The 72,089-nt window shown below is 36.0% G+C and overlaps 1 protein-coding gene, 3 long non-coding RNA genes, 1 other non-coding gene and 3 pseudogenes across 5 annotated transcripts; 7 read left to right on the top strand and 1 right to left on the bottom strand.

Moving 5' to 3' along the window:
- Positions 1-5,949: 5,949 nt before the first annotated feature.
- LOC146928985 (EPIDERMAL PATTERNING FACTOR-like protein 6) lies at positions 5,950-7,134 on the top strand. The gene is made up of 3 exons (XM_085708209.1): positions 5,950-6,115; positions 6,242-6,285; positions 6,800-7,134. Exons 1-3 carry the CDS (start codon positions 6,019-6,021, stop codon positions 7,031-7,033), a joined length of 375 nt encoding a protein of 124 aa, XP_085564335.1. The 5' UTR covers positions 5,950-6,018; the 3' UTR covers positions 7,034-7,134.
- A 4,647-nt stretch (positions 7,135-11,781) lies between these two features.
- On the top strand, positions 11,782-12,695 carry LOC146928984 (uncharacterized; annotated as a pseudogene).
- Positions 12,696-16,116: 3,421 nt separating this feature from the next.
- Positions 16,117-19,154, top strand: LOC146928983 (uncharacterized). Its single transcript, XR_015005913.1, has 4 exons — positions 16,117-16,290; positions 16,394-16,617; positions 17,996-18,109; positions 18,254-19,154. It is a non-coding gene; the product is annotated as an uncharacterized LOC146928983 (long non-coding RNA).
- A 164-nt stretch (positions 19,155-19,318) lies between these two features.
- Positions 19,319-22,508, top strand: LOC146928982 (uncharacterized). The gene is made up of 2 exons (XR_015005912.1): positions 19,319-20,563; positions 22,162-22,508. It is a non-coding gene; the product is annotated as an uncharacterized LOC146928982 (long non-coding RNA).
- A 13,642-nt stretch (positions 22,509-36,150) lies between these two features.
- LOC146928980 (uncharacterized) lies at positions 36,151-50,994 on the top strand (annotated as a pseudogene).
- Positions 40,929-41,035, bottom strand: LOC146928981 (small nucleolar RNA R71). Its single transcript, XR_015009119.1, has one exon. It is a non-coding gene; the product is annotated as a small nucleolar RNA R71 (small nucleolar RNA).
- Positions 50,995-51,091: 97 nt separating the features above from the next.
- Positions 51,092-53,550, top strand: LOC146928979 (uncharacterized; annotated as a pseudogene).
- Positions 53,551-61,013: 7,463 nt separating this feature from the next.
- LOC146928978 (uncharacterized) lies at positions 61,014-63,640 on the top strand. Its single transcript, XR_015008231.1, has 3 exons — positions 61,014-63,145; positions 63,335-63,396; positions 63,518-63,640. It is a non-coding gene; the product is annotated as an uncharacterized LOC146928978 (long non-coding RNA).
- Positions 63,641-72,089: the final 8,449 nt, after the last annotated feature.

The raw sequence follows: 72,089 nt of genomic DNA, 5'->3' as shown, positions 1-72,089 counted from the left end.
CAGTTTCCTCCCGTGCGAGATGCCTTTCATCTTACGATGCACTTGTGTGTGTGTGTGTGTCTATATATATATATATATATATTCTATGTAACATAAACTTAAACATGAAATAATAAACTATATATATATATATATATATTCTACGTAATATAAACTTTGACCTACGAATAAACTATATATAACATAACATATTCTACGTAGTTATACTTAAATTTAATAAACATAACATATTATACGTAAAATAAACTTCACATAATAGTAAAATATCATTAAATTAAATAAAGCATTTTATACTTACTGATCTATCGTTCCAGAGCTTGCATGCCACATGTTTACCGAAGTCTGGTAAAAGTGACAACTCGTAAGGCCCCCCTGGAAAGCCCCCATCCTCGTCCTCCATAACAGGCTCTGCATGCTGCTGCTCAGGATCCTGTTACTAAGGAGGCTGCTCAGGATGCTGCTGCTGCTGAGGAGGGTCGACAAACTGATGCTCAGGCTGATACCCTTCGTGAAAGTGAGGGTGATACTCATACCCCTCCTAATAGTGATAACCCGGCTGAAATCCAGCCTGCTCCTGATAATGTTGATCCTGATAAGCCAGCTCCTCAAACTGATGCTGATACTATGGGGAGTCCATAATCTGGGATGCACCTGTCTGCGATCCCCCCGCAGCATCAACAGTAGCAAGACTCATGGCCCCCACTGTCCCTCGACCTCGACCCTCCGGAGGCTGTAGTACTTGCTTCTCCCTACGTGCACTACTAGTAGGGGACATCCTCCCTAACCTAATCCTATCAGGCCTCTCCTGCTCAGACATATCTGCACAAAAATCAAAAAATATTTAACACATTTTCACATAATTTCGACAGCAACACACGTGTAATCTTTAAAAATACAACAACAACACTATAATGTCGACAGTGTCATTTAAATCCATAACCCACCATATTGCATTCAAATTAACTATAATCAACATTAGCAAACATAACTCTAACTAATTACATCATTAACAATCCAATAATACAAAAAAATTATCATTGAGACATTTCACCGAACACGTAGTGTGCATTTTTCAAAAAACTATTTAATCTAGCATTTTCAAAACCCTAAACTACCACATTGTACCCTAAACAACATCTAAACAACAGTTCCTAAGTTAATTCGTCACTAACAATCATCAAAACTAACATGCAAGCAAAATTTAAAAAAATAAAAATGTCCAATTTCTACACAAATTCGAAAATTTCAACCAAAATAATGCAAAGAATTAGGATAATCATCACTTGATGTTTTGGACGAAATTTGCTTTGAATGGCGCAAGATTGATGAAATTTGAATTTTGGGGTGCAATTTTCGTCTTTGGAAATGTTGGCAAATGAGGGTTCTGTGTTGCTGTGTTGCTGATAACCAACTTAAGTAACGCTGCGCAACTTAAGTCACGCTGCACAACTTAAGTTGCGTTACCGTTATAACTAACGCATGTTAACTTGCGTGGCGTGAGTTAACTTGCGTAAGGATATATAGGTAATTTACTTTGGGACTGAGCAATACTGTTTGGGTAAAGAGCAGAATTCTTTCTTATTTTCTTTACAATTCAATTGTAATGTTTCTTCTCTGTTGCTGCAACAGAGGTTGATTTATCCAAAAGAATATTAAACCCATTCTCAATTTTCCTTTACTATTCTAGTATCATTACATTGGTACTTTCATTGTCACCATGGCATAGGCTACATAAGTAGGAGCTCATTGGAAAAAAAAATAGAAGCAGAGTATTGTTGTGAAAGTGACTCAAAATTGGAGAAATTGAAATTTGATGAAGCTGTCAAAATCGGAGCACTATTTGAAAAAATCGAAGTACGATTTTTGGACCAGAATTGCCACTTTCCATTCGTAAAAAATGGGAGCACTGTAACGCCCGTTTCGATTATTTAATTATTTTAATGAGTTTTAGATTATATTTATATGATTTGTGTGATTTATGTGAAATATGTGATTTTAGAGATTATATGAGATGTTGTGACTTATTTTATTATTTAATAAAATAAGATTCGAAAATAAAATAAATATTGAGATGTGGGGTTATTTTGTGAATTTAGAAAGTTTAGTGGTAGAAAGAGGAATAAGATAAATTAGATGACGGGTTATAAATAAGAGAAGTTAGGTTTAGAAAGACATTTGTACGTACGATCAGTTTTTGGTTAAAAGGGAGAAAAAGCCAAGAGAATAGGAGAAGACAAGAGAGGCTGCGATTTCATCATTCTAAGGTAAGGGTGAGACTAACATTCAGTATTATTAAGTCTGTAATTCTGATAATTAGATTTAACATGTTGTAGGTTGGGTTTGTGAGAATTTGAGAATTAGGGTTTGAAGTCATTATAGGTTGTTAGTTGAATAGGAGTCTATCAAATTCATGTCCAGTTGGTGTTCAGTTCATAGAATAATCATAGGTAGAGTTTTCTATCAATTTTAGAATTTGGGTTGATGAAAATTGGGATTTAAGAGTGATTCTTAAGTGAAAAACGCATTGTTAAACTGATTTTTGAACTGCTGAGAAGGCCAAAATCGGCCATCGAATTGTCAAAATCGGCCACCAATTTCTTATCTGAATTTCCAGTTTTAGTTCTGCAAAAAATCGGCCCCCGATTTGTCAAAATCGGCCACCGATTTTCGGTCAGGCCAATCTAGAAAACATTCACATTTTTGACCCTTTTCCGTTTTGAATTTGCCCTCGGTGTAAACATGAAAGTTTTAGATAATTGTGTTAGCTTTCTAATAGTCTTGGTTTGGCTCAAAAATGATTTTTAGATTTTGAGTTATGATGAAAATACTCCAAGTGGGTCTTAGTAAAACTTTATGAAAATTCAGCATAACTATTTCTAAGTTAAACAAAAACTTATGGATTGTCTCCAAACTTCAAAGCTTGTGTACTATGAGTTCAATTAAGGTGTTTAAGAGTATTTAACCTATGTTGTGACGAATCTAACTAGTGGTAGGCTGCCTTGAATTGTTGCCTTGCGAACTTTTCGCACGTGTAGTAATGAGACGACCTTGGGGTAGGAATGAAAGTTATTTATGATGTTAGAAGCTGTCCAGAAAACCTGAATTAAGATGATTAAGATTAATAGTAGTGAGATATTGTTATATATGCACTTTATGTATTGTTTACGATGCTTATGATGATGTGATTTATTCTTTAAAGTTGATATGATATATAATAGCTGTTTATATGCTGCATATGTTGTTGTTTTGCTGTTGTTGACCATTAATGTCATAAAGTTGTAAATGTCGGTCTAAGTTGTAAAGTTGTTGTCCAAATTATTGGAGTCATATAAGATGTTCATGATGTTCAAGATGTTTAAGATGTAAGATGTTGAGTCCATGCATACTCATTCATGTTGGGGGCTTGATGCCCTGGAGCTTTTGCTCAACTACGTTGGGGGCTTGATGCCCTGTAGCCTTTGCTCAATTATGTTTGGGGCTTGATGCCCTGGAATTGGTACCACATGCATTTGCATTATTGAGATGATTTAAGATGATAAGAGTTGCATAGTCGAGTTGAAGTTGCATAGTCGAGTTGAAGTTGCATGGTCGAGTCAAAGTCGTCAAGTTGATTAAGTTGATGATGTTGATGAATGCTACATGATTATTATTATGATATGTTGATGATGTTTATGATGATGCTATGATGCTACATGATTATTATTGAGATATTTTGATGATATTTATGTTGTTAAATGTGATTGATGAATTATATGCTTAATGTTGTTGTTTGTGAAATCTCACCCCTTATGCTTGAAAATGTTGCTCTTCGTATGGGTAACTTGCAGGTAACCAAGATTAGTTGCGGTCGTGAGTGGACTCCTCACAAGTGTGTGTCTTATGTGCTCTGACACGTAACGGGATGAGAATTTTGTCATTGTTTTCTATTCCTTACGTATTACCTTATGAAACTTTTAAGAATTGTTGTTGAACTAAGATATTATGAGATTTTATGTTGAGACCCTTGTGCCAAAGACTATTTAAGATGTTGAATTAATTCCGCTGCGAAGTTTTAATTATTATGTTGTTGGATTTTTGAAGGATTAATATTTATTATTCCGTTTATGATTTTATGAAAAGATATGTGACATTTCGTTAAAGTTGATAAACTCTGATTTATTTTACGAAATTTTTACGTTGGGAAAACGGGGTGTTACAAGCACGATCTGGAAAAACCGGAGCACGATTTCGCGCAGAAGCATAAAAATAAAACGTATGTTTATGGGCCTGATTTGGTTCCAATTTATGAGGGATTTCTTTTACTATAAATATAGACCTTGTATCAGATGTAAACCTTGAGAGAGATAAAGGGGGTTGAAAACAAGGGTTTAGAAACAGACAACAAACTAGGGTTTTAGAGAGAGTTCTCTAAACGGGAGAAACTAGGGTTGTTGTTGATTCACCTTGGGAAACACTATTAGGATTGAGTCTCTTGGTCACGGGAAAAGATTGGGACTTTGTGTAGAATTAGGTTTGGAGACTTATTCTTGTAACCAATTGATATCTCTTTTGTAAAGTTACTCATCACTATAGTGAAACAGAGGGCTTCTCTCCCCCCAGACTAGGTCAATTTGGACAGAAATGGGTAAACAAATTCTTTTATGTTCTCTCCTTCTTTCTCTCCCTGTTTTCTACTTTTGTTTGTGATTATAACTTCGATACACTTTGTTTGGTTGCTTGACTATCCATTGCTCCACACATCAAGTTTATTATTGGCGTGATTTTTCATCGAATACATGAACAATTGGCGCCCACCGTGGGGCAAGGGTCAAAGGATAATCAAGTATCTTGGGTTCGAAGTGGGATATTGAGAAGTTTACCGGAGATAACGACTTTGGGTTATGGAAGGTAAAGATGGAAGCGGTTTTAATACAGTAAAAGTGTGAGAAAGCTTTGAAGGGTGAAGGTGCGTTACCGGTCGCCATGTCACGAGCGGAGAAGACCGAGATTGTGGACAAGGCCATGAGTGCCATTTTCTTGTGCCTCGGGAATAAAGTTTTGAAAGAAGTAGCGAAGGAACCAACCGCGGCATCGATGTGGTCAAAGTTCGAATATTGGTATATGACAAAGTCTTTGACTCGTCGACAATTCCTAAAGCAACAACTTTACTCATTCAAAATGGTAGAGTCAAAGTCCATCATGGAGCAACTTACGGAGTTGAACAAAACCCATGATGATAAAAGGGGTGGTCTACAAATCAGTTTACATACATTCTGTATAACTCGTTTCCCTAGACGCCGATAGTTTGAGTGTTGTAGAATTCTGTATATGATTTGCGACCCACTTTTCGACTTGGAAACTACTATTTATACTAAAAAACTAGATGGTGAACCACTAACTCCATGATCAACACTTCTTCCATCTTGTACAACCACTTGTCCCACGTTTTCCACTAAAAGGAAACTGCTTCCTTGCTTGAAATCGTGCTTCCTGCCCTTTTGCTTGTCTTCGTTGCGCAACCGCTTTGCTTTGTCGAAACTACAATTATGCGTCTTAGGCTTGATGCTTTGTCGAAGCTTCCGAAAGCTCTTCGATTCCTGCAAAGTGATAGGTCAAATAAATGTCGATCATAATAAATGAGCCTATGAAATTTACAGGCTAACACCCACGTATTTTTTCAATTTATAGACGGTAAAAGGAGTTATTATTCTAGTGGAAAACAAAACCGAAAAATTGGGAAGTAATAGAGAGAGTCAAGCTTTGAAACCGTTACAAAAATAAAACTCCTGTTAATTAGGAATGAATTAGTATAAGGTAACGTTACTATAAAGAAGAGAAACGTGCAAAGAATACTTTAAAGTAAATAACGTTACCAAGTCAAAAGAAAAAACTAATTCACTATAATAATTAATAAATTAAAAGTTCTTACAATATATACACAGACTAGCCAATGTTATATGTAAACTGATTAGTGGTGTTGTTAATAGCATCATAAATAGTTTTTTTGTTCTTCTCACAAAGAAAACGAGAATTACCAATATGTCTGCGACCAATATTTCTCATGCCTTATTTTTCTTGCTCTCAATTTTCACAATGATCTCCAACAATACTACTGCGTTGCCCGTTACCTGTTTAGGTATACAATTCTTTGATAATACTTCTCCAATCCTTCTTAACTTATGATATATATTGTTTTTATTTAAATTATTATAGCATCACATTTTTTCATTGTATTAACACCCTCGAATCCTTTACATTGTAGATACCAGGTGTCCTGTATTTTCCAGATCTGCTATAGATAATCAGGTATCGCCACTTACTCTTTTTTGTTCAAAATAGATGTCTTATTTTCACTCTTATTATATGTAACATCAATATTGTACTGTATTTTAACTAATTAAACTACCTATAGTTTAAATCTACATTAAAGGAAATTGTATATCGAGATATAGTCCAAAAAATCTGCTCAAACAATAATTATAGTGATATTATAAAGGGTTTTAGATTATACTAATGTAATTCATACATTCAACGCTTTCAAAATTCCATAAAGTATGGTTTTTTTATGGCTAATTCAAGTTTCTGAGAGATCGTGTTATGCTTCTTGGGTTTTTACATATAACATTGATTTGTATTTCTTGAATATTTTAAATTGATTCATGTTAAGATTAAAATAATTATTAAGAAGTGAATTCATAACATTCATGAAGAAAATGAAAATTTCTTTCTTGTTATATGCAAATTTGATAAAATAAATATGATTTTTATTTCTATTAACTTATCAATATTTTGTGGTAATATTTTAATATTTTTTTGTCAGTATGTCGACAAAATTGGACAAGAGATGTTGTCAAAAGAAAAAACAGATAAGGCAAAGGTTTTGTCGAGGAGGCTTCTTAGTATGGCTGGGTCACATCCTCCAAATTGCATAAATAGGTGTGATAATTGTACTCCATGCAAACCTGTTATTGTGCCATATCAACCAGAGATCCCTGGGTATCATCCGGAGATATATAAATGCAAATGTGGCAACAAGTTATACCCTCCACAATAAATTTTAGTTATCTATACATTTAATGTATTTTTTATGCGTTTAAAAGAAATAATGATTCACGTCCAAGTTCAATATTGAATATTCTATGATAGTCTTTACAATGATTCCTCGCCATGGATAATCAGTACGAGTGAGAGATTTTGTGTGTTGGATAGTTTTTAAAAGGCTAAAATGCACTTTTGGCCCTCTAAGTTTGGCCCGGTAGCGATTTTGGCCCCCTATTAAAAAAAATGACTTTCCAGCCCTCCAACTTCACCCCTTTTGCAACTCAATGACCCCTTTCTATTTTGACCCGGTCAAAGCCGTTGTGGCCATTAGATGGTCGCCACGTGGCATTTATTGAATTAAAAATTTTAAAAAAGCAAACTAATTATTTACATAATTAAATAAATAAAAAAAGTAATAAAAAAATGGAAAAGGAACAGGCACAAGAACATCTTCTTCATCTTCATCTTCTTTGAGTACAATCTGCGCACCAGTCAGCAGTTGCTGTCTGCAGCACAACCGAAACAGCCCAGCACCGAAATCCCTCTTTGTTCTTCGTCTTCAACATTCATTCTTCTTCACCTTAATCCCTCTTTGTTCTTTTCATTCCCTCTCTTCACTTCCTCTACCGTTCCACTACCAACCACATAACCAGATGGCAAATCAAAAATGTTGAATGATATGTTGTAATTTGAGGAAATTGAAAGTGATGGAGATGAATTACACAAAAATAACATTTCATTTCTATCTCTCTATACCCATTTCCATCAATTTACACAAAAATAACAGACCCATTTCCCATTAATTAAAGATGTTGAATGATTTGTTGTAATTTGAGGAAATTGAAAGTGATTAGGCATGGCAATGGGGCGGGGTGGGGACGGGTTTAACCTTCCCCGTCCCCATACCCGATTTGAATATACTTACTCGTTACCCTACCCATACCCAACGGGGATGAGAAATTGAATCTCATCCCCGTCCCCAACGGGTTCGGGTATCCCGGCCCCATCCCCGTCCTCGCATTGAATAATTTTTTTTAATAAAAAATAAAAGTTTTTTTCATCCCCAAGAGCAACGTTGTAATACATTATCCAACAATACGCTCACTTTAACATTTATTAGACGGATTGATTTAGTTGATCCTTTAAATATCAATGGTAGTTTTTATTAAAATGACAATTATCAAACAAAATAACATAACATATCATCATAAAGTAATTTTTTACATTTGGGATGGGTTTGGGTATGGGTTCGGGGTGGGTACCTATATACCCGTTACCCGTCCCATAACCGTGTTTTGAAATCGGGGAAAACCCATACCCATACCCAGTCAAAACGGGAAAAACCCGTCAAATTGGGTTTGGTTCGGGCGGATAACCGCGGGTATGGGTTTTGTTGCCATGCCTAAAAGTGATGGAGATGAATTGCAAGTTATGTGAAAAGGATTATGGAATTGAGAGAGAGTATCAAAAACGGTTTCTACCTTTGAAAAAGGATATGTGATTTTTCTACCTTTGAAAAAGGATATGTGGTTTTGATTCATTTTTGGTAGGACAAACAGAGAGTGAGAGAGAAGAAGAAGAAGAAATTACAGCAGTTGTTGCTGATACAGTGTTGATGGAAGAAGAAGAAGTTACAGCATCCTCCTTAACCACAATGCCGGGAACAAAACCACCACCAGCACCAGCAGTTTGGAGACGAGTTTGCGTTTGTAGAATTTGTAAATTGGTTGCTGGGAGCAGTTTGATTCATTTTTGGAGACGAGTTAGTTGTGTTGTTGAAGGTGAAGATGATGAATCAATGACTTTTCCTGGGTTTATTAGTTTTTCCAATTTTTTTATTTCTTTTTTTATTTATTTAATTATGTAAATAATTAGTTTGCTTTTTTAAAATTTTTAATTCAATAAATGCCACGTGGCGACCATCTAATGGCCACAACGGCTTTGACCGAGTCAAAATAGAAGGGGGCCACTGAGTTGCAAAAGGGGGTGAAGTTGGGGGGCTGGAAAGTCATTTTTTTTTAATAGGGGGCCAAAATCGCTACCGGGCCAAACTTAGGGGGCCAAAAGTGCATTTTAGCCTTTTTAAAATGCCTCTAAAAATAGTTCAGGATTTACGGATGAAATTTGTTGAATAAGCGATGGTAAACTTATTCTAAGTAAATATTTTGGAGTTAAAGAAAAATGAATTAGAAGCAATGAAAGTTTAAAATAACAAGAACTAAAGTGCATAGATCTAAACGACTTGAAGTAAAAGTGCATATAGTAAATGGACTTAAAATTAAATGACAAGTTAAGTGACTCAACAAAAATCTAGACACCTTTTTTTATGAAATCACGGAAGAAAATGACATTTTTCAATTACTAATCATGGGATGTAATTATGCTTTGAATAGTCACAAGCTACACCACTAAGTATAAGACCCATAATTTAGCTATAACTAAATCTAGGTTTGGTAATTGTTGTGATGTTATCTTTGTTAATAAACAATCATGGTTTGTTAAATAGTCATTTTGATTTCAAACTCATTACTTTGAATGGTAAACTTGTTGGGCAAATTAATTAGACAAGTTTAAATAGAAGTGCACATGTTGCTTTCCGCTACGTGTTATTCAGTATGTTTTTTCAGATTTTTTTTACGCATTATAATTATCTTATAATAACACGTGCAAATAATGATTCAGAAGAGCCGGTAACACCTTATCTACTAAAAAGCAATAACAACGAACAAAAACAACAACAGCTATGTCGAGCACCATAGAGAACATGTTCCAAGAGTGAACCACCACCTGCCCAACAAATATTTTTTATTGGAACATTATAGGAATGATTCTCTTTTGCTCTCAATCTACAGAACAAGGGACTTAATTATCTTCATTTAGGTATTTGTTTCTTCCCACATTTACCGTGAAGGCAATTGTTGTGCCAACAAACTAGCCTATACAGGACATTGAGTCTCAGGGTATTCATGATGATGTCTTTAGGGATAAATTTGGTTTTACTCCATCCGTTTCAAAATGAGTGTCGCTTTAGCCCAAAAAATTTGTTTCAAAATGAGTGTCGCTTTCAGTTTCCAATGCAATAATAACTTTTTCTTTTCAATTGTACCCTCCAATTAATACTCTGCACACTACTTCCAAAGTATTACTTTTAAAACTAACCAATAGTTAATAAGGATAATTTGGTAAAATAACCATTATCTTTCTTTTAATCATTGCATTTCTTAATATGTGTGTAAACATCTAAAACGACACTCATTTTGAAACGGAGGGAGTACTAACTTTCACTTCCCTTAGATTTTCCTTTTATTATATCTTTTTATTTATTTTTCATGGTTTTGGTTTCGTCCTCCTCTTGTATATATTTTTCATGTTTTTAATTTTTTTTTTTTTTGAGATAGGCTGAATAGGATAAGAGCTCTCTAGAGTGTCAACCTAGGTTAGATGTTGGTATTTCTCCTTGTTTAGTGTTGAATCTCCAGGCTTATTACAAAAAATTAACTAAAAAGTTGTTTTAATCTCAACCGTATAATTTAAACCAAGGGTTATTATTTAGTCATATCATTCTCACATAATAAAAACATTTTCACTTGAGTACGGACTAGTATGTGTGTATATAACAGTAATAGTAATAAAAATAATATTAATAATTAATAAACATACCATACCATAGAGTTTTTTCATCGCAACGAAAAAATAACAATTTTAATGCGTGCAAGCAGGGGATGTGGCATGTAATACTTCTAGAGGACAACCATCACCGCTTGCAATCTTTTTTGGTTGCTATGCTCGATTGTTTAATGATATACAAAATTTGTTACTATGCTCAAATATTTAATAATAGGGTTAAATAAGTTTTACGTCCTTATAAATATATCAAATTTTGTTTTTAGTTTTTAAAACATAAAATGAGATGTTTTCATCCTCACAAAATCTTTTGTTTTATTATTTGTCCTTAATGGATATAATTTTGACATGCTTTTGAACATCTTCTTTATATCTAATCCAAAGGTTCACTATGCATACCCAAACCCTAAACCTATTTAACGGGAAAAAATGCTCACTAAATTTGAATTTGAAATTCAAATCTCACAACCACTTTTTGCAAAACCCAAATGTGCCTTTGTCTCCCACGTTCTCTCAAAAAACAAAATCTTTGTCTCCCATGTTAGTTTGTTTTTCATTTTCCAGTTGGAAACTTGAGCCTCATTCTCTTTCCACCTAGCGTGTATTAATGCACCCATTTTTTTTTCAATTTCCTATGTTCACCTATCTCTCTGTTTTTTTTAATCAGTATGTTCACCCTCTCTCTCAAATTACCGTCTCTTCCTCTTTCTCTCCCCTTCACTCCTTACACTCTTCCTCTCTTCACCCCTATCTCTATTCTCTACCTCTCACGAATAAGAAATCGGCCACAGCCATCTCACCATCTCCACCATTTCGTCGACTCAACATGAAATCTTGATTCCAAAGCTTATGTGCCGACAGATTCTGAAAGAGTTAAAGTAGTATTTTCTGTTAGAATAAAATCCTAGTTTATAGGAGAGACTTAGTCTTTAAGAATTAATTTGTATTTGTTTTAATTTGTTTCTGTTACCACTCACCACTAGCCTTTATTTTAGCTAAGTGGGTTGCATTTCAATTGTTGTTTTAATCGTGTGTTAAATGGCTATTTAAGCCAACATTGCAGTTAATAAAAACTGAGTCATTCAGTCCAATTGTTGTGTTCTTTGCTATCAGTTTCCAAACACTTAAACACAGGTTCTCAACAATTTGGCATCAGAGCCCCCACTGGGCCTGATATATCAAAGCAGCAGCCTTTGACATTCTTGCAGCAGCATAGAAAATGACTACAGAAGGGAGTTTTGTACAACCAGCAATTCCACGTTTTGATGGTCACTATGATCATTGGAGCATGCTAATGGAAAATTTTCTCAAATCTAAGGAATATTGGGAATTGATTGAGCCTGGCTATGTTCAGTCAGAAAGCGGAGCGACACAAACAGATGCACAACGAAAAAAGAATGAAGAGATGAAGTTGAAGGATCTCAAAACAAAAAACTACCTTTTTCAGGCGATTGATCGAACCGTGCTTGACACCATCCTTAAGAAGGATACTTCTAAGGAAATATGGGATTCTATGAAGAAAAAGTTTGAAGGAAATGCAAGGGTGAAAAGGTCTCATCTTCAAGCTCTCCGCAGAGATTTTGAAACTCTTGAAATGAGGTCTGGTGAAGGAGTAACAGAATACTTCTCCAGGGTCATGACAGTGGCTAACAAAATGCGAATTTATGGAGAGGAGATGTCAGACGTTAAAGTGGTGGAAAAGATTCTACGCTCTTTAACAGAGAAGTTTACTTATATTGTATGTTCTATTGAAGAGTCAAAAGACATTGATTCTCTTTCTATTGATGAGTTGCAAAGCTCATTAATAGTGCACGAACAAAAGTTCAAAAGACGCAGTAGTGAGGAACAGGCCTTGAAAGTGACATATGAAGGGGGAAGAGGTCGTGGTCGAGGTGCATATAGAGGAAGAGGAAGCGGAAGAGGTCGAGCAGATTTCAACAAGGCAACCATAGAGTGTTACCAGTGCCATCAACTTGGTCATTTTCGGTATGAATGTCCTCAGAACCGAGAAGCTAATTATGCAGAAATTGATGAAGAGGAAATGCTTCTGATGTCTTATGTGGAGCTGCATGAAGCTAAAGGAGAAGATGCATGGTTCCTTGATTCAGGATGTTCTAATCACATGTGTGGTGATCGAACTATGTTCACTGTACTTGATGAAAAATTTCGACATTCTGTAAAATTGGGAAACAACACTAAGATGAATGTGATGGGAAAAGGAAGTATGAAGTTATTGCTGAATGGAATGAATCTCGTTGTTACCGAAGTATACTATATTCCAGAACTGAAAAATAATCTCTTAAGCATAGGGCAATTACAAGAAAAAGGTTTGGCAATTTTGATCAAGGGAGGGATTTGCAAGATATTTCATCCAGAGAAGGGTCTGATAATTCAAACCAACATGAGTGCTAATAGGATGTTTATCTTGCTGCCTCAATCTCAAGCCTCTTCAGAAGCACAATCTGATCAATGCTTTCACACAAAAGCTCAAAATTTGTCTCATCTATGGCATCGAAGGTATGGGCATCTAAGTTACAAAGGCTTAAGAACATTGTTGTACAAGAACATGGTTAGTGGACTTCCTGAACTCTCTGTCTCAACTGTGACATGCACTGACTGTATCAATGGAAAGCAACACCGTGACTCTATTCCAAGGACGAGCAATTGGAGAGCAACTCAGAAATTGGAACTTATTCATTCAGATATATGTGGTCCTATCAGTCCTATATCTAACAGCAACAAAAGGTATATTCTATTATTCATTGATGATTATAGTAGAAAAGCATGGGTGTATTTTTTGGCAGAGAAGTCAGAGGCTTTAAATTCTTTTAAATGCTTTAAAACTATGGTTGAGAAGGAAGTTGGGATGTCTATTAAGTGTCTACGCACTGATAGAGGTGGAGAATTTAATTCAAATGAGTTTAATGGTTTTTGCAAGCAAAATGGTATTAAAAGGCAGTTAACCACCGCTTATACTCCCCAACAGAACGGTGTTGCCGAAAGGAAAAATAGAACTGTTATGAACATGGTTCGTTCCATGTTATCTGATAAAAGCATTCCCAAGAATTTTTGGCCAGAGGCGGTTAACTGGACAATTTATGTACTAAACAGGTGTCCTACATTGGCAGTCAAGGATGAAACACCACAGGAGGCGTGGACTGGATTGAAACCTTCAGTTGCTCACTTTCGGGTCTTTGGATGCATTGCGCACGTTCATGTTCCAGAAGCAGGGAGGACTAAACTTGATAGCAGAAGTACTACTTGTATTTTGTTGGGAGTTAGTGAAGAATCAAAAGGATACAGGTTGTTTGATCCAGTTGCTAAGAAAGTTGTTGTGAGTAGAGATGTGATTTTTGAGGAAGAGAAGAAATGGGATTGGGATGAAAAACAAACTGTACCAGATTTAGAATGGGACGATGGCGAGGATAAAGAAAGGGTAAGTGAAAATGAGAATGAAGAAATTATTAATGAGGAAGTTAGAGAAATGGGGGATGGTAGTGATGGTGAAGAGAGAGTGACAAAAATGATACAACCTAGAGAACGGCGACCTCCGGGGTGGATGGATGATTATGCTAGCGGAGAGGGTTTATCTGATGATGAAGCTAACATGGCTTTATTGGTGTCAACTGATCCATTGTATTTTGAAGAAGCTGTGAAGAGCACAAATTGGAGACTGGCCATGGACAATGAAATCAAATCCATTGAAAAGAATCAGACATGGACACTCACTGAACTACCTGTTGGGGCCAAAGTAATTGGAGTAAAATGGGTTTACAAAACCAAATACGATGATCATGGAAATATTGACAAGTACAAGGCTCGTTTGGTTGCTAAAGGGTACTCTCAAAAACATGGAGTGGACTACACAGAAGTTTATGCACCGGTGGCAAGAATGGATACAGTGAGAATGATTATTGCTCTAGCTGCACACAAGAATTGGCAGATTTTTCAGCTAGATGTCAAGTCGGCTTTCCTCCATGGTGAATTGAATGAAGATGTCTATGTGGAACAGCCAAGAGGGTATGAAAAAAAGGGCAGTGAGCATCTTGTTTACAAGTTACACAAAGCTTTGTATGGATTAAAACAAGCCCCACGAGCTTGGTTTAGTCGAATTGAAGCGCACTTTATTGATGAAGGATTTCAGAGGTGTGATAGTGAGCAGACTTTATTCACAAAGAGAAGCAAAGAAGGAAAAATTATCATTGTAAGTGTTTATGTTGATGATTTAATTTTCACTGGAAATTGTGAAATTATGATGTCTAAATTTAAAAGCTCTATGTTAAGAGAGTTTGACATGTCTGACTTGGGGAAGATGAGGTTTTTTCTTGGGATAGAAGTGCTGCAAAAATCTGATGGTATTTATATATGCCAGAGGAAATATGCATCAGAGGTTTTGAAAAGGTTTGGTATGATGGAAAGTAATTCAGTGAGCAGTCCAATAGTTCCCGGATTGAAAGTAAGCAAAGATGGAGATGGAAAAGAGGTTGATGAAACATACTACAAGCAGTTGGTGGGAAGCTTAATGTATCTTACTGCTACAAGACCTGACATGATGTTTGTTACTTGTCTCATAAGTAGATATATGGCCAAACCAATGGATATTCATCTGCAAGTAGCAAAGAGAGCACTTCGATATTTAAAAGGGACTGTGAACTATGGACTTCATTATAAGAAAGGAGGAGAAGGCAAGCTGTTAGCGTTCACAGATAGCGACTATGCCGGAGATGTGGATGATAGGAAGAGTACATCTGGTTATGTATTCTTAATGAGTTCAGGGGCTGTTTCATGGTGTTCAAAAAAAACAACCTATTGTGACTTTGTCGACTATGGAAGCTGAGTTTGTGGCTGCTGCGGTATGCGTTTGTCAAGGAATATGGATGAAGAGAATTTTAGAGGAGCTGGGACATTCTTGTGGAAATGGAATAAATGTGATGTGTGATAATAGCTCAACAATCAAGTTGTCCAAAAATCCGGTTATGCTTGGTCGCAGCAAGCATATTGATGTGAGATTTCATTTCTTAAGAAATCTTACTAAAGAGGGTAAAATTGAACTACTTCATTGTGGGAGTCAAGATCAGGTTGCAGACATAATGACCAAACCATTGAAGCTTGAAGTTTTTCAGAACCTTAGAAAGCTGCTGGGAGTATGTGAAATTTCTGATTTAAACTAGTTGCTGTACGACATTTAGTTTAAGGGAGGGAATGAAAGAGTTAAAGTAGTATTTTCTGTTAGAATAAAATCCTAGTTTATAGGAGAGACTTAGTCTTTAAGAATTAATTTGTATTTGTTTTAATTTGTTTCTGTTACCACTCACCACTAGCCTTTATTTTAGCTAAGTGGGTTGCATTTCAATTGTTGTTTTAATCGTGTGTTAAATGGCTATTTAAGCCAACATTGCAGATAATAAAAACTGAGTCATTCAGTCCAATTGTTGTGTTCTTTGCTATCAGTTTCCAAACACTTAAACACAGGTTCTCAACAGATTCAGCGGTGGACGCGTATTCAGAATTGCGAATCAGAAATCAACCACACCCTTGCCACCATCTCCTCTCCGTTGAGAAATCGAATCCCTCTTCGACGGCGTCACCTCCAATTTAAACATTTATCGCTACTTTATCCTACAGTTCTATTTGTAATTGTGATAGGTTGGTTTTGTTCTTCCTTAAACAATCTCTAATTTTTAGGGTTTTCTGTTTTGTTCTTCCTGGTTTTTGTGTTGTGTTTCTCCATTGAATTTTAATTTTGCAGGTGTAGGGAGAAGCAGAGAAAAAAGGGTTATAACCTTAGCAGTTTGCAAAAGAATTTCAAAAGAATACTACGTACTGATGCAACCAATCGATTATGAAACTGAGGCGAAAATGGAATTGAAGAAGGTCAAGTGATGATTGACTGAATTTCTTGAATGCAGATGGTGGTGGAAGGTGACTCAAAGGATTGCAGATGCAGTGTTCATTGCCTCAAAGAATTTCCATGTAAGGATATGTTCTTAAATTGTTTATAATTGCGATTTAAGAACTTTGGCTAAATTTGTTTATGGTATGATATCTTCATTATATGATGTTGTTCATGTAATTTTTTCAAACTATATTATTTCATGTTATATTTGGTTTGTTTGGAAGTGAATTGAGATTTTAAATAGTAATTCTCCAATAGCTAAATCATATGATTGGTGCTCTTGGTGGTTTCAGCACACACAAGAGAATCTCATTGATGTTCTTTTATTTAATAATGTAAGTGGGGATTATGTTTTCAATAGGGGACACTTATTTGATCTTTCCCATTTGATGTACGTGGGGCTTATTTTATTTCCCTATGTCCAAATTCTAGCTAAAAAATGATTTATTTTAGTTATTCATCATTCTCTGTTTTTCTTTTCCCTGTTTTTAAACAGAAGAAAATAAATCCAAATGAACAGGGAAGTTGGAAGCATTTGATGCAATCAAATTGGTATGAAAATGTTTGATTTTAGACATATGAAATGAATTATTTTTTAGCTAGATGGGCTGCAAGATTGGGAGATTTTTGATTTTGCTTTCTACAAATTAATTATGAAAATGTTTTTGTTCAGACATTTAAGTATTGATTTATTGAAATTTCTTTTGATGGAGCTTTTGCAAAAGGTGCATCTTTTTCTTCTGATGAAAGATAACAGAAGTACATGAATTAATTTAACTTTTCAATCCACAATTCAGCTTATCATGGATTTCTTATGACTTTTGTTTGATTCTTATACATACCTATACTATGCTGAAAATTTTCTGCATTTTTTTACATAATCATGCAGAAAATTTAAATTGTAGGTTAATTTAAGTTGCTTTAGGTTAAACCAAGATATTTGGCTGTTTTGAACGACGAGAAAACAAAACCAAATATATCTTCACTGTTGTTAAGTTAGGTTTTAAGCTACGTCAAATTTTCTTTACTATACCTATTGCAGTCTGCTTTAACTTCTTGAGTTTGTGTGTGCATGTCATTGTATGTGTGCCCATAATTGAGTTGGTGTACACATGATGTTGTATACTTTTCGCTAAGTGCATTGTATTCCTAGGAGGGAAGCTATTGCTGCTTTCATTTAATTTATCCAGCATACTGCTTTATACCAAGTTACAAATGAAATTTATGATTTTGGAATATACAGTATTGAGATGGAGTAATTTGTAGTGATACATTCAACAGGTTAGTAATTAGATTCAATGATTTTGTTCTCAAACAAATGAGTCTCAAAAATTACACTTTTAAATTTCTGTAGTTGTGGCTATCAATCATATTTTCTTTTTCTCCTGTCATGATGTGAACTGTTTATTTCAGCTGTCTCAAAATTGCAGCTTATTTATTTGTATTTTTTTGCAGGAAATCATTAGAATTAAAAAGGAGCATCCTGATGATCCCCGTTGTATGGTCAACGATAGAGTTAAAGGTCGTCTTAAAGTCACCGGAGCATTAGGGGCAGGATCTTTGAAATGGGTATATTTGAAAATACATTATTTATTGATGTGATGCTTTTTCTTTTACTAAATTTATAAATTTTAAACAACATTCTTCCGAACCATTCTCTCCTTCCTTCAGATAGAAATAACATAGTGTTGTCCATGACTTCATGCACTGCAGCATAATGACTTCATGATTTGCTTGGAGCTTTTAAGGTTGATTAGTAGACAAGGTGTGGCTGTTGAAAAAGGATTTATGGATCTCAAATGATGAGGACTGCAATTTCAAAAGGCAAACATTGTTGAATATGTAATGAGGTGAATGAATCGACAAATCATCTATTCTTACATTGTAATGTGATTTGGAAGATTTGGTCGAAAATACTTAATTGGCTCGAGGTGAATACTATTATTGCGGCAAATCTATTTGCACATTGGAGGTGTTGGGATGGTTTGGTGTGCAATAGGAAAGAATCAAAAAAGGGTTTGGAATGTTTGGAGTGTTTGGAATGTTAGAAATAATGTCATTTTCAACAATGGAGGTTAGAGATGGAAGATATAGTGGAGGAATTAAAAAGGTTGTCTTGGAATTGGAGTCTTGCTAGGTTGAAGATTCGACCGTGTTTGTACTACGAATGGCATTGGAACTGAAAATGGTGTATTGGCGTGTAAGGTAGGCGCAGTAGCGGTTCTGTTATGGGCTGGTGAGATTCTGCTGTTGTGTTATCAGCGTGAGATCAAGGGAGTTTTTGTTGCGCTGCAGCTGTCGTGAGAGCGGTTCTGTCATATGCTGCTGTGATGCTTCTGTTTTGTTATCAGATGCTGCTGGGATGCGCTGCTGTTGTGTTATCAGGTTTTCTCCATTCTATGATATTACCAATGGTAACCTATGTATATTAAGATAGTACCTCGAAATATTGCTAATAGATGAAGATGGTAATTGCATCGATAGTACCTTGAATGTAGTGTTTAAAGTAATTTGAAATTTGTAGACATGAGAATATGTTTTAAATTTGTAGTTGAATTATGGCCTTAAAATTATAAGTTCAAATTATAATATTAATATTTTTATTTTTGTCTAATGTAATTGACCCGTGCGGCAGCACGGGTGGAATGTCTAGTTATATCTAATCCAAAGGTTCACTATGCATACCCAAACTCTAAACCTATTTAGCAGGAAAAAATGCTCATTCAAATTTAATCTTTGTATCTTTGTCTCCCACGCTCATTCAAATCTCACAACCCCTTTTTGCAAAACCCAAATATGCTTTATATCTTTGTCTCCCACGTTAGTTTGTTTTTCATTTTCCAAAGAAGCAAACTTTATTTGTATCATCTCTTCAACTTCAATTCACCATTACTTCATTGTTCCATCTCCCTCTCTCTCTTCACCAACCCCTTTCTAGATCCTCTCCTCCTCTATCATCATCTACACACTTATATGCTTCTCCCTTTTTGCTGATCCACGGTTCCGCTGAACTCGACAGCGTAACCGTTAACAAACCACCTCCGCCGTCAATATGACAATATCAAGAAAAAGATTGTTCATGATGCTCTTAATCTAAGTAAGATCGATTTTGTTCTTAACCTAAAGCCCAAGTGTGATGATTTTTTCTCTGTTTTTGATTTTGTTTAAATTTGTGAATTTTGATTAGAATTTTTTTGGACAGATTTTAGTGCTTTCGTTGCATTTGGCTGCACATAACTATCTCAATTGAAACATATATCATCCTCTTCACTGCCCAAAAATCAGAAGCACTAAGCCCCAAAGGTTTCCCCCAAACTGTTTTTCTCCAACAATCAAATCTTCAGAAACTGTGAGTCTCTCCATAAAAAGTTTTGGCTCTCTCAATCTCTCAAGAAACAAGTGAATCGCCCGCAATCTTTTTCTCAATCCTTTTCGTTGAACTTGAAATCTCTGATCCAAATCTTTCTCTCAATTTGGCCACTTACTCAGTCGTTGAACTACAATCTCTGAAACAGGTTTACCTGACAGTCGTAGATCGCTGGCGACGACCATCCCGAATGTTGCCGTCCTTTCATCTGTCGTGACTAGCTCGAAATTGTGTTGTTGTATGTAACGTCTTTTTTTTTGTTGAAGTTTTTGTTGGTTTGCATAGATAAATTAGACTCCGGAAGGTTCCAAGTTTACGCCTCCCCATCAATCGGTGGATTTTAGATGGAAAGACTACTGTCCTGTGGTGTTCAGGTGGAAATATTTTCTGCATCAATTTTCTTATGTTCATTGTTTAATTGATGTTCTGTGTGTATTAATGATGTTTGTATTTTGATGGGTGGTTGTTTGTTTCTTTGTGGGGTATTTTGGCATTTGAGGGAATTATTTGCGATCGATCCTGCGGATTACATGCTTGCTATTTGTGGCAATGATACATTGAGGGAAATGTCTTCTCATGGAAAAAGTGGAAGCTTCTTTTACCTTACTCAAGATGACCGATTTGTTATCAAAACCTTGAAGAAGTCTGAAGTCAAGGTTAGTTGTTAGTTGCTAGCATTAATTAATAACTTGACTTGAAGAAGCATTATGTTTGATGAGAAAAGTATAAATCCTATATAGATCAATCAAGGTGAAATTTCAATTTCAGCTTTTGGTCACCATGCTTTTTTCCTCTGTTTTTCAATGATTAGTTGGTGGATCAGGATGCTTCTCAGTTACTATCAACATGTTTCAATGATTATTTGTCTTGAAAGACTCGTGACTTAAAGCTTTTAAACAGATGAATATTTGATTTTGATTGTTTTTGACAATAACTATGTTCAAAATTGTTTAATCTCTATGTTTTATGTTTGGTGATCCCATTTATGACTGCATAAATGCTTCTTACGAGACTACCATAGGAATTTTGTCACTGTTTACTCCCCATTGTTGTCCCAATTTGTGCCAAGAGTTTCCTCAAGCCCTTTTTCTCTCTGCATATGTTGTATTTGATTTTGAGTGATAATATCTAATGAAATTGGTACATTGGTTTTATTAAATTACCAATTTCTTTATTTTTTTTTTTACTATCATTGGATCATTTTCTCTTACAGTCACGTGTATTGTTTCCAATATTATAAGTCTCTATTTCTTTCTTAATCTTTCACTTTTGTTTCCAAAGTTTAATCTATATTGTTTCTATCTTTCACATGCTGCAAGTGTTTTCGGTAATACTCCCTTCTATTTTTGCTTAACCTTATATTGCTTGGGTCACATTACATGTCTTCTGATGGCTTAAATAAAAGATGGTATATATTGCTTTAAGCTGGTTCTGTTTGTGATCTAACTATGTGTTGATCATACTTTAAGAATCAATAGTCCATGTGTTTTATGACAACATAAAATAAAATGAATAAGCTGGAATTGATCAATGGAAGGTTGACATGATGATGTAGATATCTTGCTATAGAAGCTTATCTGTTTTTGTTTTTTACTATGAGCCTCCTCATAATTATGTAACACAACTGTTTTAATTTTTCAGCTTTTCCTTTTGATATATCTATATAATTTCAATAAGAAAGTAAATATTTCACGGCACAACAAAAAGTTTGTCTTCCCCATTTTCTATTCTTATTCTTGGAATCACTATTAGCATTCTTTTTTGAACAACACTATTAGCATTCTTATATCCAGTTTCTGTGGAAATAGCGTTTAACTTTTTTAAGTACATATAACACAAATAATTGGTGCTATGTTCTTGGAGCAGTCCTCTAACAACTTTCTTATGCTTCGTGTTCATTGAACACATGTGACCTTAATTTCTCTAAAAATTTTGTTGAATTTCACGTTGTCATCCTATGTCAGTTTTTTAAAAATACTGCCATGAGACTTATAAGATGCTTCATGGAAGCTTCATGGAAGTTTACAAATTAATATTACTTTCCTAATATATATCAACCTCTTCTTCCACCTGAGCTTATTTTGTTGTTCTATTTGGTTTAAGTAGACAAGTTTACATTTCTTTTTGGTATTTATCCCTTTCCAATTCTAACATTGCTTGATTAGATCAGGAAAATTTCCCTTAAAAAAATATTTAAGGAAAGCTAAATGTTGCAGGCTTCTGATGTCATTAACTTTATGAAATTGCATTTCAGGTTTGTGAACAATATCAATTTTATTAAAGGCACAAGCACAAATGAATACATGTTTTTGGCAACTTTGTTGAAGCTTTGATCTCATATATGTAATAAGTAGTACAAGACTCTCAAAGTGTGTTAGAAAAGTAGGCAAATGTTTAAGCCTTCCATATGAAATAGGTATACATACCGAAATTTTCCTTCATGTTGCTTTGATTGGATTGTTGTACTAAGAAAGTGGGGTGGACTTCTTGATGTGTTCTTACTTAATGCCTCTCAATATCCTTGAGTTTGACAATGAGAACTATTTATTTGGTTATATTTGGTGTTTGGTTATGTTAATGCACATTTGAAGCTTCAATATTTTTCTTTGGTATTGTATGCACATTTGAAACACGTTATTTTCTATTTATTTGAATGTTTTTTTTTGCCATCAATATGACCTGTGCGGCAGCACGGGTGGAAGGTCTAGTAATATGAATATATAAAGGTTGAACATTGATCTGTCTTGTGAGAACGGTTGAGTGGCAGCGGCGGCAGATAATTCTCTGGTGTGACGGTGACAACTACGGTACGACGACAATGAGTCTTCACGGTGGAACGAAAGGTGCCTGCAGGCACGTTAGCACTCTGATACTTAAGTCAACAATGGAACTGAGAAAGAGTGTGTAGAAAGTGTTATGTAAAGTGAATCGTACCTTGAAGGGGAAGCAAGTTCACCCTTATATAGACGCGCGCAGAGGCGGTTCTAAGGCCCGGCGAGCCCGAGCACTCGCCCGGGCTCCGGCCCAAATTTTTTGCAATTTTTTATGTAAATCCCCTTGAATTTCTTATATAAACCCCTATAAATTGGGCAATTTCTTTAAATTTTTTATTATTTGCTTGCAATTTCTTATGTAAACCCCTGTAAATGTATTGCAAATTATTTTTCTCCCGGGCTTTATAAAAAGCCTGGCTCCGCCACTGGACGCGCGTTGATCATAACTGCCTGCAGGTTATGCGACTTGTGATTTGGAACATAGAAAGGCACGTGTAGCGTAATACTCGCGAGGGGACACGTGAATCAATTACAACTGAGAAAATGTTTTTATTCTTTAAAGAACGCTTGTAAGATATTTATTAACATTTTTTCTAATAAATAAATAAACTTCCCAGTTTTTTTATGGTCCTATAATAGTCATCCTTGTACAGGAGTAGCAGTGTGACTAGGCCCACTCCAGCAACATGTACGATCTGAATGCATCTGCCTGCCGCGGTCATCCATCCAACACAATATAATTAAAGTAATCAAAGTCAACACTATTGGGTTATTATTGCAGAAAATAGCATATTTTTTCAACTTTTTCAAAGTTGGGATCTTAGGATTATGGGCGTAGCACTTATGTACAACTAGGGCCGGAAATGAGTCGAATCGAATCGAATATTTCTGAGTTCGACTCGACTCACTAAGAATTGATTCGGTTCGAACCTCGGTTCAAGTTTGACATGGTTTTATTTCCAGCTCAAGTTTGGCTCGTTTAAAATTCACGAACAGTTTGGTTCGGCTCATTAGGTTCATTTCGTTTGTTCAAAATACATAACTTTAGGTATAGTAATGAGTAAAGTCACTTGAACCACGAAACTCAAAGTCAAAAAATTTAAATTTTTGACACATAAATATATTGGAATTTATACCATTTCTATATATATATTTATGGGTCAAAAATTTAAATTTTTTGAGACACATGAAACACATCATGAAGATTCGACAAAGACATTGGTAACGCAATCTGATACGCTACAACCCCAACATTCTCAATAATCTCAAGCGGTCCAACAAAACGAGGAGTCAACTTCCGACACTTCAAAGAACGTCCATCACCGGTTACAGGATTCACCCTCAAAAACACATGATCACCAACCTGAAACTCAATGTCCTTCCTCCTCTTATCGTGATAACTCTTCTGCCTACTTTGAGACGCTCTCATCTTCTCTTGAATCATCTTAACCTTTTCTGTAGTCTCTTGTACAACCTCCGGTCCTAACGAAGAACTTTCACCTGACTCATACCAACACAACGGCGTTCTACACCTCCTGCCATACAAAGCCTCAAACGGTGCCATTCCGATACTAGAATGAAAACTGTTGTTGTAAGTAAACTCAATCAAGAGTTTCCAAGAGTTGAAGAAGAGGTTGACTTCAGCCCCAGTGTTGATTTTGCCAAATCCGAAGGAATCGTTTGTCGTGTATCATGCTTCTAAGATGGGTCTTGGTGGTGTGCTTATGCAGAATCGTCAGGTTGTGGCTTACGCGTCGAGGCAGTTGAAAGTGCATGAGAAGAATTATCCGACTCATGATTTGGAATTGACGGCCGTTGTGTATGTGGTGAAGATTTGGAGGCACTATCTGTATGGTTCTAAGTTTGAAGTGTTCAGTGACCACAAGAGTTTGAAGTACTTGTTTGACCAGAAAGAGTTGAATATGATGCAGAGAACATGGTTGGAGTATCTTAAGGATTTCGATTTTCAGTTGAGTTATCATCCCAGAAAGGCGAATGTGGTGGCAGATGCCTTGAGCAGGAAGTCGTTGCATATGTCTGCTTTGATGGTGAAAGAGTTGGAATTGATTGAGCAGTTTCAAGATTTGAGTTTGGTTAGTGAGTTGACACCGGAGGGTGTGAGGTTAGGAATGTTGAAGCTAACGAGTAATATTTTGGAAGAGATTAAGAATGGCCAGAAGGAAGATTTAGAACTTGTGGATCGAGTGGTGTTGGTTAATCAAGGCAAAGGTGGAGACTTTAGATTGGATGAGAACGGTGTTTTGATGTTTCGTGATCGAGTTTGTGTACCGAATGTTCTTGAGCTTAAGAGACGAATTTTGGACGAAGGTCACAGAAGTAGTATGAGTATTCATCCAGGAGCAACTAAGATGTATCAAGATTTGAAGAGGTTGTTTTGGTGGCCTGGAAAGAAAAAGGAGATCGCGGAATTTGTTTATGCTTGTTTGGTTTGTCAGAAGTCTAAGATTGAACATCAGAGATCGTCGAGTTTGATGCAACCGTTGTTTGTGCCAGAGTGGAAGTGGGATAGTGTCTTTATGGATTTTGTCGGAGCATTGCCAAAGACTATGAAGGGTTTTGATTCAATTTGGGTGATTGTTGATCAGTTGACAAAGTCGGCACATTTTGTTCCTATCAAGACCGGTATGTCTGTGGCGAAGTTGGCTGAGATCTACATTGAGCAGATTGTTAGATTGCATGGTATTCCTTCTAGTATTGTGTCGGATCGGGATCCGAGGTTTACTTCTAAGTTTTGGGAGAGTTTGCAAGCTGCCTTGGGAACTAAGTTAAAGTTGAGTTCTGCTTATCATCCCCAGACTGATGGGCACACGGAGAGGACTATTTAGATTTTGGATGATATATTGAGAGCTTGTGTTTTGGAGCAAGGTGTCAGTTGGGTTGAATGTATACCGTTGATTGAGTTTACTTACAACAACAGTTTTCATTCTAGTATCGGAATGACACCGTTTGAGGCTTTGTATGGTAGGAGGTGTAGAACGCCATTGTGTTGGTATGAGTCAGGTGGAAGTGCTTTGTTAGGATCGAAGGTTGTACAAGAGACTACGGAAAAGGTTAAGATGATTCAAGAGAAGATGAGAGCATCTCAGAGTAGGCAGAAGAGTTATCATGATAAAAGGAGGAAGGACATTGAGTTTCAGGTTGGTGATCATGTGTTTTTGAGGGTGAATCCTGTAACCGGTGTTGGACGTGCTTTGAAGTGTCGGAAGTTGACTCCTCGTTTTGTTGGACCGTTTGAGATTATTGAGAAGGTTGGGGTTGTAGCGTATCAAATTGCGTTACCAACGTCTTTGTCGAATCTTCATGATGTGTTTCATGTGTCTCAGTTGACGAAGTATGTGTTTGATGCGTCTCATGTGATTCAAGTGGATGGTTTGGAAGTAAGAGATAATTTCACCGTTGAGACTTGGTTGGTTAGGATTGAGCTTCGCGAAGTGAAGCGTTTGCGTGGAAAAGAGATCGTTTTGGTGAAGGTGATTTGGGTTGGACCAACTGGTGAGAGTGCCACTTGGGAATCGGAGAGTAGGATGAGGGTTTTGTATCCGGAGTTGTTTCCTTCAGGTAATTTTCGAGGGCGAAAATTCTTTTTAGGGGGAGAGTTGTAACAACCCGATTTTCGTAGAATTGTTTTTAATTATTTTTAATATGTGTTTATATGTGCTCATATGTGACTAATTGCCTCTGTGTGTATTTTTGGTTGGGATTATTAGAATTCGATGTTAGAAGGGTATTTTAGTCATTTTGGACTTAGGGGTATTTTGGTCATTTTGTGAGTAAGGGTAATTTAGTAATTTTGGCGAGAGTTATTTTTAATGCTTAGATGAGAGCCATTATTATTTTACTAAGTTACTAGTATAGTAATTAGTTGTGAGTCGGTAGGTGACCGTTATTAATATTTTACCGTTAAGTGAGTAGAAACATTTTCGCGAATGGTTTAGTAAATGAGTTAAGCCCATTAAGGCATTATGGGTTAAGTCCAATTAGAAGAGAACTATTTAAACTTTAGCCTTTAAGGAATTAAGTCACATAGTGTCATTTTATCCATTACATAGAAACATTTGGAGAGGTAGAGAGAGAAGGAGCTTGAGAGAGGGTTTGAAGAGAGAAGACTTTCAGAGGCAAGAGGAGAGTAGAATCTCAAGGGATTGGAGCTAAAGTGAAGCCTTAGCTTAGATTGTGAAGAATTAAGGTAAGGGGGTTAGATTTCAATCATAATCATTTAGTTGTAATCTTTTCTCTAATTCTTTGCATAAGTACTTAACTTGGATAAGTGATTATTGTGAACTTATTTGTTGAAATTCGTGCTCTAGTTTTAGTGATATGTTTGAGGATATGAAATTGTTCATAGTTGAATTGTTGATGATGAAATTACATGTTCTGAATTGTGCTATGTTGTTGTTGTTATGAGATATTGTTGTTGATGATTCATAACTTGGGTGTTCATAATCATGGATTTGTGATGTGGTTTAAGTTGTTGTTGAGGGTTTTTGTGAAGATGGGTTGATTTGGTGAATTATGTTGAAATGGTTTTTGATTTCATGTTTGATGTGTTTTTGGAAGCCCTTTCGAGTACATGAACCTGTAAACAACCTTTGGAAACATATTTGGGTGTTGGGAGATCAAAATTTGGGATTTTGGGTGAAAAAGGGCTGAACCCGAGAGTTTTTCTGCAGAACTGATGACTGTTTGCTTAAGCGAACGGTAAGTGAACGGTAAGCGAACAACAATAGAAAGTTATTGGAGCTTGTTTGCTTAAGCGAGTTGTAAGCGAACAACCCCAGTAAGTTTCTGGAGCTTGGTCGTTTAAGAGAACGGGTGGTCGCTTAAGCGAACAAGCCCATTTTCAGCACCTTTTGATATTCGTTCTGGGATTTCGAGGACCAATCCGAGTTTTGTAAAATACTCCTTTCAACTTGTTTAATTACTGTTTATACTCTTAAACCTACTGGAACATCTCCTACGATTTTGAACCTAACCTTTGATAATTGTCCCAGAACATCGATTTTTCCGAAACTTGTTTTTCTCAAGGAAATGGAGTAGGGTTGAGGTTATGTACTGATTATATGATTTCTAAAAATGGTTGTAATTGGTTTCATTGAGTTTTGACTTATTTTGCTTTGAAAATGGAATTCTTTTGGAATAGTGATATAGAGAGACGAACTTTGTGATTCACATGATTTGGTCGTATTTGGTCGGTGAAACATACATGCATACTCAACTGCACTCATAATTTTGAAGATGAATCGTACTTGTTGAGTTAAGTATGCTAAATTTGGAATAAGTTGAGTAATCCTTTCATTGATCGATGTTGATAAATGATGAGCTTATGTCGATGACTTGATTTGAGATTGAATATGTTGCTATGTTATGTTAGTAATTTGATAGTTGAAATGTATGTGATGGGGGATAATAATCATGTGATGCTAGTATTCTAGGAGGGATGGTTATGTAATGTGTTATGCATGAATCTTTGAAGGCCTATGTTTGTTTATGTTGATTATGATTGACGTGAAGCTTACCCCCAATGGTTTTGACCGCCTACCTGTTTGTATGAATGGGTAGACAGAGTGCAGGAGTAGTTGCGTGGTGAGTGCTTGGATAGTGGGAGCTATCTCCGTTATCGGTTCTTTAGAGTCTTAGATTAGGCTCTAATTAGGTGTCGGTTTTATGATATTCTGAATTTATTTATGCTATGGAGATTTTTCCCGTTTGTCTGGTTTTGGAGGTTTTATGTATTGATATATTTGGAGGTTATGACATATATACTTGGAGATGTATGATTTATATTCGTTGCGTAGTTGTCTGAATTTTTATGCATGTTATTTTCAGGTGAACTTTTGTAGACGTGGCATCTATTTCTTAAATAATTGCATTATTCGCGTGTTTTATCGCTTTAATAGAAATAGGGTGTTACATATCTCGTGAACCAAACGAGTCGAACTACATATAATTCAAGTTCAGCTCAATTAGTTGACGGACTTAATTTTCAGCTCAAGTTTGCCTCATTTGGTTCATGAACCAAGTTCGACGAATCAATTGTTGAATCGAATTTCAAACTTTAATCGAGTTGGTTCGGTTCATTGTCAACCCTATGTACAACCGACTACCCCAAAAAATATATTATTCTTGAATTAATTGGTATATATTTATATACAGTTATTCTAAATAATAAACATTGAATTACATCATACAAGTTCAGTTGTCGAAAATTTGCATAAATAAGAAATTAAAAAATTACTACATAATTGATAGATTTATTTGTAATAGTTTGGTATTTTCGGTCGCAATAACAACTATATAGAAAACTTTTTTAACATTTAAAATTAACAAGACAATAGTTGTAATACCCATACTAAACGTATCTAGAAAATTTAGTATGTGCATTATCTTAGTATTGGATACATTAAATTTTACAACATAACAACCTTAATGAATATTTATATCTATACAAATCTGTATATTTAAACAATAATCTTAGGAATCCAATATATTCTTATAGTAACTACTTGAATCCATAACAATAATCTACAACCGGTACGAACATGTACTTGATGTTAATCCATTCAGCTTCCTGCATATCGTCTCTTGCCACATAACCTCTTGATCTGAAACATGAAAGGATTGGGATGAGACATAATGTCTCCGTGAGTTCTACCTAATCCTAGACTATAGGCAACCTCGTGGAAGCCTATGGTCACCACGTGTCTACAACACAACCATTCGGTTGATTATACGTGTGTGAATCATGCTTACTTAAATGACAATACTTGTTTGGCATTTTTCTTTCAAGAAAACTTTAAATAGTATCATTCGGGCTCTTGGAACAAAGAGGTATATATATTAAGAGAGCACTGTGAAATTGGGCCCATAATGGCACCGTAGAACCACAAGACGAGCCAACACATTTTTAGAAAGTTGTGCAACACACCCCAGGCTCGCCTATGGCAAGTTGGCTCTGGAGTTTGCACGCTCTAAATGAGTTTACTAGCTTATGGCGTGTTTCTTTTGTCCCAGAAACGCAAAATTCATATTTGACATCAAGATCCTTATTTCCAAGTTCCCAAATGCATACCTACACTAGAAAACAGTACTATGACAAGTATTAATATCATTTAACAAGCATGGCATAAAAGAGACATGAATCCCAATGTACCAAATCTAGGCAACATACTTCCTTATATAGTGAAACTCCTAACCCCAAGGGTGAGTTCTCCCATGTTCCACTTCATCTTATATTCATAACTTAAACATACATAGGATTACATCATTATACTTATCCAACAATACCAAGACAAGAAGAGTCTACTCACTAACGTTCATTGCAGGCATAGAGGAGGAGGAGGAGGAGGAGGAGGAGCAGGAGGAGAAGAAGAAGAAGAAGAAGAAGAAGAAGAAGAAGAAGAAGAAGAAGAAGAAGAAGAGGAAGAAGATAAAATAAAATAAAGAAAATAAAGATGAACTTTTATTCAAAGAAACAATTGTCACTTATTATTTCAGAGAACAAAAGATGAATGTTAATGATAGCTAGCTACTCTATTTATAGTCATATTGTCGACTTAAAACCTAAGCAACTATTCACTAGAATGTTCCAGAAGAAACCAAATGCTTTTTGGTCAAAACAGGCAGCTAATTCTTGAAGCAAAAGAAGCAAAAGCAACCATGGAGGGTGGCAGGCCGTGCCAATTGTTGGCACTGCCCGTGCCAAGCTTCTGACTTTGGGGGATCATATTTTTGTCTTCAATCTTCGTATTTTTCACCCGAATCAGCTACTAGTCCTCTTTCTTTTACTCCAAGACTCAATCTATCAAACATTCGTTCCTGAAATATAATAATATGCAATTGAAGTAAAATAGCTCAAAAAGGAAATAGTTCTTAAATAAAATAAACTTAAATCTAAATAAAACAAAACTAAATATTATATAAAAATAACTAATTATTGACTTATCAAACTCCCCCACACTTGAATCTTTGCTTGTCCTCAGGAAAAAGGCATAAACATAGTAGCAACAAAAGATTAGCATATGACAATTCAATTGAAAACTTATGTCTCCTCTAAGCCTTTATTTCAATGTACACTAATCACAACTTCAAGTATTCTTTGTGAACCTATTCAACCCAACAACAAGTTTCAAGTGAGTGTGTGTGTAGTCCAACCCTTTTCTTGCTCCTGTATAAGACAGATATTATGAGGAACAGGTTCTAACCTTAACACTAAAGTAACCGAGAAAAGTCCTTTATTCATTTCATATAAGAGAGGTGGGAATTACTTAAATTAAATTTGACAATTAGAGAGCTTTAGGGGCTTGCAGATTGCTTAGGGGCTATCAATTCTCATAGGAAGTCGGCAAGGGGGTATCCTTTCCTCCTAGATTCCATGATCACCCTAAGTAGTGCTGCAATTTTAATCATCTTCACGTAGGAAGTCAGCGAGGGGGTATCCTTTCCTCCATGTGTTGATGAATTATTTCCTCTTTTTAGAGGGATTTATAGAATTTAAGTTCAATTAGAGAGGCATCACCACACTTAGGAAGTCAGCGAGGGGGTATCCTTTCCTCCATGTGTTGGTGATATTCTCCCGCCCCATTTTGGTTTAACACTTTATAACAATATAGCACAATATTCCCCACACAAACTTATACTACTTTTACTCTAAAGACTTTTAAGGGTCCAAGTTACCATTAAAGCTAGAACGTGTCCCTTAAAATACCTACTCATACACTTACTCAAAGATTGCAACTAAGTGCTTTTCTCATTGGAGAATTTTTCACAATAAAACATGATGTGGGTATAGCATGAACACTAAAAACACAAGAGATCACTTTCATGTACAAGAAACAACCTTTTAAGAGAAGACAACAAAAAATTTATGCCATAATTTTCAATAAAAACAAGCTACTTAATCATGCTTTTCGCAATAAAAACAAAACAAAAGAATAAAGTTCAAGGGAGTTTGGAACACTACGACTCTAGGCACTTTATTAGGCTCCCCCCACACTTAGGAGAAGCATTGTCCTCAATGATTCAAAACAAAAGAAAAGAGGAGGAGAAGAAGAAGAAGAAGAAGAAGAAGAAGAAGAAGAAGAAGAAGAAGAAGAAGAAGAAGAAGAAGAAGAAAGAGTAGGAGAAAGAGAGAAGAGATAAGGGAAGAGAGGAAGAGGAAAGCTCACAATTGTTCATTGAGGTCCATAAGGAGGACCTTGGAGATGAAAGTGTTGCATCATCCTTCAGAGCATTTCATTGTTCTCTTCGGTTATGCGGTTGCCTCTTAGGACATCATTTCTTAGTCAGGATATTTTAACACCTTGCCTTTGTTGCTCGGTGCTTATCCTCTCAACCTCAGTTTGCATCCATGCCCATCGTTCATCATTATAGCTTCCACCGGCTTCTTGTTCATGGTGCAAGTTTGCACATACATCCTCTTCATCACCACCATTATCACCATCATCTTGTACGTACCTGTGGGTTAGTACCAACATAAAGAAAATTTTCCACCACCTCCAGATTAGTTACATCTGAATTAGGTAGAATACTCAAACAATTAGCTCTAATAATTGAAACAAGATAATAAGAGAATAATATCAAATGTTAACATGGTGGTTATAAAGCATAGCCCACAACATAAACAGCTCAACAATCCTCATCATTCCCTACCTCTTTCTTACTCCATATGGTGCAAGTCAATGTATTCAACAATCTAACCATAGTATCTCTAATACCTAGTGTAATTTTAGTATTACTATCAGGGTACGTGCAAGCAGATATAGGTCTAGAGACAAGAGTTTTATACCTATTCGGTATCTTTGAATTTGATGTCATGGTTAATGACTGTTGATTTCTTCCTCCCTGCATCATCATCCGAACCACCATAGCCATGAGCCGTGCCTAGCCTCTGGTCTTAGGCATAATTTTTTTTTCTAAATTTTTTTTTCCAATTTTTTTCTTCACATCATCTTGGACAAGTACCTACACAACAAATAAAAACAACACAAAACAAACAAAATAAAAGCAATAAAACTCATGGGTTGCCTCCCACGAAGCGCTCTTTTAGAGTCATTAGCTTGACGGTTAGAAAGTGGTTTATCTATCCTATACCCAATCTCTCACTAAGGGACAACGACATCAAACCGACATTCTCTCCCAAATCACACATGGCTTTTTCTATAGTTTCAGATCCTATCACACAAAGGTATGGAAAAGCTCTCTGGATTCTTAGGTTTAGGTGGCAATTTTTTCGGAAGTATTTCAATAAAATTTCTAAACTGCTCATCTAACTTGGATAAACTCTTATGTTAATGGAATTTTAGGCTCATGAGATGGTGAAACAAATGCCTTATCATTCTCTCCTATGGCTTTCTTACCTTGAGGCTTGTCACTCCCTATCTCTCCTTCGTTGATGACGGAGTCTTCTAATTCTTTACCATCCCTAAGAGTAATATCACTTATTTGACCTTTAGGGTTGGTTTCAGTTTAACATGGAAAGATTCCGGTGGTAGGAGAGGAAGCAGCTGCTTGTTGGGCTACTTGAGAGATTTGAGTTTCTAGCAATTTTTGGTGAGTAGAAATGGAGTCCACTTTAGATGTAAGCTTGACAACAGAGTCAATCAAAAATCCAGTTTGATTTTTAAGTTCTTGAATTTGCTTGGATTGATCCATAACACATTTTTCTAGTAAAATTTTCAAGCTGGATTTTTGAGGGACTCCTTTGTTGTTTGCATAACTGGGCGGTGTTGTTTGTTGTCCAAAGGGATTTTGAGGTGTTTTGTTATAAAAAATTTGGTTCGGCCTCATCCCTTGATTATATTTATCATAGTTTAATTGCTCGGGACTTTCAAAAGTACTACCTAGTTGGCATTCAACACCAGTATGACCAAGTATTCCACAAAATTCACATGGTGGTGAAACAGGAGTATGTGTGACAACACTTACACTTAATTTATCAAATTTTTGAAAAAGTGTGTCCACCTTAGCAGATAGATGATCAAGAGTAGAAATTTCATACATACCTGCCTCTTTTTTAGAGGGTGAAGGAGCAACATTAGTGATGTCCCTTTCGTAGGTCCACTGATAGTGGTTTTGTGTCATGTATATCGCCCGTTTCGATTATTTAATTATTTTAATGAGTTTTAGAATATATTTATATGATTGATGTGATTTATAAGATTTATGTGATTTGTGTGATTTTATGAGATGTTGTGACTTATTTTATTATTTAATAAAATAAGATTTGAAAATAAAATAAATATTAAGTTGAGGGGTTATTTTGTGAATTTAGAAAGTTTGGTGGTAGAAAGGAGAAATAAGATAAATTAGATGAGGAGTTATAAATAGGAGAAGTTTGGTTTAGAAAGACATAGAACGTACGATCAGTTTTTGGTGAAAAAGAGAGAAAAGTCAAGAGAAGAAGAGAAGACAAGAGAGGCTGTCGATTTCATCTATTAAGGTAAGGGTGAGACTAACATTCAGTATTATTAAGCCTGCAATTCTCAATTTGCAATTAACATGTTGTAGGTTGAGTTTGTGAGGATTTGAGAATTAGGGTTTAGAGGGATAATTGATGATTAGATGATGAAAAGGGTTTAGAGGGAGAATTGAGGATTAGATGATGAAAAGTTGTTGAATTGATGTAGAAGTTGTGTACAGACCTTAGATAATCCATAGGATGATTATTGGAAGTAGTTTTGAGGTTAGAACCATGTGATTAGGTGAAATTTTGAGAAAAACTGAATTCTGCCAGAGCTGACATTCATCACTCGCCTCGCGAGCAAAAACCTCCTCGCCTTGCGAGTAGCCATTTGCAGCTCGCAACCGGGAGTGAATCGCTCGCAACCGCGAGCAACCCAGTAGAGAATTATGATTTCGTAAATTTATGTTTTGTGTCAAGTTTTATATGGTTTTGAGAGCCTTAATACTTATAGAAATGATTAGACAAGTTTTTGGATTTAATCTGGGCACAGGGAAGTTAAAAATGGGATTTTTGGGTGAAAAATGTTAAGAACCCGAGCGTTATCAGAACTTAGCTCGCCTTGCGAGTACTTCAGCTCGCAACGGCGAGTAGTCCAAAACATGAACTCGCAACCGCGAGTAAATGAGCTCGCCTCGCGAGCTACTCAGTAACAGACAACCTTGTTTAGGGTTTTGTGATCTTTGTTGCACGAAGTGTAGGAGTTGGTCCTTGGGGTAAGAATGAAAGTTATTCATGATATTATAAGCTGCCCAGAGAGGCTGAACTAAGATGATTAATGTTGTTAGTAACGTGATTTTGTTATATATACGCGATATGGAGATTACTTATTATGTTTAAGTTGATATGCTTCATTCTCTAATGTTGATATGATATATGAGAACTATTTATATGTTGTGTTATACTGTTGTCCTACTGTTGTTGACCATTCATATCATAAAGTTGTAAATGTCGGTCTCAGTTGTAAAGATGTAAGATGTTGCCCAAATTGTTGGAGTCATATGTGATGTCATGATGTTTCAAATTGTAAGATGTGAGTCCATGCATACTCATTCAAGTTGAGGGTTTGATGCCCTGGAGCCATTGCTCAACACGTTGAGGGCTTGATGCCCTGGAGCTTCTGCTCAATTATGTTGGGGGCTTGATGCCCTAGAGCCTTTTTACGCTCAAATATGTTGAGGGCTTGATGCCCTGGATTGGTACCACATGCATTTGCATTATCAAGATGTTTTTAAGAAGATGGAGTCACATAGTCAAGTTGAAGTTGCATAGTCAAGTCAAAGTCGTCAAGTTGATTAAGTTGATTAAGAAGTTGATATTGAAGATTGATTATGAAGTTGTTTATGATGATGCTATGATTCTACATGATTATTAATATGATATGTTGATGATGTTTATGTTGTTAAATGCAATTGATGAATTATATGCTTAATATTGTTGTTTGTGAAATCTCACCCCTTCTGCTTGAAAATGTTGCCCTTCGTATGGGTAACTTGCAGGTAACCAAGATTAGTCGCGGTCGTGAGTGGACTCTCTCACAAATGTGTGTCTTAGGTGCTCTGATACGTAATGGGATTGGAATTTTGTTATTGCCTTCTGTTCCTTATGTATTATTTTGAAGTTTTCAAGAATTATTATTGAACTAAGATATTATGAGATTTTATGTTGAGGCCCTTTGAGCCAAAGATTGTTTTAAGACTTTGAATAATTTCCGCTGCGAAGTTTTAAATATTACGTTTGTTGGATTTTTGAAGGATTAATATTTATTTATTTCGTCTATGATTTATGAAAAGAAATGTGACATTTCGTTTACGTTGAGAAACTCTGATTTAATTTATGAAATTTTTATGTTTGGAAAACGGGGTATTACAATTGGTATCAGAGCAAGTCAGTCCGTCCGGCCAAGTAGATGAGTCGAGTAGTGTCGTCTAACAGTTGGAATACCATTATTATGTTGTTCTGATTGTTGTGTGTTGTGTAGAGAACTAAGATGGCTGGAAGAAATGATGATGCTATTGCTGCTGCGTTGGAAGCTGTAGCTCAAGCTGTGGGACAACATCCTAATGCGGGTGTTGGTGCTAATGCTGAAGTAAGAATGTTGGAGACTTTCCTAAGGAATCATTCCCTTACCTTCAAAGGAAGGTACGATCCAGATGGAGCCCAGACGTGGCTCAAAGAGATGGAGAGAGTCTTTCGTGTTATGCAATGTACGGAAGACCAGAAGGTACGTTTTGGTACGCACATGCTGGCTACGGAAGCTGATGACTGGTGGGTGAGTCTTCTACCTACCTTAGAGCAAGATGGTGCGGTTGTTGCATGGGCTGTATTTAGGTGAGAGTTCCTAAACAGATACTTTTCGGAGGATGTTCGTGGAAGGAAAGAGATTGAGTTTCTTGAGCTGAAGCAAGATATAATGACTGTGACTGAGTATGCTGCAAAGTTTGTGGAGCTGGCTAAGTTTTATCCGCACTACACTGCTGAGAATGCTAAGTTTTCCAAGTGTATCAAGTTTGAGAATGGTTTGCATGCTGACATCAAGCGGGCCATTGGTTACCAAAAGATCCGTAACTTTTCTTAACTAGTGAGCAGCTGCAGAATCTATGAGGAAGATACGAAAGCTCATTACAAGATTGTGAATGAGAAGAGAGGTAAAGGTCAGCAGAGTCATCCGAAGCCTTACAGTGCTCCTACTGATAAAGGAAAACAAAGAGTTAATGATGAGAGCAGGCCGAGAAAGAATGATGTTGCTACTGAGATTGTTTGCTTCACTTGTGGCGAGAAAGGCCATAAAAGTAATGCTTGTACTAGAGATGTGAAACAGTGTTTCCGTTGAAGCAAGAAAGGGCATGCGCTTGCAGAGTGTAAACATGAGGATGTTGTATGTTTTAACTGCAATGAAGAAGGTCATATTGGTTCGCAATGCAAGAAGCCTAAGAAGGCTCAGACTACTGGGAGAGTTTTTGCTTTGACTGGTACTTAGACAGAGAATGAGGATCGTTTGATTAGAGGTACTTGTTATTTTGATAGTACACCTTTAGTTGCTATTATTGATACTGGTGCTACGCATTGTTTTATTGCTATTGATTGTGTTACAAAGTTGGGTCTTGTTATGTCTAATATGAATGGGGAAATGGTTGTCGAAACTCCAGCTAAGGGTTCGGTGACTACTTCTCTTGTGTGTTTAAGATGTCCTTTGTCTATGTTTGGTCGAGATTTTGAAATTGATTTGGTTTGTCTTCCTTTGAGTGGAATGGATGTAATCCTTGGTATGAACTGGTTAGAGTACAACTGTGTCCATATTAATTGTTTTAGTAAGTCGGTGTATTTCTCTTCTACTGAAGAAGAAAGTGGAGCAGAGTTCTTGTCTACTAAGCAGCTCAAGCAGTTAGAACGTGATGGAATTTTGATGTTTTCATTGATGGCGTCCTTATCTGCTGAGAATCAAGCAATGATTGATAAGTTACAGGTTGTGTGCAACTTTTCAGAAGTCTTTCCTGATGAGATTCCTGATGTGCATCCAGAAAAAGAAGTGAAATTTTTGATTGATCTTATTCCAGGTACGAAGCCTGTGTCTATGACTCCTTACCGTATGTCAGCTTCTGAGTTGGCTGAGCTGAAGAAACAGTTGGATGATTTACTTGATAAGAAGTTTATACGGCCGAGTGTTTCACCTTGGGGAGCGCCGGTGCTGCTGGTCAAGAAGAATGATGGTAGTATGAGGTTGTGCATTGATTATCGACAGCTGAATAAAGTAACTATAAAGAATAGGTATCCACTTCCAAGAATTGACGACTTGATGGATCAGTTAGTGGGTGCACGTGTGTTTAGCAAGATTGACTTGAGATCGGGTTATCACCAGATTAAAGTGAAAGACGAAGATATGCAGAAGACAACTTTTAGAACCCGCTATGGACATTATGAGTATAAAGTGATGTCTTTCGGTGTTACGAATGCACCTGGTGTGTTTATGGAGTATATGAACCGCATTTTTCATGCATTTTTGGATCGTTTTGTGGTGGTATTCATTGACAATATTTTGATATACTCCAAGACTGAAGAAGAACATGATGAGCATCTGAAGATTGTTTTGCAAGTGCTGAAAGAGTTATCCTAAAGCATAACAGGCCTCCCCAACTCACTCAAAAACCGAGAAGAAGTTATATGCTAAATTGTCAAAGTGTGAATTTTGGTTGAAAGAGGTAAGTTTTCTTGGCCATGTTATTTCTGGTAGTGGTATTGCAGTAGAAGAGGATTTCATCTTTAGGAGCTAAATTGAAGTTTGGGTTAGAGATTCTTGGTGTTAGAGGTAAGAGGGTTATACTTCACTCATAATTTCATAACTTTTCCTTTTTACCCATTTTGTGAAATTGATGAATTGAATCTAATTGTTGTAAATTCGTGCATGATTGTTGTTGTTATGTTTGAGATCATGATCTATATGATAATTGTATGATTGTATGTGAATTAACATGTTGAAATGCATAAATATTGGTATATTGTGTTCTTGAGAAAATTTGAGGAGAAATGAAGTTGTAGTGTTGAATTGTGCATGAATTTGTGTTCATTAGTTGTTGTTGATGATAGTTGAGCTGTTGGAATCGAATTGGTGTAACTGGAATCGTTGTTTATGGAATTGTGAGGAGATTTGTGGTTGTGTTGGTGTTTTGAGAAACTTCTATGATTTTGGTAAAATGAGCTATTTTGTTGTTTCTAATGCATGATTCATGTTTGTTTAGATGCATTATAACTATTAGGACCCATAAACACTTTCTAGAACTCGGTTTGGTGAATTGGGGATTTGAAAATGGGGTTTTGGGGGTGAAAATGATCAAAAACCAGAGAGGTTCTGGGTTGCCCAGATGAAGGTACGCTTAAGCGTGAAGTTGTACGCTTAAGCAAGCATTCAAAAGGGGAACCCAGAATTCTGGGTGCTTGCACGCTTAAGCGTGCGGTGAGCGTTCTGTAAGCGTGCAGAACCCTGAGTTTCGAGATTTTGGTCGCTGATGAGTCAATATTTAGTCTATTTTTATGCATTATTTAGTTTAGTTTTATTTAGATTTGAATTTATTTTATTGCAATATTATTTCCTTTTTGAATCTTTTTTTACTACAATTGCTTATTTTATATTTCAGGAATGAATATTGGATGGAAGGTGTCTTGGAGCAAAAGAAAGGAGTCTGGAGCTGATTTGGAGCAAAAATACGAAGATTCGGAACAAAAATATAGAGCCCCCAAGTCAGAAGCTTGGCACGGCCCGTGGCAACATGTGGCACGGCCATGCCACCTCACAGGAATGCCTTTTGCTGCTTTTTCTTCGGGCCCAAGCTACTCTGTTTCAGTTTTACCGGAATACCCTTGTAATTGCTAAGATTTTAAGTCGATTGTAAAGCTATAAATAGAGTAGCTCTCCATCACAAATATTCATCTTTATTCTTGGAATCAATAGTGACAATTGTTTTCTTAATAAAGTTCACCTTTTTATTTCTTTACTTTCTTGAAATTTATTTTATGCTTTCTCTCTTCTTCCCCATGTCTACGATGAACATGAGTGAGTAGACTTCTCTTGTCTTGGGATTGTTGGATAAGTCTAATGACATAATCCTAATCAAACCAAGCTTTAACCCTAATTTCATGTAACCGTAATTTCTAATCTAGATTCACCGTTTTAACATGGATTAACCATTATCAAACTGTTGAAACAAAAGTGGAGGGTTTGATAATTGTTAATCCATCATCTCAAATATCAATTCATAATACGAAAGCGGCGCTTTGATATTGGAACAAATGAATCTAGACAAGAATTGCAAAGGCAGCGAAATAGTCTTTGTAATTCTTGAGACATATGTAGTTTCGATCCTATAAGTTTCTTCTAGTAATCAAGTCAGTGAAATAGGCTTGGTTGCTAGGGGTAAACTCTCACCAGACTTGATCGGAAAGGTGAGGGGCTAAGGGAATCCGGTCTTTAGAAATTAAGGTGTAAAACATGAAATTAGAAGTTAAAGTCTTGGCTAGTGAAGGACTTGTTATTACGACGAGCCAATGATCCCAAGGCTTCTTTTTATTATTGTTATTTAATTTCAACCAGCTGAACCTCCTCGTTTTAATCTCTTTTCTTCTCCTCTAATCATTCTTTTAAAGTTAGTTAAATTGAACAACTCCCTAGCGGAACGATACCCTCTCTTACTACTATTACTTCGATAGACCGTGTAATTGTGGTTTGGCCTATCAAGTTTTTGGCGCCTTTGCCGGGGAGTTAACTAATTTAATTAACTTTTTCTCTTTGTTATCGTTAACTTATTGGGTTCTCAATTTTTTATGCAAAAAACCAGAAATCGAGTGGTATTAATTCCCGAGATCGAAAGGTATTTGCATAGAAGAAAGAGAGACACACAAAATAACACCGTCATGGCTGATCGCACTCTCAAAGAGTATGCATCGCCGTCTACGGCTGAGCCACAAGCTGTTATTGTGTACCCAACGGTTGAGGATGACAACTTTGAAATTAAGCCTGCCCTACTTAACTTGGTGCAGCAAAACCAGTTTTCGGGATCCCCCACCGAGGATCCCAATCTTCACATCTCTGTTTTCCTACGAATTAGTGGAACCCTAAAGGAGAACCAAGAGGCCGTAAGACTTCATCTCTTTCCCTTTTCCTTAAGGGATAGAGCTAGCGCTTGGTTCCATTCCCTTGAAGTCGGTTCCATTACTTCATGGGATCAAATGAGGCAAGCATTCCTTGCCCGATTCTTTCCCCCCTCTAAAACTGCTAAACTAAGGGACCAAATCACACGGTTCAATCAAAAAGATAGGGAATCTCTCTATGATGCGTGGGAGCGTTACAAGGAATTGCTTAGACTTTTTCCCCACCATGGTTTAGAGAAGTGGCTCATAGTCCACACCTTTTATAATGGCTTGTCTTATACTACTAAGATGTCTGTTGATGAAGCTGCAGGTAGAGCTCTAATGAACAAGAACTACACGGAGGCATATGCCTTGATTGAAGACATGGCTCAAAATCATTACAAATGGACCGACGAGAGAGCCATCACTAGTTCTTCATCCTCCAAAAAGGAGGCAGGTATGTACGAAGTCTCTAACTATGATCACCTTGCTTCTAAGCTTGATGCACTAACCCAAAAATTTGAAAAACTAAATGTTAGTGCCATCAATTCTACTTCTGCATCTCCTTCTTGTGAAATCTGTGGTATAACTGGTCATGTTGGTGTTGATTGCCAACTAGGTAGTGCTATTAATGGCATTGAGCAAATAAACTACGCTCAATACAACCAAGGGATGACACAAAATCAAAACTTTTATAAAAATCAAAATCCCTATGGACAAGTAGCACCACCTGGCTATGCAATCAACCAGAGAGTCGCTCAGAAATTCTATTACCAACCAAAATAAACAACTTCAAGAACTTAAAAACCAAACCGGATTTCTAAACGATTCTCTTTCCAAACTCACTACCAAAGTTGATTCTATTGCTACTCACTCTAAGATGCTTGAAACCCAAATCTCCCAAGTGGCCCAACAAGTGACCACCCTTTCTCAAACACTGGGAGTCTTTCCTGGTCAAACCGAAGCCAACCCTAAAGCCCATGTCAATGCTATTTCTTTCGGGGGTAGTAAGTTAGGTGAAACTATTGCTAAGGTTAAAAACATTGGGAAAGAAAGTGTCAAGCTTTTAGGTGATGAAACTGTGAAACCACTTGATGAGAATTTAAACCTTGCTAAGCTTAACTTGGAGGGTAAATTTAAAAAATTTGTTAATATACTTAGGAAGATTTGCATTAAACTTCCCTTTGCAGAAGCTTTGTCTCAGATGCCTCTATATGCTAAGTTCTTAAAGAAATTTTTTTCAAAGAAAGAGACTATAGAGCATAATGAGACAATAGCCTTGGCTAAGGACACTAGTGCAATCATTCAGAAGACACCCCCTAAGCTTAGAGATCCAGGTAGCTTTGCCATACCTTGTGAAATTGGGAATGAAACCATAAACAAAGCCTTGTGTGACTTAGGAGCTAGTGTTAGTTTGCTGCCTTTGTCCCTCTTTAAAAGGATGGGGATAGGAGAGTTGAAACCTACCAAGTTAGAATTGAAGTTAGCTGATCGTTCTACCATGAAACTAGTAGGATTTGTTGAGGACATACCTGTTAAGATAGAAGGGATTTACATCCCAACTGATTTTGTGGTCATTGACATTGAAGAGGACGATGACGTGCCCATAATCCTAGGTAGACCTTTCCTCGCCACTGCGGGAGCTCTTGTTGATGTTAAAAATGGTAGGATTGTCTTTCAAGTGAGTGATAAAATGGTAGGCTTTGAGTTGGAAAATGTTATGAAAGGTCCTGCTCTTTACTCTTGTTGCATGCTTAAAGATCATGATGTGAAAGAACGTTTCATAGCGTCATCTACACAACATGATCTCTTTGATCCATTCTAAGGACTTTTTCTAACCGTCAAGCTAATGACTCTAAAAGAGTGCTTCGTGGGAGGCAACCCACGCATTTAATTGCTTTTGTTTTGTTTGTTTTTCATTGTTTTAAGTTGTTTTGTAGGTGATTGTCCAAGTATGATTCAAGAAAATGAAAAATTTTGAAGCCCCCTGGACCAGAAGGTTGGCACGGCCCGTGCTAAGGTTGGCATGGCCGTGCTAGATTTTCACAACACAAAAGGCCACCCAAAGTCAGAATGTTCGCACGGCCTGTGCAAGGTTGGCACGGCCGTGCCTGACCTCTACATGCCTATAACCATAAATTTTCTCTTCTTCTTCATTCATTCTCACACACAAACATCTCTCTACCTTCAAACCTCTCTCTAAAACCTCCATAACCATTAAACCTCAAACCTTCATATCTCCATCAAAACTCCACCAAATTAATCCAATTCTTCCACAAATCAATCCCAAACTTCATTCAAAACACAAACCACCAATCAAAAACAACTTTCATCCAACCAAACCCATAATTCACCAAAACCCTATTCACTCAAAACCTAACCCAAAAACCACAAATTCTTAACCAAACTCCACAAATAAACTCATAAACCTAAACCAATCCTTTCCACCATAAATCTTCCAAAACCCTAACCTTCAACCAATCCACACAAAAGTCAACCTATGGTCAATGGCTTCAAGAAGAAGTGGCAAGGAACCAGCATGATCTTCTGGAGGACCCCCTCCAAAGAGGCAAGCACAAGTCAAGAATCATGGAATCCAGTTCTAAGACAAGTAAAGGGACAGGTATAAAATTCTAATCTCAAAACCCTTGCATCCTTCTCGATATCCTGATTCTTATACTTTGGATGTGCTAGAGCTTTTAGATGATGTTTCTAGGTTGATAGGAAAGCTAGGTTGGACTGATATGTTGAAACCTATGCGGGGTTATGAGAATTTCACTTATGAATTTTCAAGCTCAATTGTTTTTACTAAAGATAAGTTGAATTTTGATAACCCCAACCATAGAGTTTCTTTTTGGCTATTGAATATTGATTATGATATGTCTCTACAACACTTTTGTGATGCCTTAGGATTTGCAAACGAGGGGTATATCCATGATTCTTGGGATCCTAGCCTAAAGCCGGTTGACTATCAACCCGCTGACTTTTGGAAACGTATCACCGGTCTTAACAAATTCGTCACTAGAGCCAATAATTCTAGCAACATTCACAACCCCGTACTTAGGTACCTTCAGAGGGTAATGGCTTGCAGTATTTGGGGTAGAACCGAGCTAGGTAATACTAGAAGCGATGAACTCTTCATGTTATGGGAAATGCTTTATAACAACCCCGTAAACACTTGTTTTTACATGCTTGAGTACCTTGACTTCGTCAGTACTAGACTGGCCGGTAAAGGGGAGATAGTGGTAGGAAGCATCATCACTTACATAGCTAGGAGTTTTGGAGTGGGTGAGGATGAGGGAATAAAACCAATTGAGGGAAACAATAAGCTCAACATAGATACCCTCATAGCTATGAATTTCATTAAACACCGTCCACCCCTCTATTACCAACTCAAGCTAAATGTGCCTATCTTGTTTTTACTTCCTAACCCATCTCGGACTACCACCGAGGTGGAAGAAAATTTGTTGTATGATGATAATGTGCAGGTTCTTAAGGAGCAAGATCATGATGAGGGAGAAGGTGCTAACTTGCACCATGATGAAGGAGAAGGTGCTAACTTGCACCATGAGGAAGAGCACCATGACCATGAAGCCGGTGAGATAAACGAAAATCAAAGATGGGCATAGATATACAATGAGGTTGCGAGGATGAGCACCGAGCAACAAAGGCAAGGTGTTGAAATCTCCGGGCTTAGAAATGAAGTTCAAAGGCGCAACCGCATCAATGATGAAAACAATGAAATTCTTCGCCGGATGATGCAACACCTTCATCTCCAAGGTCCTCCTTTTGGACCTCAATAAATTGTGAGATTTCCTCTTTCTCTCTTCCCTTCTCTCTTATCTCCTTCTTCTTCTTCTTCTTCTTCTTCTTCTTCTTCTTCTTCTTCTTCTTCTTCTTCTTCTTCTTCTTCTTCTTCTTCTTCTTCTTCTTCTTCTTCTTCTTCTTCTTCTTCTTCTTCTTCTTCTTCTTCTTCTTCTTCTTCTTCTTCTTCTTCTTCTTCTTCTTCTTCTTCTTCTTCTTCTTCTTCTTCTTCTTCTTCTTCTTCTTCTTCTTCTTCTTCTTCTCTTCTTCTTCTTCTTCTTCTTCTTCTTCTTCTACTCCTTCTTCTGCTATCTCTTTTAATTTTTCTTTTCTTTTGAATCATTGAGGACAATGCTTCCCCTAAGTGTGGGGGGGCCTAATAAAGTGTTTAGAGTCGTAGTGTTTCCAAACTCCCTTGAACTTTATTCTTTTGTTTTGTTTTTATAGCGAAAGGCATGATAAAGTAGCTTGTTTTTAATGGAAATCATGGCATAAATTTTTTTGTTATCTTTCGTAAAAAGGTTGTTTCTTGTACATGAAAGTGATTTCTTGTGTTTCTTGTGTTCTTGCTATACCCACATCTTGTTTTATTGTGAAAAATTCTCCAATGAGAAAAGCACTCAGTTGCAATCCTTGAGTAAATGTATGAATAGGTATTTTAAGGAGCACGTTCTATCTTTAATGTTAACTTAGACCCTTAAAAGTGTTCAGAGTAAAAGTAGTATAAGTTTGTGTGGGAAAGAAATAATGTGCTTTATTCTTATATTTTTTTTTAATGTGTTAAACTAAAATGGGGCTGGAGAATGGCACCAACATGTGGAGGAAAGGACACCCTCTCTCTAACTTCCTAAATGTGGTGGTGACTCCCTAATTGAACTTAAGTTCCAAATCCCTCAAATGAGGAAAATAAATTCATCAAAGCGGGGAAAGGACAACACATCCAAAAAGACTTCCTACGCGGAGACGAATAAAAATTTTGCAGCACTACTTAGGGTGATTTTGAATCTAGGGGGAAAGGACAACTCATCCAAAAAGACTTCCTATGAGGATAGATAGCCCCTAAGCAATCTGCAGCCCCTTGTGCTTAAATTGTTAATTTAATCTAATGTTTAACTAAATTCTCATCTCTCTTATATGAAATGAAGAAAGGACTTTTCTCGGTAACTTTAGCATTAAGGATAGAACCTATTTCTCATAATATCTGTCTTATACAGGAGCAAGAAAAGGGTTGGACTGCACACACACACACTCACTTGAGACTTGTTGTTGGGTTGAATAGGTTCACAGGGAATGCTTGTGATTGTGATTAGTGTACTTTGAAATTAAGCCTAAAGAGAGACTTGAGTTTTTCAATTGTATTGCCATGTTAAAACTTTTTGTTGCTGCTATGTCTATTGCCTTTTGCTTGAGGACAAACAAAGATTCAAGTGTGGGGGAGTTTGATGAGTCATTATTTAGTCTATTTTTATGCATTATTTAGTTTAGTTTTATTTAGCTTTGAATTTATTTTATTGCAATATTATTTCCTTTTTGAATCTTTTTTACTACAATTGCATATTTTATATTTCATGAATGAATATTGGATGGAAGGTGTCTTGGAGCAAAAGAAAGGAGTCTGGAGCTGATTTGGAGCAAAAATACGAAGATTCGGAACAAAAATATAGAGCCCCCAAGTCAGAAGCTTGGCACGGCCCTGCCAACATGTGGCACGGCAGTGCCACCTCACAGGAATGCCTTTTGCTGCTTTTTCTTCGGGCCCAAGCTACTCTGTTTCAGTTTTACCGGAATACCCTTGTAATTGCTTAGATTTTAAGTCGATTGTAAAGCTATAAATAGAGTAGCTCTCCATCACAAATATTCATCTTTATTCTTGGAATCAATAGTGACAATTGTTTTCTTAATAAAGTTCACCTTTTTATTTCTTTACTTTCTTGCAATTTATTTTATGCTTTCTCTCTTCTTCCCCATGTTTACGATGAACATGAGTGAGTAGACTTCTCTTGTCTTGGGATTGTTGGATAAGTCTAATGACATAATCCTAATCAAACCAAGCTTTAACCCTAATTTCATGTAACCGTAATTTCTAATCTAGATTCATTGTTTTAACATGGATTAACCATTATCAAACTGTGGAAACGAAAGTGGAGGGTTTGATAATTGTTAATCCATCATCTCAAATATCAATTCATAATGCAAAAGCGGAGCTTTGATATTGGAACAAGTGAATCTAGACAAGAATTGCAAAGGCAGCGAAATAGTCTTTGCAATTCTTGAGACATATGTAGTTTCGATCCTATAAGCTTCTTCTAGTCATCAAGTAAGCGAAATAGGCTTGGTTGCTAGGGGTAAACTCTCACCGGACTTGATCGGAAAGGTGAGCGGCTAAGGGAAACCGGTCTTTAGAAATTAAGGTGTAAAACATGAAATTAGAAGTTAAAGTCTTGGCTAGTGAAGGACTTGTTATTACGATGAACCAATGATCCCAAGGCTTCTTTTTATTATTGTAATTTAATTTCAACCAGCTGAACCTCCTCTTTTTAATCTCTTTCCTTCTCCTCTAATCATTCTTTTAAAGTTAGTTAAATTGAACAAGTCCCTAGCAGAACGATACTCTCTCTTACTACTATTACTTCGATAGACCGTGCACTTGCGGTTTGGCCTATATGTCGCTTAAGCGTGCACTTGGATGCTTAAGCGTGCACTTGTACGCTTAAGCATGCTGGGTCCTGTACAACAATTTTTGACTTTTCATTTGTGAACCCTAGGACCTATCCGAGCATTTTCTAACACTTCTTTCAACCTCTATAAACACTGTCTGCATGTATAATCCTACTGGAATAAAAATTGAATCGAATTGGATTGATTTTGAAAGATTGAGCTTGAAACTTGAAAATGGTCAAGAACACGGACTTTCCAGAACTTGATTCTTTTCAAGGAAACCAAGTGGGATTATACTTGAATAATGTTTGTATGATTTTTAATGATGATTACAACTGGTTCCATGGATTAATTACTTGTTTTGTCGTGGAAACTTATAATTTTGGAAAAGTGGCAAAAGTGAGATGAACTTCGTGATTTTTTTTTTTGGGAATTTTTCACATGCGGCCGATGAAATGCTTATGTGACCTCTACTGCACACATATGTGACTTGTGAGAACACATGGCATAGGCAATTGAGCTTGTTATTTGGTTTGGTTCATAACTTCCAATATTTTTCAAAGTTGTGAAATATGAGACGAACTTGTGCAAACTTGTTTAAAAGTTCCTTTGGTTGATAAACCCGTTTGTAAATGGATTCCTATGACTAATTATAGACTTGTGAGTGGATGTTGAATGATGAAAATATTATAAGTCATATTTTTGTGTATTTGTCTTTCTTACCCGAATTATAGGAATTATTGATTGTTCATGGTGAACTATGTGAAGATGATATTGTTGATTGTATTTATGTCAAGTTGTGGTGAATTGTTGTCTAATGCATATATACTAAATGTTGGTGATGGTGAGGTGATTTGTTTGTGTGAACATATGCATTGTAGTTGAGTCATATGTTCATGCATTCATGACTGATGGTGGTGGATTTTATATCCAATTGAGGTGATTACGATGTTTTTGTTGCATCGGAGGTGACGACCTTGGAGGAAACTTGGTACCACATGCATCTAGATGAGTCTAGAGACATTGCATACATTGTTGGTGAATTGAAACACTTTTGGGTTGTTTGAATTTGTTAATTGTTAATTGACGTGGTTGAAATTGTGATATGTGTATGATACACTTGTTAATATGAACTTGGAATGATGATATTGAATGATCTTGGAGGATATGAATGTTATGTATACTTGTGAGTACATGTATGATTTATTATTCATCGTTCTTGAATATATCTTTCATTCCCAATGTTCTTCTTAACTTTACTATGGATTATGATGATATAATGCTAACCCTCAGTGGTTTACCACCTACCTTTCCGTATGGACGGGTAGATGGAGTGCAGGGTGCTTAGACTGTATGCTTGATGTTGCCGAGGAGCGGAGTTCCTCTTTTTATGTGCAAGTGTCTAGATTAGGGCTCTGATCTGGGGTAGTACTTGCATGCTGGATTCTGTTTTGATTATGTAGTTTCGAAGTTGAGATATTGACTGTATCTGAGATTTGGAGATGTTATTCATATGGTTTACGTATATGTTCTGCTGCTATGTTATGAAAATTGATAATAAATGTTTGTTTTGATGACGGAGCATCTATTTCTAGAATATATTTGTATATTCGCGCGTTTACTGCTTATTAGAAGTAGGGTGTTACATCCCTCGTCTTAAACGTGCACAAAACGATACTGATAACTGAACCTGTTTGACTGACACTGCGTGACAATACTTTGCGTCATAAGTAATTTCATAAACATTTATCTTCTGACGCATCCATCTGATGAGACTTCGATAAACTAACGAGTGAGATGTTACAATAGTATAAACATATTTGTTCGGTATTTATATTGGCTGCATTGTTGCTAAAACAAATATCTTTGTCGTGTAAGTTGGAACCAATGTTCCAACATGTGGTTAGGCATCTCTGTAAGATGTTGGATACAATGTTCCAACATCTTGGCACGGTTCAGTGTCCCTGGGTTCATGCCTATTTGTACGCGCGCCCTTTATTGTTTAAGGAAACAATATTTCCTTTTCTTAATTGGTAACGGTGAAAAAAAAGAACAGGTGATAATCCATAGTAGACAAAATAAAACACTTCATAAAATGTATAAAATCTGAAAATATTATAAAAATAAGGCTTAAATATGCAAACCGTCCCTGTAATTTGGCCGCATTTTGATTTTCGTCCCTGTAAAAAAAAAAATTTAAATACATCCCTGAAATATTTTTTTCGTTTTAAAAAAGTCCCTGGCCCCACTTCGTTGGTGATTTGGCAAGGTTCTGCGCCACTTGGCAGTTGTTGACTGTGCAACTTATGCCACGTGGCGCTGACGTGGCATAAAAATAATTAAATTCTTTTTAATTGAATATATGTATTTTTTTAATTATATTTATTTTATTTTCGTTTTTTAAAAACATTAAAATAAATAATAAAAGGTTTTATAAAAGTAGAAAGGGAGGGAAACTTGGATCTAGGATTTGTAGAGTTCATTCTTCTTCATTGATCTCCTTCTTGTGTCCAACAACATCGATACTCTTGAACATTCATCCTCCTGCATCGCGTTTGGTCCGATCGACGGTTCTGATATTGTCTGCGAAAGTTGTGGAGTTTGACGGCTGGGATTGCGCCTTTGGAAGCTTAATCGAGGGCTAGGAGTCATTTGAGTCTGACGTCCTTGAAAGGTAAGAATATTTATGCCCCTTTTTGGTTTTATATTGTGGTTGTTTATATCTATGTACTGCTTTTGTCGTTTACCATTTTCTCATTTTGTGGGGACCAAATCGATAGTGATGAATGTTGTTAAAATGTGTATTTTTGTTTTTTTTTTTTGCATGTAGCATGTCTATTACCGTAGCTTTTCATCATGGAGGGTTATTTGTTAGGGACTGGTTGATATGTTACAAAGGTGGTGAAGAATCAGTTTTTGATTTAGATGTTGATAAGTGGTGTTATTTTGAACTAGAAGGGTATGCAAATGATTTACAGAAACAGTATAATTATGGGAAAAGGTATAGGATGTGGTGGAAGGTTGAAGAAGAAGTTGATTTCAAGTTAGTTAGGTTAGATGAAGATGTTGTAGTAATGAAGGAGTATGCTAGTAAGAAGAAATGTAAGCTTGATGTATTCATTGAGCATGATGTTGTTGAAAGTGATGGTGGTGTTGTTAATGTTCCTAATTGTATAGAAGAATCTGAACCTGTTAAGAATAGCAGTTGTAAGGGGAAGGAAAAAGTGGTTGAAAGTGAAGGTTCTAAGGATGAGGAAGTTGATGCTGGTGGATATAGTTGTGATGAAGATTCTAATGTTAGAGGAGACAGGTTTGATGACAGTGAAGAAGAAAGAGGTTTAGGAATGGAGGATGGGTTTGGTTTAGCTGATTCTAATTATCTCATGATTGAAGGTCCAAGTACTACTGACCCTGATCAAAGAAATGGAGATGAGAAGTTTGATGATGGGGTTGAAATAGATGGTGATTATGAAAGTGATTCATTGGCCAGTTCTGACCCTGATGATTCTCATGAGGAAAAATGTCCAAGATATGAAAAGTTTAGGATGGAACAGCTTAACAAAAAATTCAAGTTCAAGGTTGGCATGGAGTTTAAGTCCCTAGCTGAGTTCAAGGAAGCCCTTACTGAGTGGAATGTAATAAATGGGAGGGAGTTTAAGATGGTGAAAAATGACAATGAAAGGATTAGGGCAGTTTGTAATCATAAATTGAATAAATGTGATTTTGTTGCTTTATGTAGTCAAGTGGGTGACCAACACACGTATAGGATTAAAACATGGAGTGGGGACCACACATGTGCCAAGGACACATATATTAGATCTGCTACTTCCAAGTGGGTTACAAAAGTACAACTTCCAAAGATAATGTGTACTGAGAAAATAAGTGTAAAAGACATCATGAAAGACATGAGAAGGAACCATGGAGTGGGAATCACCTTTGGAAGGGCCTGGAGAGCAAAGAAGAGGGCAAAGGAGATTATTGAAGGTGAGGCTGCAAAACAGTATACCCTGTTATGGAGGTATGCAGCTGAGTTAAAGAGGGTTTCACAAGGTAACTCTATCCTAATTAACACTGAAAGACCAGCACCAACACTTCAACCCAGATTTGGATCTTTTTACTTCTGTTTTGAAGGACTTAAACAAGGGTTTTTAAGTGGGTGCAGACCATTCATAGGAGTAGATGGGTGTCACTTGAAGACTAGGTATGGTGGTATACTTTTGATAGCAGTTGGTAGGGATGCAAATGACCAATATTACCCTTTAGCTTTTGGGGTAGTTGAAGTGGAGAATAAGGAATCCTGGAGATGGTTTCTGAAACTGTTACTTGAAGATATTGGAACTGATAAGAGATGGGTCTTCATCTCTGATCAACAAAAGGTACATAACTATTATTGTTTTTTGATTTATTTTGGTTATGGGTTTTCCATATTATTGATTTTTAATTTGTTGTTTGTTGTGTATGTGTTTGTTTGATGAAGGGTTTAATGTCTGTGTTTGATGACTTGCTGGAGGTAGTTGAACACAGATTGTGTCTCAGGCATCCGTATGCAAATTTCAAGAAAAAATATGGTGGAGGTGCTGCAATCAGGGACTTGATGATGGGGGCAGCTAAAGCAACATACTATCAGGCATGGGAACAAAAGATGCTGCAACTTAAGGCAATTGATGAAGGAGCATGGGATTGGCTTATGAAAGTTGACAGAAAACTTTGGTGCAAGCATGCCTTTAGTTTTTACCCTAAATGTGATGTATTGATGAACAATTTGTCTGAAGCATTTAATTCAACAATATTGATTGCTAGAGACAAAGACATAATAGCTATGTCTGAATGGATTAGAAATTATTTGATGAATATAATATCAACTATTAGGTCTAAGATTGGAAATTGACAACATAAAATAATGCCTATGCCTTTAAAAAGACTTAATAGGGAGATTGAACTTAGTGGTGAATGGATATCAACTTGGAGAGATGCTGATGAATTTGAAGTTGCTAAGATGTATGGTGGTTTCCAATACATAGTTGATCTTGGAAAGAGACAGTGTAGTTGCAATTTCTGGGAACTAGTTGGCATCCCATGTAGGCATGCCATAGCTGCTATGGGTAGAAGGTCTCTTATACCTGAGAATTTGGTTGATGAATGCTACTCAAAAGCCACATATGAAAGGTGTTACTCTTATAATGTTAGTGCAATCAATGGGCAAGACATGTGGCCAGTTGTTGATGCTGAGGAAATGTTGCCACCAACATACAAGAAAGGTCCAGGAAGACCAAAAAAACTGAGAAGAAGGGGACCTGATGAACCTGAGACCAAACAGAATAAGAGGCAAGTCAGTAAGTACAGATGTACCAAATGTAATGAGTTTGGCCATAACAACCGATCCTGCAAAAGTACTACCATTAATCCAGAAGCTCAAAAAAGAAAGGTATGAGAATCAATATAATTTTAATATGTTTGAAGCTTTTATATTGTATAATTTTAATATGTTTGAAGCTTAAATATGTGTAACAACCTGCATATATTGTATTGTTGCAGAGGAAACCACCAAGAAATGAACCTACTGGTAATGTGAATGATGTGCCTGCACCTATTGGTAATGTGAATGATGGGCCTCAGTCTGCTGTTAATGTGAATGTGCCTCAGCCTGCTGTTAATGTGCCTGCACATGCTCCTGCTACTGGTAGAAGGTCTCAGCCAAAGAAGTATCAACCTGCTAAGAGGTCCCAACCTGCATATGCTTCTGCACCAAAAGCTGTCAATGGTTCATCAACTGCAAATGCACCAGATTCTGCACCTGCAACAACTGCTGCTGTCCATGGTGCACCAATTGCAAATGCACCAGATTCTGCGCCTGCAACAACTGTTGTCCATGGTGCATCAATTGCAAATGCACCATTTAAACCACCAAACAAGGTAAATTCCTGTCTCAGGCATCAATTTACATATTTTGCACTACAAATTTTTTTATACATTCAAATGACCTTTTTTTTTCATTGATTAGAAAAAACATGCTGAGATGGTGTATGATGTTACACACCTACAAAAGAGAGCAAAGCCCACAATGACATGGCATGGGGTAAGGTGTGAGACATCTACACAAATATCATCTGCTGGGGTACCAAAGCTCAACCTAAGCAGACTTAGAAGAAGTGGAAGAACCTGTTACTTTGGTCCTCAACCAAAGTTTGGAGCACCAGGAACAATAGAGAAAAATCCTATTGACATAGACATAGACAATGGACCTGGTGAGCTAACTCAAGAGACTGTTGTAGTGGATAACAAGAAGAAGAAGAAGAAGAAATATTGATGGAAGCCTTAGATCAACCATTATTAATTTAGTCTTTTTTTGCTATTATTGGCTGAGAAATGCCTTTTATCTGGTTTGTAATGTGGGTTGAACAATGCCCTTTTTGCTATTAATGGGTTATAAATCCCTTTACAGTGGTCTGTAATGGCTTGAACAATAGCCTTTTTGATTAAGTATGTAATGGCTAGAACAATAGCCTTTTTGATTAACTATATAATGCCTTGAACAATAGCCTTCTGTTTTGCTAGTAATGCCATATTCAATGACATATTATGATGTCGTATATATCACAAGGTTAAAACATATCACATAACACAAAAAGTGTGGAACTTCATTACATTACCATATAGATAGAAACATTTCATTCATTGATTCACAATACATTAGACTACATAACACAGTACATAACAGAGTACATAACACAATACAATACTTGTTAACTTAACACCTACAATTACCCCTCCCAAACAACCTCATTACATCAATTCTTAACATTCTTAACATACAATCCAAACACAAGCCAACTGAGAATCAACATCAACGCAAGCCATTTCACTTTCTTTCTCTCATCCTCAAACTTCTTCTTCCACTGAACACATTCCCTTTCATCAAATCTTTTCATCATTTCATCAATGTTGGTGCATTTGCTACATCCTTCATCATTTCTTCCTTCCACCCTACACGCCTCCATGGCAACATTATCATCTATCATGGGTGTCGTCCCTATCACAAGTTCATCGTCCCAAATGAACAACCCACAAGTTTGTTGATTCTGTATAAATTACACAGAATGGAAGATTATATTTATATCCAAAAAACAACATACAATAAAGGCAATATGAATAAAGGATTAAGCTAACCTCATCATTCCACCTTCTGCAGCTCCAGAACCTTCTTCCTGGATTCTCATATGTGGTTGATATATACATCCTCATAGGGAGGTTACAACCACAAACAGGTAGCATAGACATCATCTGGTTGGGGTTACGACCACCACTGTTTGGGTTACGGCCAGTGTTGCGGGATCCACCGTTTATGGAGATTGAAAAGGAGCGAGAACCTCTGCTGTTGGAGTACCCCCTGCTACTGGACATCTTCGCGAAATGATTGGAGATGGAGAAAAAGAAAAACGAGATCGAAGAAGAAGCAGGATGATTGGAACGAAGAGGTTGAAGGAAGATGAAGAAGAATGAACTCTGCAAACCCTAGATCCAATTTTCCCTCCCTTTCTCCTTTTATAAAACCTTTTATTATTTATTTTAATGTTTTTAAAAAACGAAAATAAAATAAATATAATTAAAAAATACATATATTCAATTAAAAAGAATTTAATTATTTTTTATGCCACGTCAGCGCCACGTGGCATAAGTTGCACAGTCAGCAACTGCCAAGTGGCGCAGAACCTTGCCAAATCACCAACGAAGTGGGGCCAGGGACTTTTTTAAAACAAAAAAAATATTTCAGGGATGTATTTAAAATTTTTTTTTTACAGGGACGAAAATCAAAATGCAGCCAAATTACAGGGACGGTTTGCATATTTAAGCCTAAAAATAAAAGAAAATTCGGTAATACTATCAATAATTTGGTAAAATAAATATGAAAATTTTAGTACATTGGCATGTAGTTTCATCAGACATTGCGAAATACTTCCTCATATACGACGTTAGACGTAACATTGGTATCTTCACCATCTTCATCAGTGATCAATATCTTTAGTCCTTCTCTGGATGTAACTCTTGAAACAGCAACCTACAACTGTCCGTGAGAAAATACAGGTGTTGGTGGACATACACCAACATGTCTAAGCGACTGCCCTTGACTTTTGTTAATTGTCATTGTAAATGATACAGTCAAAGGAAATTGCACGTCTTCGTTGAAACTTAAAGGGAATCCTGAAATCTGAAGGCGGTAGAGATAACCTGGATACAAAATATTGTCAAAAAAAAAGGCACAGGATAGGAATGAAATTGGTGCGATACATTTTTTTAGATAAAATTTGTTAGGTTAAATTACTGCTAACCTAATAGAGCGGAAAAATATTAGGTTAAATTGCTGCAGACCTACTAAAGTTAATAAACAACTAGACTTTTCAAACGTGCATCGCACAGGTTTTCTCGACTATAATAGAGACCAATAAATAATCTTTAACCCATAAGATCATTGATATGGTAGAAAATATTTTCTTCAAAAATAAAAAAAGGCAAGAGGATAGGAATGAAATTGGTGTGCAATGCATTTTTTAGATGGAATTTGTTAGGTTAAATAATTGCAAACCTAATAAAGCAAATGAACGGGAAAAAATTAGGTTAAGTTGCTGCAGACTTAACAAAATTAATAAATAAGGATAAGCGATAAAAAATTAGGTTAAGTTGATGCAGACGTAACAAAATTAACTTAATAAAGCAAATGAGCGGGAAAAAATTAGGTTAAGTTGCTGCAGATGTAACAAAATTAATAAATACGAGAAAAAAAATTAGGTTATGTTGTTGTAGACGTAACAAAATTAATAAATAAGGATGTCAAAAACAAAAGGCATGAAATTAAAAAAAATCCAAAAAAAAAATAGTGTAAAATTCTTGACCAAAAAAAAATGTATGAAATAGAAGGATCATACGTGATCATTGATATGGTAGAAAATATTTTCTTCAAAAAAAAAATAAAAAGGCAAGAGGATAGGAATGAAATTGGTGTGCAATGCATTTTTTTAGATGGAATTTGTTAGGTTAAATAATTGCAAACCTAATAAAGCAAATGAGCGGGAAAAAATTAGGTTAAGTTGTTGCAAACTTAACAAAACTAGACTTTTGACTCGTGCGTCGCACGAGTTTTCTCGACTATAATAGAAACCAATAAATAATCTTTAACCCGTAAGATCATTGATATGGTAGAAAATATTTTCTTCAAAAAAAATGGCAAGAGTATAGGAATGAAATTGGTGTGCAATGCATTTTTTTAGATGAAATTTGTTAGGTTAAAGGTTAAATAATTGTAAACCAAATAAAGCAAATGAGCGGGAAAAATTAGGTTAAATTGTTGCAGACGTAACAAAATTAATAAATAAGGATTAAAGGATTAATATATAAGGACAAGGAGAAGGACAAGGATGAGTGTTACCTGCAAATGATGAGAGAAAAAAACAAAAGAGTTTGTGCGTATTAGGGTTTAGGGTTTCAGAAGCGGTTATGCGATTCCTACTGGACCACGGTGCTACTATTCATTATTTTATTATTTTGTTCCATCCTTTCAATGTAGTCCTTCTCATATATTTATTTCTGCCAAAATTAAAACGACACAGTTTTTCACACAGTGAGATTCATGTTGGATTTCATGTAATAATAACAACCTTTTCAAATCATCATCATCTAGAATAACACAACAAATCCGAACTCAAGTAATCACAACACAATCCGAACCGGATCTGTACAAAACAAAGCCGGTTCTAGATCTAGAAGAAGAAGAACAAGAAGAAAGGAAAGGTAAAACCGTGATCTATTTTTCTAGATCTAGAACAAACCGTTGAGTTTTCGAAAAATCTAAGACCATATTCATAACCAGCGTGAAAAAGGATGTCGGAAAGTGTCTTCAGTTTTCAAAAAAAAGGAAGTTGAATTTTCCGCCACGGTGGCGCCGCCCTGTTGGGCCGGCCACCACCGCGCCAGTGTTTTAATGTTGATCGGAGAAGATAACCTTTGTTGCAGAGCTTCTCTCTCTAAAATAATTTAGAGAGAAGCATTTTAACTTATGTTTCACCTATACCTCTTTCTTTATTCCTTGATTTGGTGTAGTTTGAGAGGAGAAGTCTAGAATTATTACACATGTACACTAGATCTGATAGTTGTGAATGATTTATGCACCGTGCATGATTTCCTTATGCACCATAACTTTTGCCCTCCTTCTCATATATTTATTTCTGCCAAAATTAAAACGACACAGTTTTTCACACAGTGAGATTCATGTTGGATTTCATGTCATAATAGATACACACAAACGATTTGTATTTGCTGGCTTCAATTTTGTTTAACACAATACTCAGATGAAACAGGTCTAATCGGATGATTCCCCCGGTTGATCGAGTCGTGCGAGAATTTATCAAAGTTAGCTATGTCATGGAGGATTTGAAGGACCATGTTTCATATACTGTTTGCGGGACAAATACTATTTACAGAACAAGTTTGTCCTAGAAAGGTTAATTGGTGAAACTTATGTACATTCTTTTTGCACTCATTTATCTAACCCTTTCCTTCATGATTTTTTACACTGTTTTGTTGCATTTTATGTTTTTTAAATAAATGTTTAGGACTCTTGGATATTATGAGCTAATCAATTGATGTGATTGGGTTTTTTCCTTCCACATATTCGCTTTGAAATTTTGATGTTAAAATATAATATTATTTATTATATATAGGAACACTATTGTACTCATTCATCATCTTTTAATCAAATCTATTCATTTTTATAATGAGTTTCTTTCAGTATCTCCCACATGAGTACTCTTATGCTTCCTCTCTTGCTTACATCTATGATCTTTCTCCATATGATTCAATGATTCCATGATTTTCTACAACATATTAATTATAGATCAACACTCCATAATAGCATGAGTTAGTCATTTGAATAACTTCAAGGGTAATGTTTGTCAATGGTCTGTTTTCCTAGGTTTCACCCTTCTCTGTCACACTTGATGTTTACTTCTTGTACTCATCTAATTGTTGTATGAAGTACAAGATTTTTTCATTCAATATGTAACCATAGCGAATTGAACAATTGCTTGCAAAACTAATTAGTAGTGTAAAATACATGGACTCATATTCAACTTATTTTCTATTTGCAGCAATGTCAATGCCAATGATATAATGAGAGATCCATCATATGCTAATAACAACTCCTCACACGCTTCATCCATTTGTACCCTACATCAGATAAAAAAGGTACATATATACTGATATAAACTAATTTAGTCTAGTGCTTTCTTTTTGTTTATATATTATTGATTTTGGTAGCATATATAACATTTATCTCTTATAGATGTAGAGTGTATTCGATTAAAAATATTGTTTGATTGTTAATGATGTCAATGATATTTTTTCCTACTATTTGAGAGGGTTTTCTTGTTGAAGTTTTCTACTGGTCGAAAAAAAAAAACACTATCATTTCCTATTTTAAAACTCATATTGCTATTGTCTAAACACTCATATTTCACCAAAAGTCATAATCCGAAAACCATGTCTACTCCCTAAAATAACAAAAAATGTCTATTGCATATGAAATATGAAAGCAAACACCATTGTCAGAAGCTCTTGCTCTATGAATATTTTTATATTTAGCCTATCAATCATCTAATAAGAGAAAAGTTAAAATAATAACAAACCTATGAGAACAAAAATAAAGCATACCAACATATGTGTCTATATATATGAGATAGGATCAAATGACAACATAGTGTCAAAATTAGTTTGACACCAAATCTCATTCAGTCATTCCATTTAATTCAAAGGTTAAAAGCTATCCACCAAAATAATTCTCCTACACCAATTTCTCTTTCAACACCTAATTAAAATAAAGCATATTAGATGATAGAGGGAGAAATTGGTGTAGGAGAATTATTTTGGGGATAGCTTTAAACCTTTGGATTAAATGTAATGAATGAATGAGTTTTGGTGTCAAACTAATTTTGACACCATGGTGTCTTTTGATCCTATCCCCATATATATATATATATATATATGAAGGTTAATTAATTTATATGATGATGAGATGGGAAAAGATGAAGGAAAATGTGTAATTATCATGTAGTGTAGGCTCATAATGATGTTTGTGCAAATACTTAGGAATGATAATGGGAATACCAATTAGACAGAAAACCACAAAGATGGAAACAGGAATCACTTTGATGATAGTTTCTCCCATGTAGAGTTTTCAAATGACTAATCACTTTGATGAAGCATCCAAAATTCACAAAATTGACCCTATTCTCCTTATTTGACCTATGTGTCTCATCCGATTTAGGCTGATTGAGAAACACTACCTTCTCGTCCAATGCCACTTCACTCATGTCACACAACTCAATTAATCCTTCATTCATATTCAATGCCACTTCACCCATGTCCCCTCAACTTAATTAAATCTCTCACCAACTTTGAGCAACCAAAATAATTTGGTTATTTTATTCCGTATTAACTTAATTCTTCTTGCGAGAATTAATGTAGTTGAGGGACATGGGTGAAATGACATTGAATGAACGTGAAGGATCAATTTAGTCAAGGGACATGAGTGAAGTGGCATTGGATTACAAAGCAGTGTTGCTCAATCAGGCTAAATCAGATGAGACACTTAGGCCAAATAATGAGAAGAGGGTCCATTGTCGGAATTTTGGATGCTTCATCAAAGTGATTTGTGGTTTGAAAACTTTGTATCTGACTTAAGAAACAACTATCATCGAAGTGATTATTGTTGCTATATTTGTGGCTTTCAATGGTCTTCCCATTATACTTCCCATGTTTTTGAACAAATATCGTTCTTAGCCTACACCATTAATAATTAACATTCATATAACTTTTCCATGTTGGCATACTTTATTTTTGTTATTACAGGATTGTTCTTATTTGATGATTTAGAGTTAATATTATTTGTTGAGTATAACATTAAACTTGAGGCAATGGTGCATACTTCTATTTTAATAGTTTTCTTATAAACATGAGGACTTTTATCAGACTCAGGGATGCCATGGAGGATTTTTTGTCCATATTTTATATACTGGTGGAAGGACAATTAGTATTTACAAATCCACTTTGTACTCCAAAGGTTGGTGAACCTTATGTAAACTTCTTTTTTCACCCACAAACTTAATCCTTTCCTTCATGCTTTTTGCCACTCTTTTTCGTTGGTGCATAATACCTCTATATCAGATTTTTTATTTTCTTCTGCTCCCTTTAGTTGTTTGTTAAATGGAATTCCTAGTTATAAATTGGTAGTCTTACTTTAATGTGTTATTTGTGGCTGCATTTATTCTTTTTTTCCAGGCCTCCTTCTTGGCATAAAAAGCAATCTATTTGAGAAATACATGAATCAATTATTTTAACATCATCCATGGAACCATCAAACCGAATAGAACCATCGAAAGATCTATCCTCGTCAAACATGGGCATGTCGCCACCACTACCACATGGATACTCCGGATACCCGCTCCGCAACAATAACTCGCCCGTTAACCAAATAAACAAATTAATGCGTGGGTTCCTTAGATGTTCTTGTTTAACCTTCACACGTGTGTTTATTTCTGCACTTATCCTAGCTGTGGTACTGAATCCTTAATCTGGAAAACAGGAGATCCAGGATTCAGCACCACACCTAGGATATATGCGGAAATGAACACACGTGTGAAGGTTAAACAAGAACATCTAAGGTACCCACGCATAAATTTTTTTATTTGGTTAGCGGGAGAGTTATTGTCGCCGAGCGGGTATGTATCTGGAGTATCCATGTGGTAGTGGCGGCGGTGACATGGAAAAATAGAAACTTTGGTGCGCTTGCTTCCTATACGGGCATGCAATTTTTTATGATGTGAGAGTATGTCATCTCGAGCACATAATCATGTTGCACTATAGATAACAAAGCTTCTGATGTGCTCTGTTCGTTGTTTGCAACAAAGAAATAAAAGAGCTAATAGATTGTAGAAATTATTTTAATTTTTGAGATTTCTATTTAAAACACAAGTCTGGCCTAAACAAATCTTCTTGCTAATTTTGTTGTGCATTTCTCTGTGCATACATTTGTTGTGAGTAAGAGTAACTAGTAAATATCAGCATGTGGCGAAACAATTCTCATGGTCTGCTGAAGATGAAAATAAAATAGCTTATCAGAAGATCCAACATTCTTGTCCTGTGGCGAAACATACTCTTTATGATGGACATGTATTTTTTATGGATTTTTCTGATAGTTTGACTTGTGATTTTTATGCGTCCTTTTGAGAATTTGATAACTGTGCATGGGTTTATATTGACTATAAGAGTGGGACTAAAATTAACGTGAAACAAAATATGTTGATCAAAATATTAAGTAATTGATCTGCTATCATTGAAGAAACAAAGTACATCGCAAGATTTCTTTATACCAATAGCCTGTAAAAAGATGGTGATTTCTTTCTTGTGAGTAGCTCTGCTAAGACAACCCCAAAACTATAGACATCACTATTATCTATTAAGAGACTTGTTTGCAAGTATTCAGGGTCAAGATACGAGGAACAATCATTGAAGCTTCAAAGCCGAATACCTTTGTGGTGATATTGTGACCTAGGAAAATATTTATAGATTTCACATCTTTATTTATGATTGGTGTAGAAACAACTGAATGCAAAATACAAATGTGTTAGAGCAGTTTCTTTTGCTATTCTCATTCTTGTTTTCCATGTAAGCTTTAAAATATTGGTTTTGATCATGAAGATACTCATAAATAGTAACATTGGGGATAAATTCATAAACAAGTAATGGAACTACTTTCTCTAAAAACCAACCCAAAAGCTTTGCCACCTTTCTATGGTTGATTTGGGAAAAAATGACAACTTCATTGATGAACGGATCAAGTGCGCTTTGGGAAACCACATTTCTATGTTCACTTGGTAGCCGTTAATAATGAAGTAGTTGTTCTATCCCAAATCAACGTAAATCTTTTGGGTTGTTGTTTAGAGGCAGAAGTTCTCTTACTTGATTATGAATGTATTCTTAGCGATATTGTTTATGAGCATATTAATAATCAAAGCCAGTCTTTAAAGCTTACATGGAAAACAAGATTGAGAATAGCAAAATAAATTGATGGAGTCCCGACGAACTTGTATTATATTACTTATAGACCAATCATACATAGAGATGTGAAATCTACAATATACTCTCAGATCACAATCTTGCTGCGAAGGTTTTTGACTTTGAACGATCAATGATTGTTCCTCTTGATCATAGTCAGATAACCACTCTAGTGCAGACGACATTGGGTATCTTGACCCAGAATACTTGCAAACAAGCGTAATGATGTCTATAGTTTTGGGCTTTTCCTAGCAGAGCTACTCACATTATCGAAAACTCTATCTTTTTTTCAGCTAATGGTAGAAAGAAGTGTTGCAATGTTTAAATAAGACCAGTTACTTCTTATTCTGGACAACAACAGCACATGTTTCATGGGAATTATTTGAGGCATATAAAGTCTCTTTTTTTCACTATCACAACCTTAAAAGTTGGAATCATGCTGAAGAATGGAAATTTTGTTCTTGTTCTTATGGTAAGTTGATGGTAACAATTTTAAAAAGATTGTATGTGCACCGAGAAGCAAGGGGTCACTCGAAGCATGCCAAGATGATATGTATAACCTTTATGCATCATAACCAAAGAAGTCGGGTTACTTCAATTAGGGCAACTTCCTTTAGATGCTCAACTTTTCCCATCAGTCACAGATGAGAAGGGCATTTAGAATTGAGGCAGTTGGACTGATGAGGTTGTGGTTTAGCTTTAGTTCAGGTGTCCTTGCTCGTTTTGTTATTGAGTTGGAATCCAGTAAAGAGGGTTGCACAATGCATGTATCTCCTGATCAACTTTGGCCTCATACCAAGGTTTGTTAATTTTGCTTCTACTGATTGCTCTTGAATAAGTCCTCAGTAACAAATCTATGAAGGATCTCAAATATGAGTCACTTGTTTTTTTTTTTTTTTTTTGCTTTCAATATTAGCAAGTAAACTCCAATGATATAGTGCATCAATATATTCAGTTTGCTTCTAACTAGTTGCTACTTCTCACTTCAGGGTTTCAAGAGAGATTTCAGAAGGAATCAAGTTCATCAGCGGTTCAACCTACCCTTGCTAAGGTAGTTTGCTTATCTTGAAATAACTACAAATTATAAAAGGATTGTTTACAATGAAACCGACCCTCCAATGTTTACTGAAAATGCTTCTTACTGGATTCATCATTCTTTTATTCCTCTGCAGCCACTTGTATTGTAAATTCTTGAACTTCCGTGTGCACAATACTTGTTTGATTTTGAAAGCTGCTGTGATCTTCGTTAATTTACTGCAATCATCATAAGCTGCACAAGAACCTAAATACAGGTACACCATTTAAGTAAAATATCCGTTTTAAGATGTTTATTCTTGTTGTCCTCTATAACCTTGTAGCTATGCCGCCACCACTTGGCGCAAACCCCTTTCTACCCATTTTCACTAAGTACTTTGTAAATAAATGATAATGCATTATGTATGAATAATTTGGCGTCTTATTAATAATTTGGCTTAAATACATTTTTTTTTGAACAACAAATATTATTAAACAACCAGATCATTGCTCAAGACGAACAAAGACCGGTGAATTTGAGAATACAAACAAAAGGCGCCGTATATAGGCGGAACACCCGAAAATAAACACCCTAAAAACACCCCTGAGGACAACACCCACCAAAATACACGTCACCATCTAAAAATAGACTTCTTCACGAAAACGACCAATGTAAAAACGATAGCCAACACCATCCGTCGTCACTACTCACCCCAAAGAAAAACACCCGTCAAAATTAAACTCTCATTCTTGAACACCAAAGCTGAGCCACATTCGAAAAGCTCCTATCTGAAAGGTCATTCAGCTTCCACCACCTCTCGACCTCCGATCCACCGAAAGAAACCATAAACAGCCCAAAACCAAAACTGATCCAAAGAACTGACTCCCAACCTCGAATCAAAAGTGATCGGCCCACCAGAATTTAGGACCAAATCAGAAAGGCACCCCTCACCCTCGGTACACTAGAGAAATACCAAATCACGCCAAACAAGATTGCAGCCAGACACCAACTCCCGATCTCGAAGCAAAAGTAATCGGCCCACCGGCAACCAGCACACTAAAAGTATGGCAAACGACATGATATGTGGTGGTGCAAACAACAAACATATCAAAATGAAAAGCTCAGCACAATGGGACCCACTTCCTCCAAACACCCTAAACACCTTAACATCCCAAAAAACACAAACAAGAGCTAGTGACGACGAACAATAACCCGAGTAACAGAGGCAGCCTCTAGAAGAAATCACCCTCAACAAACACCCGCCTCCTGACCTAAACAACTTCAACCACCCCCTTATATAACTCTCGTCCGTAAACTGTTCCGACACCAAACACGACCACCGGCGCGAACAACCACAACCACCACGATCCTTACGACGACAAACGATCCGGGAGTTCGTCGAAGGAGGATTAATCGTGAATGAAATAGATGCCACCACACCTGTAGCCGTCGGAAACGACTCACACATATCGGTACCACACATCACCTTCTCCGCACCACATGTCCGTCACCACCACCGACCACCCCGTCACCGCCTACACACCCACCGAAGCACCCACCAACCGCCAACACACCTTCGGTCGCCGAAAACGGACCACTCAAATCTTCCCCACACGTCATCACCACCACCATTTAGTAATACCAATCAACATATTCCAATTGATAACCACCACCTCCAAAAATAGAGAACGTAAAAAGACAGTATGTGTGGGGTGGGAATATTGCTTTGTTGTGATGATGAATGGGTTAGTAGTAGAACATATTTAGGAAGGTTATGTGACAACAATTCTTTGGCCCTTACGTGTTGATTCATTCCTCCATGATTAAATCTTTCACAAAACAAAGCCAAATAAAATGTCGGCACCCGCAAAGAAGACTATATAACATAACAGTCTTTCTCACAACCTCTTGACTAAAAAGTTGCGATTTTGGCCGCTCTAACAAAAAAAAAACAATTTTACCCCCTAACTTTACAAAACGTTGCAAAACTGCTTAGAAGACGCCACGTGTCCCAAATCGGGGGCCAATATCGCAACATTTTGTAAATATAAGGAGGCAAACGAACGTATTTTCCTAAAGATAGAGGTCTAAAACAACATATTTTCATATAGATATAGGGTTAATAGAGCACATTTTCCTAAAGATAAAGTGCAGAATTGTTATTTTTTTGTTAGGGGCTAAAATCGCAACTTTTTAAAAGTTAAGGGGTAAAAAATGCATTAAAGCCTAATGTTTTACAAATAAGTTTGAAGGGAAAATATTTTCCAGACTACAAAACACATTTCCCTTCATCATCCAGCGCTACACGTTCACTACAATTGAGGTTATTGTTGTAAAATGAGAGTTAGATTTTCTGTGGTATGAAAGAATATCCAACTTAAATAGATAGAGTCATGTGACTCAGTTCATATGCTTCTCTGTTCAAGTGACAACTTTCTCAAATCAAGGAAGTACATTAACCTCCATCAAAATGAGACTCACTTGCTTCGCAAGTGACAAGACTGAAACAAGACGCACTTGCTTCACCTGACAACACCATATAGTCCAGAACCCTCTCCCAGACCTCATAACATGATCATATTAGGAAAACCCTATGAAGATATCAAAAAGTTGTACCGTTTTCGTGCTAAATTGGGTAGCGGAAAATTTGGGATTGCTTATATATGCATCGAGAATTCCACTGGCCGAAATTGTGTTTGTAAATCCATATTAAAGAGGAACCTTAAGTCTGAAATGATAGAGAAAATACTAGGTGAAAGATTCAAATATACAATCACAATATGCATAGAATACATTAGGCACAACTTTAAAGAGGCTAGTGGAATTCTCGGTGCATATATAAGAAATCCGAAATTTTCCGCTATCCAATTTTGAACTAAAAGTGTACAACTTTTTGATATCGTCATAGGGTTTTTCTAATATTGTTTTGTGTGTCTTCTTCATAGTTTCCACATGATAGGGTGTGGGAGAGGGTTCTGGATTATATGGTGTTATCACTAGTGTAGCAAGTGTGTCTGAATTGTGTCTGGTTTCGGTGTTGTCGATAACGTATCATCACCAGCATCTGCAGCAACACTACTTATGATGGCGGCATATCCACGATTGGCAGTAAAAGTAAATCGTTGCGCTGATTATGTGGCGCAAGCGTGTGAAAAAAATGTACGAATAACAAAATCAATATTTTTCCTTCAAAAAAAAAAAAACAGAATCAGTATTTTATTCAAAAATTAAAAATAATAATAACACCATTGACATTGATATATAAAGTGAACAAATTTTTAGAAGTTCTTTCACAAAGGAACCTCTAATTGGTTTCTATAAAGTTGTATCTAGCGGTGCTTGAGTAAATCATGCTTTGAATTACAAATTAAGGAGAAAAAAAATTATCTTCTATTTGTAATCTGAATTATTATACGTAGGGCTCACAATGAACTGAGACAACTCGAACAAAGTTCGGAACTCGATTCGACAATTAACTCGTTGAACTTCATGAAGCAAATGAGCTGAATTTGAGATGGAAATTAAGTTCATTATTTAAACGAGCCGAACTTAAACTATGGATAATATTGAGGAGAATAACTTTATTATTATTATTATTATATATATATATATATATCAAATTCAAATATTAGGGGGAATAACTTTATTATCATAAAATGACATTGTCGATAACATTGAGAAATTAAAAAACTTAAACATAAGACTTGATTATTATTATTATGAAAGTAAAAAAAAAAAAAAAAACCTACTTGACAATTACATCTCCAATAAGGTGATCAATTTTCCATTTGGATCCTCTAAGAAATCACCAATATCTAAATGAGTAGGATCCATGTCACCATAATCATTGTAATCACATAATCACCATCTTTATAAGCAAAATGAGTTTCATGTCCTTTCTCTTTGTTTTTTAGTGATTGTTGAAAAAGGTCAACCAAATGCTTTGGTGTACGACAGGTACGAGACCAATGACCTTTTCCTCCACATCGATAACATATATTCTTATTTGTTTTGCCTATTTGTCCACCTTTTCCCTTTTCTTTCTTTTAATTATTTTTCAACTTCTGGTGAAAAGATGAGATTTTGAAATTTTCATTAAGGTTGTGAGCATGACCACGACCACGACCATAACCATCCAAAATGGTTGTGTTGTGATGCATTCACTTCATGGAATGGAGCAACACCAGCAGGGCGAGCTTCATGATTTTTTATTAAAAGCTCGTTGTTTTGTTCAGCAACAAGAAGACAAGATATTAATTCAGAGTATTTTTTAAACCCTTTTTCACGATACTGCTGCTGCATGAGCATATTGGATACATGAAAAGTTGAGAATGTTTTTTCTAATAGAACTTCATTTGTTACTTTTTCTCCACATAACTCTAATTCAAAAGTGATTTTGTAGACTTCAGAATTATAAGCACTTACTTATTTAAAATCTTGTAAACGCAAGTGTATCCATTCATATCGAGCTTTTGGGAGAATGATGGCTTTTAGGTGCTCATATCTTTCTTTCAACTTATTCTAGAGCACAAGCGGATCTTTCACGGTAAGGTATTCATTCCTATGTGCATCATTAATATGATGAAAAAGAAATATCAACGCTTTTGCCTTTTGTTGATCAGTTGTTGTATTTCCTTCTTTGATGGCATCTCCATTTCTTTCCGCGGCTAGATACATTTCAGCATCTACAGTCGAAGTCATGCAATTGTTTCCAGAAATTTGGAGGGCTTCAAAGTGACATTCTTACTACTCATATGTCAAATCTTTCAAAACTTCACTTTGAAGCCCTCCAAATCGACTTGTGTTGTAGATGCTGAAATGTATCTAGCTGTGGAAGGAAATGAAGATGCCATCAAAGAAGGAAACGCGACATCTGATCATCAAAAGGCAAAAACGTTGATATTTTTTCATCATCATAGTAATGATGCACTTAAGAATGAATACCGTTGTGTGAAAGATCCACTTGTGCTATAGAATAAGTTAAAAGAAAGATATGAGCACCTAAAAGCCATCATCCTCCCAAAAGCTCGATATGACTGAATGCACTTGCGTTTACAAGATTTTAAATCAGTAAGTGCTTATAATTCTGAAGTCTACAAAATCACTTCTCAATTAGAGTTATGTGAAAAAAAGTAACAGATGAAGATCTGTTAGAAAAAACATTCTCAACTTTTCATGCATCCAATATGCTCCTGCAGCAGTATCGTGAAAAAGGGTTAAAAAAATACTCTGAATTAATATCTTGTCTTCTTGTTGTTGAACAAAGCAACGAGCATTTAATGAAAAATCATGAAGCTCACCCTGTTGGTGTTGCTCCATTCCCTGAAGTGAATGCAACACAACATAACCATTTTGGAAAAGCTCGTGGTCGTGGTCGTGGCAATGTCAATAGACGTGGTCATGCTCATAACCTTGATGAAATTTCAAAAACTCATCTTTTCACAAGAAATTGAAAAATAATGAAAAGGGAAAAGGTGAACAAAGTAGCAAAACAAATGAGAATATTTGTCATACATCAAAGCATTTGGTTGACCTTTATCAACAATCACTAGAATAACAAAGAGAAAGGAGTTGAAACTCATTTTGCTTGTAAAGACGGTGATTATGGTGGTTACAATGATTATGGTGACATGCATCCTACTCATTTAGATATTGGTGATCTCTTTGAGGATCCAAATGAAAAAATTGATCACCTTATTGGAGATGGAATCGTCAAGTAGTTTTTTTTTTTTTTTACTTTAATAATAATAATTAAGTCTTATGTTTAAGTTTTTTTTTTAATTTCTCAATGTTATCGTCAATGTCATTTTATGATAATAAATTTATTTTCTCGTTGTTTAATTACTTATCATAACAAACTCTTTAAATTCATTCTTATTCTTCTATTTTAATTTTTATAGAATGAGTAGCAATGGAGAGATGTGTCTCGCTGATAGTGCAACTACCCACACAATTCTCAAGGATAAAAAAAATATTTTTCTTATTTATTAAAAAGAGAATCAAATGTTAATACCATATATGGTACTACAAAGATCATTGAAGGCTCCAGAAGAGCTAATATATCATTATGTGGAGGGACAAATTTATATATTGTGAATGCTTTGTACTCACCTAAGTCTCATAGAAATTTGTTAAGTTTCAAAGATATTCGCCTAAATGGATACCATCTTGAAACAAGAAGTGAAGAAAGTGTTGAATATCTTTGCATCAAAAAACATGATTTGGATAAAGCATGTGTATTGGAAAAGCTACATGCTTTTTCCTCTAGTTTGCACTACACTTATATTAGTACAATTGAAGCATATGTAATTGTAAACCAGAAGTTTACAAATCACGATAAATTTGTAGTTTGGCATGATCGGTTGGGCCATCCTAGATCTATAATGATGCGAAAAATAATTGAAAATTCATGTGGTCATCAATTGAAGAGCCGGGAGATTCTTTAATCTAATAAATTCTCATGTACCTCTTGTTCACACGGGAAGTTGATAACTCGGCCATCACCAACAAAAATTGGAAATGAATCTCTAAATTTTTAACAACCGATACATGGTGATATGTGGGCCAATACACCCATCATGTAAACCATTTAGATATTTTATGGTTTTAACTGATGCATCAACTAGATGGTCACACATTTGTTTATTGTCCACTCGCAACCAGGCGTTCGTGAGATTGCTAGCTCAACTAATTCGAATAAGAGCTCACTTCCCTGATTATCCGGTCAAGAAAATACGTCTTGATAATGCTTCTGAGGTTTTCATCTCAAGCTTTCAATGAGTATTGCATGTCCATTAGAATTGACATCGAACATCCTGTAGCACATGTTCATACAAAAAATGGACTGACAGAATCATTTATTAAGCGTATAAAGTTAATAGTAAAACCACTTCTCATGAGATGCAAACTACCAATTTCCACTTGGGAGCATGCAATTTTGCATGCTGCTACATTGATTCCCATCAGGCCAACTAGTTATCACAACTTCTCTCCCTTAAACTTTGTTTTTGGTCAAGAACCTAATATTTCCCATCTAAGAATGTTTGGATGTCCTGTGTATGTACCAATTTCTCCACCACAACGCACTAAGATGGGTCCTCAAAGAAGGTTGGGAATATATGTTGGATATGAATCTCCATCTATAATAAAGTATCTCGAACCAACAACAGGATATTTGTTTACAGCTCGATTTGTAGATTGTCATTTTGATGAGTCAAATTTTCCAATATTAGGGGGAGAGAAAATGCAGCTGAAAAAGGAGATCAGTTTGAAAGAATTTTTATTGTCTCATCTTGATCCTTGAACTAAACAATGTGAACTGAAAGTTTAAAACATAATTTATTAGCAAAGTTTAGCAAACCAATTACCAAATTCATTCACTGATCCAAAAAGTGTGACTAAATCATATATACCAGCTGCTAATGCTCCAATAAAGATGTCCCTGTTGGACAATCTAATATTGCAAATGAGTCTAAGCAACGCATGAAGCGTGGTAGACTAATCAGTTCCAAAGATAAAAATCCTCGAGCAAGAGAAAGAGCTAAAATGAAAGATGGTCCAAATAAGGATGTAAAAATAATCTAAAAGAGCCTTCAGACATAATTGATGTTTCAGTTCCAGAAGAAACTGATCAGGTACCTGAAATTCATGAAAATCAAGAGATCCAAATAAATGATTTCACTAATGGAATACAATGGGACCGACATGAAGTCAACGTTGACGATATTTTTGCATATAACATCGCACTAAATGTGATAAATGATAACAAGGATTGTGATCCAAGGTCTATTAAAGAATGTAGACAAAGCGAGAATTGGAAAAAAATGAAAAGATGCAATTGAAGCAGAAATAAACTCGCTTAACAAGAGAAAAGTCTTTAAACCTGTTGTCTGAACACCTAAAGGAGTGAAGCCAGTTGGATATAAATGGGTGTTTGTGTGAAAAGGCAATGAGAGCGGTGGAATTGCAAGATGCAAAGCAAAGCTCGTTGCTCAAGGATTTTCGCAAAGACCTGGGATTGACATTAATGAGACTTATTCACCTGTAGTTGATGCAACTACTTTTAGATACTTAAATAGTCTTATAGCTCATGAAGGGCTAAATTTGCACATGATGGATGCTGTTACAGCCTACTTGTATGGCTCACTTGATAGTGACATTTACATGAAGCTCCCTGAAGGATTTAACTTGCCTGATGCAAATAGTTCGGGATCTAGGGAAGACTACTCCATAAAATTGAATAAGTCTCAATGAATAATCACCTCAGTGAATATTTGTTGAATGAGGGATATAAAAATGACTCAATTTGTCCATGTATTTTTATGAAAAGATGTGGAAATGAATTTGTTATAATTGTTGTCTATGTTGATGACATAAACATTATTGGAACTCCTAAAGAACTTCCAAAAGCCATAGGTTGCTTAAAGAAAGAGTTCGAGATGAAAGACTTGGGAAAGACAAAATTTTGTCTCGGATTACAAATTGAACACTTAAATAATGGAATTTTTGTGCATCAAGAAACTAACATAGCAAAAATGTTAAAACGTTTCTACATGGACAAATCTCATCCGTTGTCTACTCCAATGATAGTTAGATCACTAGATGTGGAGAAAGATTCGTTTAGGCCTCGAGAAGAAGGTGAAGAACTACTTGGTCCTGAGGTACCCTATCTCAGTGAAATAGGAGCATTGATGTACCTTGCAAATTATACATGTCCTGATATATCATTT

Source organism: Medicago sativa, chromosome 4, assembly GCF_051527215.1.
Source record: "Medicago sativa cultivar Bolivia chromosome 4, Bolivia_mono, whole genome shotgun sequence".
Taxonomy (NCBI): Eukaryota; Viridiplantae; Streptophyta; class Magnoliopsida; order Fabales; family Fabaceae; genus Medicago; species Medicago sativa.
Note: the sequence above shows the minus strand (reverse complement) of the source record. Positions and strands in the feature narration are given on the sequence as shown.

Bases quoted from the DNA above. Each gene is read 5' to 3' on its own strand.
- LOC146928985 (XM_085708209.1), top strand. From the start codon at position 6,019: ATGTCTGCGACCAATATTTCTCATGCCTTATTTTTCTTGCTCTCAATT. The intron at 6,116-6,241 runs GTATACAATTCT...TTTACATTGTAG, and splicing joins GTTGCCCGTTACCTGTTTAG to ATACCAGGTGTCCTGTATTT. The intron at 6,286-6,799 runs GTATCGCCACTT...TTTTTTTGTCAG, and splicing joins GATCTGCTATAGATAATCAG to TATGTCGACAAAATTGGACA.